Source organism: Amphiura filiformis, unplaced genomic scaffold (genome assembly GCF_039555335.1).
Source record: "Amphiura filiformis unplaced genomic scaffold, Afil_fr2py scaffold_25, whole genome shotgun sequence".
NCBI classification, from domain to species: domain Eukaryota; kingdom Metazoa; phylum Echinodermata; class Ophiuroidea; order Amphilepidida; family Amphiuridae; genus Amphiura; species Amphiura filiformis.
Window position 1 is genome coordinate 470,690 of NW_027305489.1, and position 72,089 is coordinate 542,778.

Genomic DNA, 72,089 nt, shown 5'->3' on the forward strand with positions numbered 1-72,089 from the left:
TCGGATAATAATCTTCCGAACATTTGAGATCAGGTAACTCGAAAATCCTGTAATTTTATTTGTCACACCACTTATAAGAAACTGAAACCAAAACCGAAACTACCTGCCACAAATGTTTAGTTTTAAACAAAAGGTAGAAACAATGAGTTCGATATCTTGTGATTCAAGTGGTTAGGCAGGACAATAGGAAACCATGTGACCAAAACCAAAACTAAAACTATATATTTGAAATGAGGCACTGTTGACTGTATAGGACTACCCACCAAGTTTCGTGCTCATACGACAGTTTTTAGTAATTTGACCTCAGATGACCCCTGGGTGACCTCGGATGACCCCGAAATGACCTTCCGAAAATTTGACTCTAAATGTTGACTGTACCCACCAAGTTTCGTGCCCATACGACAGTTTTTAGTAATTTGACCTCAGATGACCTCTGGATGACCTTGGGTGACCTTGACCCACTAACCAATTCAAATTCTGTCTGGCGTACCAAGTTTGAAGAACTTGCGACCCATAGTCTCCGAGAAAATAGGTTTTTGCATGTTATGCATAAATTATGCAAATTAGGTACTTAATTACCATATTTTGTGCAGAAAATCGAATCAGGTCGAGATCTTCTGGTCATGCTACCTCCTATCAAGTTTCATAATCATAGCACTTAGGGTTCTTACGGATCCCCAGATACTGCTCCACAGCGGATTTCTTCAGATTTCCTACCATAATGTAAAAGCGTTCCGCATAAATTATGCAAATTAAATGCGCATACTTTTTGCCGAAAACTAATTAGGTGATCAGCAGGTGTGTATCATTCTTGCCACCAGGTTTCGTTACCATGCGCCTGACGGATCTTGAGATAGGCTGTCCACAAACTCCGCTATCAATTTACGCTGATTTTCGCATAAATTATGCAAATTAGCTATGTTAATTTGCATATTTTCACCGAAAACACACGGTTACGGAGCAAACTTGGATGATCCTTCCTCCCACCAAGTAGCGTCCCCGTAGGTCTTACGGTTCCCAGATATAGCTCCGGACGGACACACATACACCCACACACACCCCCCCCCACCCCACACACGGACAGACAGAAATAGTAGAGAGCTTGCGAAATGGCGTTACTTTAACTTTAACTTTAACGTCTAGAGGATTATAGAGGATTATGTATTCAAAACCACCTTGGTTTTGAATACATAATCCTCTAGACGTTAAAGTTAAAGTTAAAGTAACGCCATTTCGCAAGCTCTCTAGTGATTACTAAGTCCCATCCTGAACAAAGTTCAGGCGAGACAAAGAGGAAGTAGGAGGGTCGTGAAACATTTTAATTTTTTTATTTGGCCAAAGGGACCGTTCACAAACACTTGTTGCAGGGGGCCTGATATGCCAAAATAATTTATCGCAAAATTTTTTCGCCCCCCCTTTACAGATCTCACAAATTTTAGATTTCAATGCCCCCTTTTTGACATGAAAATTATGGGACAACCCCATAAAAAAAGGAAAATATGTGGTCATTTTTTTCAGCCCCCCCCCCTTAAGGGATCTGAAATGGGCGTTTTGAGTGTTTTGACAGTATTTTTTGTGGGACATGAGAGCACATCAGATATATCGAATTGCATTCTGAATACGCAGAATGTCTTTCTGATATCAAATAATTTTCATTTTTTGAAATTCACAATAGGGGCCTAGGCCTATGGGCCTAATACAAATTTTATGACAAATTATTAGGCCCTACAATTTGATATTTTTCACATTTTTGATAACAGTCCTCGAAGTATAAATTTCATAATCTAATGATATATTCTTAAAGTATATGTAGCTGGGAGGAAAAGCCGACGATCAGTTGAAAATTTTGACCTTTCATATTGAAGATAGGGCCTATGGATTTTTTCCCAAAAAGATCTAATTTTTTTTTTGGTGTTTTGTACTGTTAAATATCAAAAATATCAATTTTTAATCATTTGCCATAAAATGTGTATTACATTGCGAATTTCAAAATAAATACTGTCCAAACGTCCATACCCCATCCCTTAAGAGGGTCAAAAATTTGCAGGGTCCCCCTTTTTGCATCAGGCCCCCCTAGCAAGTGTTTGTGAACGGTCCCTAATCATGCATAGGCCTAACTTGCAAACGAAAAATCGGAATCAACTGAAATTTTGGGAATAGGGCCTAAGCGGTTTTTTTTTTGTATAGGGGCCTATCTACTGAAAAATGTCATAAAAAGAGGATGCTGGGATCACGAAATTGATAAATCCTTATTCTTTTCTTTTTATCATATGAATACCTGAGTGGAAGAAGGGCCCAACTCCATCAAAACTGTTTTTGAGATAGGCCTATTAAGAAAAAATTTAATATTTGGAAACGTTTTATAGACAGAACGTTTTCATCTTCAGGGGACCTTTAATACATGAACATACAATTTAGTACATAGGCCTACACTCGAAATTATATTTGATGTTTCCATGGCAGCGGTCAGGTCTTAATAGGCCTACGAGTTGGAGTTGGGCCCTTCTTCCACTAAAGTTCTGTGTTATAAATAGCTACAGAAATTATGTAATCACCATTAATTGCACAAGTAGAACTCATGTAGGCTAGGCCCCTAGGCCTAATATGTTAGCAAGAAAATTTATTGTAGTGAAAAGCAGATTTCATGGATGAACAAAATTCTTTAACCCTATAGCCTATTTGTGGAAGAAGGGCCCAACTCCATGAAAACCATGATTAAGTGTACGTGAAAGACTATTTAGAGAGTGGATTTTGGCTCATCTTTCACACACAAGGAAGATCAGTCTGCTGTCAATAAAATGCTGGGTCTAACTCATTTTTGTAAAAAATTGGAGTTGGGCCCTTCTTCCACTCAGGTATTCATTCATATCTACTCGAACGCTCGAACAGCCAGGTCGAACAGTTTAACTTGGCAAAAATTATACATTGTACCCCAGAGGGCTCTGCACCTAACTCAGTATCCACCTGACCAGTGACCACACGTGCCACCTGACCATCAGGCATATCGCATAAACGCATATCGATGTGTTTGTACCGGGTATTTCCTTTTTCTAATCGCATCGCTTTTATTTTTCCCGCAAGTCCCTTTGCATCTACTAGTCTCGTTTCCACACGCCTTTAATGTGCCGCTTCGTCGCAATAAGCAAACACGCACATGTGCAACAAAGTAGCCACACGCAGTCTGGGACTGAGACTTATCATTGGCCGAAGTTTGGCGCCAAATGTGTGACCAACCAATCAGCTTTCGAGTATAAGACACCAAAAATAACCATACACAAAACAAGAACAGCTGATCAAAGAACCATCAGAACGTCCATTTTGTGTCCATTTTGATGTTGCAGATTTGCATGTTTGGATGGTGTGCATGTGTGGGTACAGCATCGAAATCACATCACCGGTTTTCGCTGATTGGTTCCTCTTTTCTAGGCCCGCGAAACAATATACAATATTTCTAAGCATATTCAATTCAACTGACTGTTCATGCTCTGACTCTGTTCAAGTCAACAGGAAACAAATCCGTAATTGATTTGCCTTGGGTGAGTAAGCTTACATTAACATCTACATCTACATCTGTGGGGCTGTAGCTACGGACGCAGGCGTCCATTACTGCTACAGGAGGTTAGAGTGGTCTAATTGATTTTGATGAAGTCCATGGCGGCTGCTTTGAAGCTATCTTTCCCCCCAATGCTGAAGATATGCTCAGGCAAACTGTTCCAACTTTGAATGGTTCGGGGAATGAATGAGAATTTATACACGTTCATGACGTTGGTCTTGGTGCATGGACTGCAGTGCCGTACTATTACTAGGCATGTCCACTAAAAAGTGAAGTACTTTTAAATTGATTCAGACCTAACTTATTGGATGGGAATTGATGAAAGAAACATTTTGGCGTTTAAATAATCTTAATCGGACGTTTCATTCCAGAGATATGGCCTTCGAGTGTCACGGTTTTATATAGGGCTGCTAGAACATGTTAAAAGTTAAAGTCCAAAAAGGAATACTAACAGAAAGTGCAACTTTAAGGTACTTTTTCTTAATGTATTTATTAACTATCTTATCTGGAACATTATATTTGCTTATAACAACATGAAAATAAGATCATCCTGAAAATTTAATCGATTTTGTTGACATACAACAAAAACTATAAGACCTCAAAACCCATGGTTTGTTTGTTGAAACCTCAAGCATGATCATAGATGGCCGCCATGGAAAATATCTCCATAGAGGAGATGAACAATAAGTGCATTATTTCAAATGAAAAGCGGTAGTCTTAAACATTGTTCAATCTTTTAAGGTCAGCACATTTTATCTTCAAAATTATTATATTTCATCATGGCATAAGTTTGGTAACATTAATCACTACCAATTTTGAGAAATTTGCTCCAACTCAAAGGTTATCTTTACTACATTGAGCAATACACTGTGTGCATGGAAGCCATGATGGTCCCCGGTTTTATACTCCCTATGAAATGGACATGGTAGTGAGAAGTGCACGGGAAGTGCATGATTTGAGATGGGCATGATGTAGGCTTAAACATTCTTAAATTTCTTAACATCCAACACATTTTGTCTTCATAAATAGTTAAATTTTATGAGTATGTAAGTTTGCTTGTCTGATTCACTCCAAATTCGGAGATAATTGCGTTTGAACACCTGATGCACGGAATGGTGTCACTTCAACCTGTTGTAGTTCTCATCTCATTAAATTTTTCATTAAAAAGGTTGATCTCTTCATGCAGGAAGGTCCTCTCTATTTACTGACCAAACAGGAAAAAGTTTGGTGAATGTTTTCTGGTGGAATCAGGAATTTCTTGAAACACCCTGATATAGGCCTACATTTGGATCAAAACAAGTATGTACGCCATTTAACATGCCTGGGATTTCTTGTATCGATCAGTTTCTCCATAGACAATACGTGTGTGAGTGCACGCACACAGTAAATAAAAAATCGTTCTAGTGGAAACTGTATTGAGAGTGGGCATCCCTACTATTACGCTGACTTTCGTATTCGGCGAGGAGGACGATTTCGACCTCCTCGTTTGTTTACAAACAGAGAGGTAGACAAAGGGGCCTGTCAAACCTGTTCCGCTTGTCCAAATACTCAAGTATCAAAAGGATGGTCCACAATAGAGACTAAATCAGTGATTCACGCAACATGAATAGGGGATTAAAAAAACTGTGAAGTAGCACCATGTGCTTCTATTGTCCAATTTGCCATCAAGATTTCGAATGAAAACAGTTCAGACCCAGTACACGATAATGTCAGAAATTAATAATTTGTTCTGGGTCTGATTATTCGGACTACATGGACTGGTGATTGGTTTGGCCATCGCTTTTTCTCATTGGTTTTTAACGGTCGCGGTCATGGCTTCAGTTGTAGTAACTACAAATTTCGAACGTTTGGACTAGACTGCGGAACTCAGTCCTCAATGATAGTCAGTCATTTATCTTTTGGTCGTTATATGACTATCATTTGAGGGACTGAGTTGTTATAATATATCTTCCGAGGTGCAATTTTAGACAATAGCTGGGGATTAGTGGGGCAGAGGTTATCTATTGAATCCTTTCATGACCACTGAAGCATAGTCAAGTCTGCCAAGGACACTCGGCACAAATTGAAAGACCATCACAAAAGAATGCATGCATGTCAGGTCATCGACACCAATTTGGTGTTTGTTATGACACAAATTTGGTGTCTGTTATGCACCTCGAAATATGTACCTTAAAGTCTGTATCTACGTTTGGACATGTTCTCAAGTTGCAGTGGTGGTAGCAGGTGCCATAGAGTACGTACGTGTCTTCAGTGTAAATTGCTTTCAATAAATATCGCAAAATATTAATATTGACAATATTATGCGACAACCAGAGTCTGTGATCAGGTGGTGATTGTACGTCAAGTACTAGTCCGAGGTGCTCTGACGATAACACTCCGATCGCCATGCAATCTACGTTTATTATGTAGAAGGCCAGTGGGACAACTAGTTCGCAAGCAGGTGGTGGTCGCCGACTCGCCGTGCATTCTCTAAATTCAGTAAATTTCAATCGTCAACCGTGTAATTGCATGGGATTATGTTGAAATTTTAAAACGTTTAAAATATCACAATACTAGGCCTATATGTTAAAATACTCTATAAAAACCATTGGGTTCGATAATGATCCCCATCAAACTAACCAAGTATATGGAAAATGCCATACGGCCGGGCGGTTTCACAAGTTGCCGGCTCTATCATGCCATTCGCCGCCTGTTCGCAAGGCAAATTAAAAAAAAAACGGGCAAACAGACGTGTATATCATTTTCATTTATCATGTTTATCGGTATGACATTTTCGTTATTGGTGCTGCCGTTGTGCAGAGCTACGGTATGGGACTAGTGGGACAACGGAACCACTACGTGAACGAGCTAGTCAAGTATGTGCCACGACAGATAGATTAATTATATAACAAACATGATCAACCTGTTTGACCTCTCCATATGTACAAATACTACAATGATGGTTCTGGTTGTCATCTTGGTTGTTTACTGCCTAGGCTAGCCGGGATTATGCACTCTCAGTTTAATTCCCATGCGTTTGAATGGGAATTGGATTGGATTGCGTACTTTCCCAATGTTTGGTGAACATAGAACATATTTTTCCAATATTTTGAGAAGTTGGCATCAAATGTTCTATTCTATTGTTTGTCAATAATGTCTATTGCCAATAGTACGGTATGTTTAAAGTTGTAATTTTGTGTTTTTGATCGCAAAGATCGGATATTTTTATCAGGGCTGTCAACTCTCACGCATTGGGCGTGAGTCTCACGCATTGGGTCACTTTCTCACGGTCTCACGCCAAGGTAGTATAATCTCACGCCCAGGGAGTAAATCTCACGCTAAAAGCTAAAAAATGATTAAAATCTCACACATCGTCATGAATAATTTGTTGTTCCTAGTACTCCTACCCCCCTGCTTTTTACATTCTCGAGCGCCGTGGCTCAAATAATCATGGGTCAAAATGAACATGCTGAACCCTTCGCAAGGGTGCAGAATTCGGCAGAACTTTGACAATAATTTTGCCTTTTTGGGTGGGTGCGGCGTGCCGCACCCACCCTGTATTCTCTGACTATTGACCTACTTTTTCTCATGCCGCAGTGTTGAGAAAATATTCGTGCCGTTTATATCCCAAACACCCACAGAGGTGATAGTTTACGGCGAGTTTTGTAATTATTACTTGATTTTGATATGTAAGTAATACGATAAAGTCGTCATAGGCAATGTGTTTGTATTTAAAAAGAAATAACAAAAATAATTATTTAAGTAATAGAAATACTATTTGGAAATTGCAGCAAGATTTGCAGATGTTTTTATTTGAACAGTACCAGTTCACCAGTTTTGCTAGTTTTCCTAATCTTTGGGCTAAATTAATAGCATCGTGAAGGTCATATATTATATCATTTTATACTGACAGCTTCTGCATGTACTTAAATACAGCTTGTATGTGCATTGTGTTCAGTGTGTACATAGGCTATTTACTTTTCAAATCTTGTGACAAATAGTGCTTGGTGATGCTTGTATAAGGTATTATAGACAAATTATTAGAATGCATGTGCACCAGTAGAAATGGCCTATAGGTTGAATAACATAAATAAACATATGAATGAATATTTTATTCCCTGGATTATTTTTGTTGGGACAAAATAATTATATAGTTTGACGCTTTGAAATACAGTTATGTTAATCATAATAAAGTTACAAAGTTAAAAAATAATATCGAAATATTGTAAAATCAAACATTTCCCCTCATAAGTTGCAATACAACATAATGAGGAAATTGATATGACAGATTTTTAAACTTTGATATGGAAAGATACCCCAGCCCTGTTGTCTCACCAGAGAAGATGAGCAGAAGTCTTTCTATCTGATGATTTAAAAAAAAAAACTCTAGGTATGATTACGAAAATGTTTTAAATAACTAATTATCTACAAAAGTTTTATAACCATGTTTTATATAAAATGTTAACATAAAACGTCTTGTGTTATGATGTGAAGGGTTAATATAAAAACAGGGAAAATCTGTTCCAACTGACCAGCAGAGAACAAAGGATAAGCAATAGATTAGATTAAAATCAGGGAAAATATGACACAACCTCCAATGGGGGAATAACAAACGTATAAACGTTACGTATAAAGTTAAAAACTCTTTTACATGTAACTTTGTTTATACGTTTTGTGTTATTCCCCTATTGGAAATCGATGTTGTGTCATTTTTCCCTGTTTTTAATTGTGAACTTGACTTACTCATTCTTTCATTTCTCTTGACAATTTTTCATTTGCCCACCCTATTCCTTTTAAAGGAATTTTTATTGGACTTAATGTATTGAATGCATTTAATCCTTAATTTTGTTTCAACCAAGTCTTAAATTAGCAAGCACAATAAGGTGGATACCAATTTTATATACATTGATAAAATTTTAAAGAATTTTTTTCAAATTTCTGACCTCATGCAAATCGTTAGGCCAAGTAAAATAAAAAGCATGTTTCACATCTGGATTTTTGAAAAAAAGGAGGAGGAGGGTAGCCTTTCAACAAGGCTCTGCCTGGCAAGGCTATAGAAAGCATCTCTACTTCCTAGACATATTTTTTGAAAAATTATAACTGAATTTCAAAAAATAAAAAATTAATTGAAGAAACCTCCAAAAAGGAAGCGGGAGGGGACGTGAAACATGTTTATTTTTTTATTTTGCCTTAGGGTCATTCCATATGAAATCAAGGAGGCGCCCCACCTGACCCTCTCAGATTTGCTTTATATTTTAGTCATATGTTGTACCTGTTAAAATATTAAAAACCTGCAAATTTAAGGTCTGTAGCTCTTACGGATTTTCTGTGGCAGCCATTTAAAGTTGGAGTAGGGGGGTCTAAATTTGGACCCAAAAGTTGTCCTTAAATAAATTTCATCTTTGGGAGTCTGTGCCTTCTTTATAAAATGAGAGAGAGGTCTGAAACTTTGTATACACACTAACTGCATGCCCAATTTGTCAAAAAATAAAAAATAAAAAAATTCTGTAATTGCGTGTTGTGTCACGGGGTCATTAAATATGCAAGAAAAAATGTAATGTTTTGTAAACTGGCAAGTTTAGCCCCCCTATATTCACATTTTTTGTCAGATTAATTATTTTTTGTTATCATTGATGCTATATATAGGATAAATACAATGCATATCATATCAAAACGTTGTAGCTGTGATAGACCCTTTACAAACTGCGACTTATTACTTATTTCCAACACTGTTTATAGGGATCACAAGGTCAAACGAGATCTGTGCATATCGTTCTGTGCAGGCTCATGTTACCAGTCTTAACCTTTTCGAAATCTCACTATACCAACCGCCTCACTGCACGTATTGTATACAGAGTGCGGAAAGACCAATGATATCTGGTTCACGCAGAGGTGATTTGGCTGTTGCTGTATAAAAGTTCAATACTAGTTTTTTAGTTTTTCCGCTGTTTGCGAGTGAGATACTTGACAAATCAGATTCTTTCTTAGATGATAAGCTTGGAAACATCCCAAGCTCCAATTGGATATCAGGAAGCAGGTATACAAATGGTGTCATGACGTTGAAATGCTTTGAGATAAATGGTCAAAATACGTAGAAAATCAGTGAAAAAGCTGAAAAACGCGGATCGCAGGCAGAGAATGAAGCAATATTAATGCATAGGTGAAGGTGAATAAAAATTATTTGCGAGTGAACAATATCATCTACATTATTTTCGATACGATCATAAATTGCAGGACATTCTCATGTTTGTTTTGGTGTAAAGAAGCAAGATATAGGACTAGTAATTTCAAAGTTATGATTTTAGTAATACAAATGTCTTGAGAAAATGTCTGATTTTTGTTGATGTCAATGGATGGTTGTAATGGAATGAAATAAGAAAATGATCAATGGCATTTAGGGTACCCTAACGTTTTGATATGCCAAAAAATTGAGGTCACAACTCATTTACATTTCGAACAAGCGCCCTCACGAAGATGAAATTTATTGCAAATTCAACATTTTCAGGGGGCCCAAAGTCGATGTGGTCCACCTTCAAAATTTATAAAACATCACTTTTATATAACTACTAGTCTTAAATTACAACTTTGCTAAGTCCCAGTAATTGTATAGGTTGACTTCATATAAAACGACAAGCCCAAAGTTGACCATTTTCTTATGATTGCATGTATTGCAAATGTGCGAATTTGGAAGGCTTAAAAGTCAAATTATAATATTGAAAATAAAATGGAAATAAAAGTAAATAGGGCCAATAACTATGCATCTAGTCATTTATTTTTTAATATTGTGGCCATTTTGACTTTTAAACCTTCCGAATTCGCACATTTGCAGTACATGCAATCATAAGAAAATGGTAAATTTTGGGCTTGTCGTTTTATATGAAGTCAACCTATAAAATTACTGGGATTGAGCAAAGTTGTAATTTAAGACTAGTAGTCTTATAAAAGTGATGTTTTATAAATTTTGAAGGTTGACCACATCGACTTTGGGCCCCCTGAAAATGGTGAATTTGCATTAGTTTTCATGTTCGCGAGGGCGCTCTTGGAAAGGTAAATAAATGGTCACCTCGATGTTTTGGATATGCATTGTATTTGTCCTATATATCGCATCAGTAACAACAAAAAACAATTAATCCGACAAAAAATGTGAATTTAGGGGGCTAAACTTGCCAGTATACAAAACATTACATTTTTTGTGCATATTTAATGACCCTGTGACACAACGCTAATTACAGACATTTTTTTTTTTTTTTTTGACAAATTGGGCATGCAATTAGTTTGTATACAAGGTTTCAGACCTCTCTCTCTTTTTATTAGGAAGGTACAGGCTCCCAAAGTTGAAATTTTTTTAAAGGGCAACTTTTGGGTCCAAATTTAGATTCCCTACTCCAACTTTAAATAGCTACCATAGAAAATCTGTATATTCAAAATGAAATGGAAATAAAAGTAAATAGGGCCAATAACTACTCATCTAATCATTTATTTGTAATATTGTGGCCAATTTGACTTTCAAGCCTTCCGAATTCGGCAAATTTGCACTACATGCAATCATAAGAAAATGGTCAACTTTGGGCTTGTCATTTTATATGAAGTCAACCTATGCAATTACTGGGACTTAGCAAAGTTGTAATTTAAGACTAGTAGTTATATAAAAGTGATGTTTTATACATTTTGAAGGTGGACCACATCGACTTTGGGCCCCCTGAAAATGTTGAATTTGCAATCAATTTCATCTTCGTGAGGGCGCTGTTCGAAATGTAAATGAGTTGTGACCTCAATTTTTTGGATATATGCATTGTATTTATCCTATATATAGCATCAGTGATAACATCTGACAAAAAATGTGAATTTAGGGGGGCTAAACTTGCCAGTTTACAAAACATTAAATTTTTTCTTGCATATTTAATGACCCCGTGACACAACGCATAATTACAGAAATTTTTTTTTTTATTTTTTGACAAATTGGGCATGCAGTTAGTGTGTATACAAAGTTTCAGACCTCTCTCTCATTTTATAAAGAAGGCACAGACTCCCAAAGATGAAATTTATCTAAAGGGCAACTTTTGGGTCCAAATTTAGACCCCCCTACTCCAACTTTAAATGGCTGCCACAGAAAATCCGTAAGAGCTACAGACCTCAAATATGCAGGTTTTTAATATTTTTACAGGTACAACATATGACTAAAATATAAAGCAAATCTGAGGGGGTCAGGTGGGGCGCCTCCTTGATTTCATATGGAATGACCCCTTAGAGTGTGTATTTTCCATTGACATCCAAAATGGCGTAAGCCAGTCCTTTAAAATATGTATATAGCACAGTTAACCAAAGAAAATTAAACCAAAGACCATACATAGTCAATTTTTCAACGCTCAGTCTTATTCATTTTTCGTCCTCTTGTGCGTCAAGAACTGTCAATACAACAAATATGTTACAACCGTTACTAATTTTCCCCATAGGGTTTACATGAACAAATTTTTCAAAATTGAGGTAGGATATTGAATTTTTGCTCGCTATCTCCTTACTCATGAAGATAACAATGGCCATAATTAAAATCTGAAAGTAAATAGGAAAAAAAGATTAGGGCAAAATAACCAAAAGGGGTCTCATTACTGTGGAAACACCCTTATAAGAAACTGGGAATTGATTTTCATTTACCTTTCATACATATCATGCATCCTGTAAATACATGTACATATACCTGTACGGGTGCACCTCTTATCAATCATCGCAAACTTATTGATTACCCGTTCATCTTTTTTTCCAGCATTAATACAAGACCCCTAAGACAACATGGATAGAGAAACGGAAAACTATTACAAGACACACGGTGCTGTTCATTTCCTTGGTCATCATGTGTACAAATTTGTTCTTGATAAGTTTGAAGAATTTGTTGTGCAAGTGAAATTGAGTGACTCAACAGATCGTGAGAAATGGCTGAAAGAGCTGCGGTCAGTAGCAAATAATCCTAAGTTGGTTGAGGTGAGTATTGAAAATTTTGATTGTGATGCCTTTTCAAGTAATACAGCTGTACCTAGTTTTCAAAAAATAGGCTGCTGGCCTGTACATCCCTATACAATGTAGGGGTTAGGGTTACCTCCACTAAAATCAAATTCTTTTTCCTTATATTTCAGGAGATAGCCAGTTCCCAATGTTCTAAAACTAGTCTACCACTTGTCAACCAAAATTGTATCAAATTTTGTTTGAGGCTGCCATTCTACCTTGTGCTGCCTATCAGTTTGAATTATTTTTTGTTGAGATACGGTATTTGCTCTTCAGTCATATAGAAACTTTTATTATGGATAGCCTTTTACATGTCTTTAAACTAGGGCTCAACCGATAATTGGATCACATATCGTATCAGCCCGATAGCGGGTTGGTTATCAGTAAAAAAAAAATCAAAAATGTATCTTTTAATGGAAAACCAATGCATCTATAGTAAACATCTCAAAAAAAGTAACTAACCACCCTTAAATAATAGCCATTATTCAAAAAGGGGCTATTGTATTACAAGTATGTAAAATGCGTTAGAAGCAGAATTTATTTCTGCGCATTTTGTCACCTCATTTGATACGATAGCCCAGAAAACAATAAAACACCTGTCAATTTAATGTAGTGAGGTCCAGATTTGAAAGTTGCACTTACATACAATTTTTTACAATACAAAAGCACTCCGATATCATTATACAGATTTCCTTCCATTACATTTACACTGAATACAAAATCAATACAATTTACTGCAACTTTCAAATCTTGGGTTACTTTGGTTTAAATGTACGCTGTCAATATTTAGTCAATTGTTACAAATGAGGAGTCAAAATGTGCAGAAATAAATTAAGCTTCCAACGCATTTTTCAGATATATGTATAGTTGAATCATTTTCTTACGATCCGTGACCATTCATAGCATACCTTTGTTTCTCTGTGGATTTGACTAGATGGACATATTCTAAGAAAAAATAGCTCCTATGTCCCTCCCAAAAATGGCGGGAAAATCTATTTATAGCTCATTTTTTCAAAATGGCCGCCGGTGACATTTTGAAAAAATGAATATCTATATACCATGTTCTGGATAGGCTATAATGACAAATAATATGCCGTTTTCCACTATCTTTGGCATGACCAACCTTTTAAGATAAAATTCAAAGTGTTGAGAGGTTATCTTGACCCCTAAATCCAAGATGGCCGCCAGTTCCATATTGAAAAACATGAAAATCGATATATCATGAAGTGGATAGGCCATAATAACAAACAATGTGTCGTTTTCAACTATATTTGGCATGCAAAACCGTTTAAGATCATATTCAAAGAGTTTGGGGTCACATTGACCCCTAAATCCAAGATGGCCGCCAGCCCATATTGACAAAAACATGAAAATCTATATACCATGAAGTGGATAGGCTATACTGACAAACAATGCGTCGTTTTCCACTATTTTTGGCATGTCAACTCTTTTTTTTGTCATATTCAAAGTGTTTGGGGGTCATCTTGAACCCTAAGTCCAAGATGGCCGCCAGCGCCATATTGAAAAACATGAAAATCGATATATCATGAAGTGGATAGGCTATAATAACAAACAATGTGTCGTTTTCAACTATTTTTGGCATGCAAAACCATTTAAGATCATATTCAAAGAGTTTGGGGTCACCTTGACCCCTAAATCCAACATGGCCGCCAGCACCATATTGACAAAAACATGAAGTGGATAGGCTATACTGACAAATATTCCACTATTTTTGGCATGCCAAACCTTTTCATGTCGTATTCAAAGTGTTTGGGGGCATCTTGACCCTAAATCCAAGATGACTGTCTAAGCCTTCTTCGAAAAACATGAACATCGATATTTAAGATGTGACACACATGAGGCTAATACTTATTTTTACTCAATTATATATAGATTTTGAAAGTGTTACCTTTGTTCATTCAGGAAAGTTGCACGTTAAGAGCATGTGATGGAGAACAGATCAGACACTGAAGAGCTACAGAGCAACCAAGAGACTGATAAACTAGAATGCATGCTGAAAGATCATTGCCATGTAAAAGACAGTTTAGAAAAAGTAGAGAAATGGGAGAACATTAAGGACAATTTTTTACAATGGAAGGGCCTTGATAAATTTCAACATGTCAATACAACAGTGGAATGGGATAAAGGACCTAAGGGTTATCATATGCATGCTACTTGTTGTACCACGATGTCTAACACACACGCTCACTGCCAAGCCACAAAACGCAAACACAAATCTGAGAAATAAAAAAAAAGGCTGGAATGTCCGGTCAGCAATCATCTTTCTCCTCCCAAGAAACTTCGTTCAAGTATAGGTGTTCTGCATGATAAGGCATTGTGCGTCCACAAAAGTCTGGTAACCGGGACAAAAACACTTTTGTTACTTTTGACACAAGATGCATGGAAAAGGTTCAAGACACACACTATCTACATTGCAGATGAGGATACAAGAGAGCGGTTAGATATGTTAGAGCGGTAAGGACTGCTCCAAGATTACATCCGCATTAATTTAAACTACAGGCACTTTTCCCAAGTAAGGTCCAGCTACCTCAAGGATCAAAGAATTTGGAAAAGTCATAGGATTTCCTGAGCGTATTCAGAAGAATGTTAGTGAGCTTGTGTATGATACAAGAGCTGCGGTACATACATCGAGGCGGCGCTGTTATCACTAGGAGTAACGGATGACCAGTTGGTCAACAATGTATAACACGACTTAGAGAACAGGTCATCAAAGAACCACTATTCCTTGGCCCCCGTACATGCATGAGTTGGAGAAAAAAGGAAACTTTAGTGAGCTCCTACTAAAGCTCATTACATGGTTGAAAAACCTAACACAGGTTCAGCTGATGACAACCCAAAGGTCGGATCAATTTCGTCAATCTTAGAGCGCAATCGTTATTTACGACAAGGATTGGCATTTTGAAGGGGAAGCCCGATTTTTTTAATCTTGGGGGGGGGGGTCGAAATTTGTTGTTGAACCAGGAGGGGGATTGTTAAGTTTTAAATAGAGAAATTCGTGAAAACAAGGACGGAATTAGAAAAGTTGCTTTCCCCCCTCGCGTGCACTCAAATTGTCAGATTCCCCCTTTTAAACTTAACAATCCCCCTCCTGGTTCAACAAACAATTTTATGCGTTTCCAACAAATAAAAAATTCGCGTTCCCCCCCTCAAAATGCCCATTACCACTGTCGTAAATAACGATCTCTCCCTAAGATTGACGCAATTGACCGGACCTTTGGGTTGTCATCAGATAGACCTGTGTTTTTTCAACCAGGTAATGAACTTTAGTAGGAGCTCACTCAAGTTTTCAGCTTGCTCCACCTCATGTATATACGGGAGCCAAGGAACAGTGATTGTTTCGATGACCTGTTCTCTGAGTCGTGTTGCGACATTGTTGACCAACTGGTCATCCGTTACCCCCAGTGATAACAGCGCCGCCTCGATGTATGTATCGGAAGTGCCTGTATCATACACAAGCTCACTAACTTTCTTCTGAATACGTACGTGAAATCCTATGTCTTTTCCAAATTCTTTGATCAGAAGTTCCTTGAGGTATGGACCTTACTTGGGAAAAGTGCCCATAGTTTGAAGTAATGCGAATGTAATCTTGGAGCAGTCCTTCAAGGGTGCGTATTTCACGATCTTTAAATACGACTTGTTGGATATGTTGAAAGAATTAAGCATTTTCACTTAGATTATCTCTCGCTTGATTGCTGACATATATATTGACGCCAGCAATGACGGTGGTATCTGCTTTCCAAGCCAAATGCTGTTTGCCCGTCTGGGATTGACGGTATTAACATATCTAACCGCTCTCTTGTATCCTCATCTGCAATGTTGATAGAGTGTGCCTTGAACCTTTTCCATGCATCTTGTGTCAAAAGTAACAAAAGTGTTTTTGTCCCGGTTACCAGACTTTTGTTGTCCCGGTTACCAGACTTTTGTGGACGACAATGCCTTATCATGCAGAACACCTATACTTGAACGAGGTTTCTTGGGAGGAGGTCCTGAGAAAGATGATTGCTGACCGGACATCCCAGCCTTTTTTTATTTATTTCTCAGATTTGTGCTTGCGTTTTGTGGCTTGGCAGTGAGCGTGTGTGTTAGACATCGTGGTACAACAAGTAGCATGCATATGATTATGATAACCCTTAGGTCCTTTATCCCATTCCACTGTTGTATTGACATGTTTAAATTTATCAAGGCCCTTCCATTGTAAAAATTTGTCCTTAATGTTCTCCCATTTCTCTACTTTTTCTAAACTGTCTTTTACAGGGCAATGATCTTTCAGCATGTATACTAGTTTATCAGTCTCACTTTCCAAAGTAACACTTTCAAAATCTATAGTATAAGTAATTGAGTAAAAATAAGTATTGGCCTCATGTGTGTCACATCTTAAATATCGATGTTCATGTTTTTCGACATGGCTTAGACAGTCATCTTGGATTTAGGGTCAAGATGCCCCCAAACACTTTGAATACGACATGAAAAGGTTTGGCATGCCAAAAATAGTGGAATATTTGTCAGTATAGCCTATCCACTTCATGTTTTTGTCAATATGGTGCTGGCGGCCATCTTGGATTTAGGGGTCAAGGTGACCCCAAACTCTTTGAATATGATCTTAAATGGTTTTGCATGCCAAAAATAGTTGAAAACGACACATTGTTTGTTATTATAGCCTATCCACTTCATGATATATCGATTTTCATGTTTTTCAATATGGCGCTGGCGGCCATCTTGGACTTAGGGTTCAAGATGACCCCCAAACACTTTGAATATGACAAAAAAAGATTTGGCATGCCAAAAATAGTGGAAAACGACACATTGTTTGTCAGTATAGCCTATCCACTTCATGGTATATAGATTTTCATGTTTTTGTCAATATGGCTGGCGGCTATCTTGGATTTAGAGGTCAATGTGACCTCAAACTCTTTGAATATGATCTTAAACGGTTTTGCATGCCAAATATAGTTGAAAACGACACATTGTTTGTTATTATAGCCTATCCACTTCATGATATATCGATTTTCATGTTTTTCAATATGGAACTGGCGGCCATCTTGGATTTAGGGGTCAAGATAACCTCTCAACGCTTTGAATTTTATCTTAAAAGGTTGGTCATGCCAAAGATAGTAGAAAACGGCATATTATTTGTCATTATAGCCTATCCAGAACATGGTATATAGATATTCATGTTTTTCAAAATGTCACCGGCGGCCATTTTGAAAAATGAGCTATAAATAGATTTTCCCGCCATTTTGGGAGGGACATAGGAGCTATTTTTTCTTAGAATATGTCCATCTAGTCAAATCCACAGAGAAACAAAGGTATGCTATGAATGGTCACGGATCGTAAGAAAATGATTCAACTAGTAATACAATTACCCGTTTTTGAATAATGGTCATTATTTAAGCGGGGTTAGTTACTTTTTTTGATATGTTTATAATATGATAGATGTGCATGGATATTGATAACAAACTATTTTTTTTTTTCAAATTAACTGTTAATGATCCTAGCACTTCGGAAAAGGTCCAGTGGTTCTCCAGAGTCACCAAAAACTCTAAAAAAGATTTTTTTAATGGATATTGGATCAGATTGGATATCAGCCGATATTAATATAAAATCGATATCGGATAGGTAGACATGCCATTTTGATTGGGCCCTACTAAATCGAAATTAATGGATGGATGTGATATTTTCTATTCACATTTGTACACCTTCATCACCCTCATCTAAAAAAGACAAATGTTGAAGTCAATGATGATTAACTGCACCAATAAATCAGATACACCTTGAAGTTTGTTTGAGCCAAAATTTACCCTACTACTTTAGAAAGTAGGAATGCTGTGGTGATTTGAATCTCTGTTCACATTTTTCTGTTCACAATTTTGTCACATCCATCAGCCACTTTACACCCATTAATATCTGTACTAATTCTGTGATGTGTTGGTGTATTTGAAACAACTTTTGGTGCAACATAGGCCAAATGTGTTTGCAGCATTAAATTTTAGTTTTATATTCGCACCTGTCACATCCATCCATTCCTGGTGTAAATAATATCTCTAAAAATATTTTAGCTACCTCTTTGAGTTTAAATTATTGTATGGTTGATGCCGGAGTAGAAGAAAGGTAAAGCTATTTTGAAATGCGATTGGTTACTGTATTTATATTTGCAATATCATGGTATATTTTTTGGGCAGGATGTAATTTTAAAGATAGAGGCATTATTGGGCTATTTTCCGAAGAAAAAAAAATGAGAAAATTTTGAAAAAAGGACCCATTGCTACACCAATATTGGCCTAGAAAAAGGGGTGATTGAAAATGCTACCTATGTTTGCAGCATGTCCCCGTGTGGTCATTTGTACCAAGTACCCCCCCAGCCAAAGTCAGGATTTGGCAATCAAAAAATCTTTGATTGTGTATTGTACATTATTTCTTCATTTCCTTGATTGCCAATGTGTGTGATTATGATTTTTTTAACTTTCAGTTCAACACTATTCCTTCTTCTGCTGAGGAAATTGCTGTCATATTTTGTGGCAAAGATGGATACAAACAAAAGAATGATGTGGATTTTCAACGGGCCTTCAAAATTATGAAGAACTGTCACCTTTTTTCCAGAAACATCAATGAACTACAGCTGATAAACAAGGTAGGAGTTGTAGCTTATGTAATATCAAAACATTGATTGTGGGGATTTGGGCTCCTTGCACAAAGTCCACACAAACAGATGTCTCATGTGTTTCTTGTATACAAAAAAGCAGACAAACGAAGTATTTTTTTTCAGTGACACTTTCAGGATATGTCAAGTGTGTGCTAATGATGAAACCTATTAAATTTGAATGGTAGTCGACATCTACAAAAAGAATAACGAAGTATTCAGAATTGTACTAATTTAGTTGGACGTTCACAAAGTCACCCAATATTATACCTTATTAATCTGCATTGGCAACTCTGTATTCCGTGCGATCCAACCAGAGGTTGGTCCATATAGTCGTGCACATAGTCGCAGCATAGCGGTTTTGCCTACCGTTGCCATTGGTTACTAATTTATACTTCTATCTCAGACTGGCTGAGGGCCAATCAAGTGGAAGTTGCCCAATAGTCATGATAGTATATCCCCCATTGACTCGGTCGCTTTTAGAGTCATAACGATGTGGTATAGACTTGCCAGTCTCGTGTACGCCGTTTGTACACAGAGACTGGCTTATGCCACTGTGTGTGTCATTGGGATCTATACAAACGTAGCAACATTTTTTTTGCAATTGAGTCAATTTATATAAAATTGGTACTCACATATCTGATTTCTAAATCATAATTATCCTGTAGGGTGGTTCTTAATTTTCAAAAGTCTGAAATACCTTGCTCCCACCCCTTCAAATGGTGATCCTGGATGAAAAACTTATTCTCTGAAATTTTCAGAAATATTGAATATGATTTAGAGGTAGCTCAAGAGCCCTCAATGTGGCCTTGATTTGGCGAAATTTAGTCGCCGGACATTTTTAGCAAGTTTGCAAGGGTCTATTTTCAAAATCATGTGTTTCTTGATACTCAGTCTTTGTAATTGCATTAACAATAACTAGTTTAACATACCAATAGCAAAAGATGTCTTGTATTTACTTCCATTGTGATTATAAACCAGACCAAAAATGGCATTTCATGCCACGCACTGCTAAAATACTGCTCGTCAGCCTTTTTGAATAATTATGAGGGCCACTAGTTTTAAAAAAGAGAATATCATGATGCTCAAAACTTTGTAATTGCATTAACATTAACTACTTAAACATATAAATAACATAAAATATCTTGTATTGTCATTCATTATTGTTTTAAACTTAACCAAATATAGTACTTTGTGACATGAATACCCCGAAAATACTGTTTATCGGCCATTTTGGGCAATTTTATAAGGGTCTATTTTCAAAACATAGTGTCTCTTGGTACTGAATCTTTGTGATTGCATTAACATTAAGTAGTTTAACACATATATAGCATTAGATACCTTGTTTTTACTTCCATTATTGTTTTAAAATCAAGCAAATATGGTACATTGTGCCATTTGACCCCGAAATACTGTGTGTCAATCGGCCATTTCGAGCCATTTTACAAGGGTCTACTTTCAAAACACAGTGTCTCCTGATACTAAATCTTTGTATTTGCATTTACAGTAACTAGTTGAACACATATTATAGTACTAGATGTCTTGTATTTACTTCCATTATTGTTTTAAGATCAACCAAATATGATTCTTTGTGCCATGGCCCAAAAACTGTTTGTCAGTAATCATGGTAATAGCCATTTTGAGCTTTACATAATGGGGCCTATTTTCAAAACAGAGTGTCTCTTGATAATAAATCTTTGTAATTGCATTAGCAGCAACTTGTTCAACATATTTATAACAAAAGATGCCCCTTAGTTGCTTTCATTAAACTAAGAATCTGCCAAGGTTGACTAGCAAACTGGTGCCGATGCTCAGATACAACTTGAAGCAGGAACTGCAGCTGGACTTCATTATGTCAGATTGTGTGCTATGTGTTTGTAAAACATGATGGTTGTCTTCATAAGCCTGCAATTAGCTGGATATCATTATGTGGAGCCACAGAAAATAGGAAAAACTCCTGAATGCCTTTCTCCTCATACATGTCATAGTGTGTCAGTTTGAATTTTTGCCCTTGGAACATCCAATGAGGAGTAAAATGATCTTGGCCATCAAATGTGCGTGATTCAAGGGACCCGGTTTCAAGAAGTGGGTATCATGAGGGGGAAAGCCTCGATCCAAGGAAGGTGATAGAGAGCTCAAGTAACTCGCAGTGATGAGGGGTAATAACCTTTGTAAGCATGGTATATAAAGCATGGTATTGGTAAGAGGGGAATGACAATAAAAAAGCTCTCCAGTGCCTAGAACTTACCTGTAAACATACAACCTATCTATTGCAACGACCACAACAATTAATAAATTTAGAATTAGAATAAAACAGCAATGGCAGTCAATACAACTTTTCAAGGCATATTTTGTTAAAAAATATGTGGAACTGTTTCTCTCAATGCAATTACAAACATTTAATATCAAGAGACACTCTGTTTTGAAAATAGGCCCATGTAAATTGCTCAAAATGGCCAACTGACACGCTAAGTACATGTACCACATTTGAAAACAATAAGGGAAGTAAATACAAGACATCTATAATATGTGTTCAACTAGTTACTGTAATTATACAAAGATTTAGTATCAGGAGACACTGTGTTTTGAAAATAGACCCAAGTGTTGTAAAATTGCACAAAATGGCCGACTGAGCTGACACACATTATTTCGGGGTCAAATGGCACAAAGTACCATATTTGGTTTATCTTAAAACAATAATGGAAGTAATAACAAGACATCTAGAGCTATATAATGTGTAAAACTACTTATTGTTAATGCAATTACAAAGATTCAGTACCAAGAGACATTATGCTTTTGAAAATAGACCATTGTAAAATTGCCCAAAATGGCCGATACATAGTATTTTTGGGGTATTCATGTCACAAAGTACTATATTTGGTTGAGATTAAAACAATAATGAATGACAATACAAGATATTTTTTGTTATTTATATGTTTAAGTAGTTAATGTTAATGCAATTATAAAGTTTTAAGCATCATGATATTCTCTTTTTTAAAACTTGTGGCCCTCAAAATTGTCCAAAAAGGCTGACGGACAGTATTTTAGCATTGCGTGGTACGAAATGCCATTTTTGGTCTGGTTTATAATCACAATGGAAGTAAATACAAGACATCTTTTGCTATTTGTATGTTAAACTAGTTCTTGTTAATGCAATTACAAAGACTGGGTATCAAGAAACACTTTATTTTGAAAATAGACCCTTGTAAACTTGCTCAAAAATGTCCGACAACTAAAATTCGCCAAATCAGCGCCACATTGAGGGCTCTTGAGCTACCTCTAAATCATATTCAAAATTTCTGAAAATTTTAGAGAATAAGTTTTTCATCCTTGATCACCTTTTGAAGGTGTGGGAGCAAGGTATTTCAGACTTTTGAAAATTAAGAACCACCCTATTATCCTGTTTAATGTATCCAAGTACCTTACACTTGGAATTTGTGATACTTCAAAGATAATTTTTGAGCCATCGACCTTACGAGATGAAACAATGTAAGTCACAAGATCTCGCGAGATGACCCACCTCTTTTACAGCCGGTTTCTGTCTTCAAGTCATGTTCAAGCGATACAGCCACGTTGCACTCTGGGGTCGAGACTAATCAGTTACGTCGTTAACAACGAGTAAACAAAATGGCTGGGAAAACGGAGGAAATTGTGTCCTTAAAAGTGTTTCAGCGTGACGATCAGAAACCTCAAAAACTATTTTTTTGTTGGGCCGCTTGATATGCTAATGATATACAGGTACATTGTACATGTAGGATATAAATTGGATGGTAAATAAGCCAAATATTGCAAGAAATCTACTCGCTAGAATCCTAGCGACCCCGCAAAAAAAATGACCGTCCATGCGAATGTAATATTGAAATCGTAAAATCCCTACTAGTAATAAACCTACTTGTCACTAATCGTGGCGCGTGATCAAGTCGTGATAAAAAGGTCAAAGTGGCTGATCAATGTGTGGGCAAATGTTCAAGTGGCTTTTTGACCAATCGGCTTTCTAGCAGTAAAATATGGGGACCAATCAGGTTGTATCAATGTGATACCAATAAACTATGATGTATGACTCATCTTGTTAGGCCTACTAAAAATAAAATTCGGTTTCCGGTAACCCGCCCGCCCTCTTTTTTGGTGCCGCAAAAAAATAATTTATGCCACTTTTGGAAAAAATAAAATTTTTCAAGAGTCGTCCGTGTCGAAATTCTGACATGAAATAATTTATGCCACTTTTGGAAAAAATAAAATTTTTCAAGAGTCGTCCGTGTCGAAATTCTGATATGAAGTTGTTGGAAATCACATTATTTTATTTTCCCCCGACTTTCTGCCATTCAATGATTAAAGAAATACAGTTGAATTGATAGATAATATTTATTGCGATATAGGCCTAGGCCTATGCACAACTATTTTATTTATGAAAACAGCGTGCAGCAGGACTCGTAATATTAAGTAGGCCTACAACTATTGAAAAACTATTGAACTACCTAGCAAACACAAAAACGTTTTAAAAATGTTTTAAATAAGTTATATTTTGGCTTTTGGTTTAGCTAAAAACGTTTTCATAACATTAAAATGTCGGGTTATATAAAGGTCATGATAACGTTTTAAAACGTTTTGTATGAAAACACAATACAACAATATTTTTCAATGTTTTCAAAAAATGTTATTGTAAACTATTTTTACAAAAATTTTGCCAAATATTGTGTCAATACTTAAATAACATTATGTTAAAATGTTTGAACCCAGCAAACACAGAAATGTTCTTAAAATGTTTTTTCAAAACCTTTTAATAACATTTAAATGTCGGATTATATAAAGGTCATGAAAACGTTTTTAAAACGTTATTGAAAATATTTTGGGCAAACATTTTTTCGCAAATATTTTTTCAACCCCAAAATAACATTCTGTTTAGAATGTTTTGTATCAAGTTTTCAAGAATGTTTTTGGAATGTTATTAAAACGTTTTTATACCCTTTATATAACCCGACATTTAAACGTTTTCTGTAAAACATTTTTGTTTGCTGAGCAGTAGATTATCAAAAATGTTTTTTAAGGTTATGAAAATGTTTTATACTCTTAATATACCCTTTATATTTATTTATTTATTTTTATTTATTCGTTATTTATTCAGGAAATTCCATCAATACAAATGTACTGGTCTCCCTGGAAGACCTGATTAAAATTATATATATACATAATACATGAACATGATAATAACAAAATAAGAAATATATATATTATACAAAATGAAAGAACCAAACATGCATGATACAAAACAAAATGCAGCAATGTTGAGCTCAAAATATAAATACAAAACTTACAGCAGACCAATTGCATTTTTGAATCCACCCAAACTCATTGAATTAAAATTGATACGAAGATTTGGAGGAAGATTGTTCCAAGCAACTGAAGATCTGTAAAGGAAAGTTTTCTTTCCAGAAGAGGTTTTCCATATTGGAACAACCAAACTGTTTTGAGACTGACCCCTTGTACATTTGGAATGTGTAGAATGAGTGAAAGTAAAATGAGATGAAAGATAATTAGGAGCAATTTGTGTAAGACATTTAAAAGTTAAAATAAGTAATTGATGCTCCCATCTACAGCCAAGTTTAACCCAGTCTAGGTCCCTCATCATATTGTCTACTGAAGTTCTAATGTCTGCAGAGAGCAAAACTCGGGCTATCCTATTATGCAAAATTTGGAGCTCATTTTTGTGACAGGCACTGAAATTGGACCAAACAGAACTGCAGTAGTCAAAATGAAGAAAGACGAGGGCTTGCAAAAGCATTTTGACAGTTTTCCATGGAAGGTATTGCTTTACTCTCACTGAATAACTCCTATACGCTTGGATATGTTAGAAGATAAATAATTTACATATGTTCATTCCATGATAGATGTGAATCAAAGGTAACTCCTAAATATTTAAACTTTTCCACTCTTTCAATTTGTTCATTTCCATAGACAAGAGAAACATTGTTAAACTTATGAAGAGCTTGTCTTGTTCCAAATAACATCAGTTTAGTTTTCTTTATGTTAAGAGTTAAATTGTTGGCCTGGAACCAATCAGCAATGTTATTCAGGTTAGCATTAAGATCATTTTGCAGAATATTGGGATCAGATGAACTAAGTAAAAGAGTTGTATCATCAGCATACATTACACACTTACAGTTAGAATTTACAGACTCGGGCAGAGAGTTAACAAATACAATGAATAATAACGGTCCCAAGATTGAACCTTGAGGAACACCGATACCAATTTCCTTAAAATCTGAAAGGGTAGAGTTTATATTTACTGCCTGAGATCTACCACTAAGATACGAGTGAAACCAATTAATTGCATTTCCTTTAATACCATATGATTTAAGTTTAGAAATAAGAAGGTTTATAACCCGACATTTAAACGTTTTCTGACAACCTTTTATAACCTTTTGCGAATGATGTCGAAAACGTTTTGTGTTTGCTGGGTATTTTGTCTGTGTCCGCAAAAAATTTGATAAAAACGGTAATAGTAGCCCTAACACTATAAGACAAAGGCCTAACGCTCATTAAATCGGTGTTGTTGTTTAACTAATTCCCATAAAGCTCGTATTAAAAAGAGCAAGTAATAAAAAAGTTAAAATGCTAAAAATGATGTAGGTCGAAAAATTGTGTAATCTTGTCCTAGACACTCAACGATAAACCCCTATCAAGTATGAATAAAAGACTGTTCATTTCAATTTATAAACGTTGAGGAAGTTGTGCATTTTGTCAGCACCGATATAATAAAAATTAAAATAACTAACCTGGCAGATTTCAGGATTAACCAACATTTATTTTCTCATGCCGCTCGCCCAGGCCTGCATATTATCCCGTCAAGAAACTCAACCCTAGGCCTACCTTTTTCAACATGTAAATATAATTCCATAGCGATAAATAGTGAACGTTGCATTGAAGATGAGGATACTTGGATGATACAGATTATTAAGCACATGTTAAATGGGGGGTATGGGGATGTCCCAGTTTGTTTTACAAGGGCAATTATTATTTGACCCAAACTTTTTGGTGGGTGGGTTCATCATGACCCGAGACAGAACAAGTTTGTATTGGTTAATGGGTCAAGGTCATCCAGGGGTCATCTGAGGTCAAATTAGTAAAACTATCATATGGGCATGAAACTTGATAGGGTAGATTCAATATTTAGAGCCAAATTTGTGGAGGGTAATTTCGGGGTCACCAAAGGTCAGATGAGTAAAACTGTCACATCACATTGGCATGATACTTGGTGGGTACAGTCAATATTTAGAGCCAAAATTTTGGAAGGTCATTTTGGGGTCACCAGAGGTCATCTGAGGTCAAATTATTAAACACTGACATATGGGCATGACAATTGGTTAGTACAGTCAACATTTAGAACCAAATTTTTTGAAGGTCATTTGGGGTCACCAGAGGTCATCTGAGGTCAAATTAGTTAAAACTGTCATATGGGCATGAAACTTGGTTAATACAGTCAACATTTAGAGCCAAATTTTTGAAGGTCATTTCAGGGTCAACAGAGGTCATCTGAGGTCAAATTAGGTTAAACTGTCATATGGGCATGAAACTTGGTTAATACAGTCAACATTTAGAGCCACATTTTTTGAAGGTCATTTCAGGGTCAACAGAGGTCATCTGAGGTCAATTAGGTTAAACTGTCATATGGGCATGAAACTTGGTTAATACAGTCAACATTTAGAGCCAAATTTGTTGAAGGTAATTTTGAGGTCACCAGAGGTCATCTGAGGTCAAATTAGTTAAAACTGTCATATGGACATGAAACTTGGTTAGTACAGTCAACATTTAGAGCCAATTCTTTTAAGGTCTTTTCGGTCACCAGAGGTCATTTGAGGTCAAATTAGTTAAAACTGTTATATGGGCATGAAACTTGGTTAATACAGTGAACATTTAGAGCCAAATTTGTTAAGGTCATTTCGGGGTCACCATATGTCATCCGAGGTCAAATTAGTTAAAACTGTCATATGGACATGAAACTTGGTAAGTACAGTTTACATTTGAGCCAAATTTTTTGAAGATCATTTGGGGTCACCAGAGGTCATCTGAGGTCAAATTCGTTAAAACTGTCATATGGGCATGAAACTTGGTTAATACAGTCTACATTTAGAGCCAAATTTTTTTAAGGTCATTTGGGGTCACCAGAGATCATCTGAGGTCAAATTAGTTAAAACTGTCATATGGGCATGAAACATGGTTAGTACAGTCAACATTTAGAGCCAAATTTTTGAAGGTCATTTTGGGGTCACCAGAGGTCATATTAGTAAAAACTGTCATATGGGCATGAAACTTGGTGGATACAGTCACCATTTAGAGCCATATTTTGGTAAGGTCATTTGGGGGTCACCAGGGGTCATCTGAGGTCAAATTAGTAAAATGTTGTATTGGCAAGAAACCTCTGTCGAGATTTGATCCCCAAGTCAGGTAAACTTAAAAAATTGGTTTGATTTACACTTATGAGACACAAAGGGTCTCATTACTGCCATTGAAAGAGTTCAAAGGCGTGCTACCAGATTTATCCTTCAAAGTTCTGCCCCTATGAAGAGCGCCTTACAGAACTCTACCGTTCGAGTCTTGAGGACCGTCGCAAGTTTAAAGATAACATCCTGCTCTTCAAGGGTTTACATGGCATGTCTTTTATCTCATTGCAAGATAGAGTGAATTTCCGTGGCACTGAATCCATTTCTTTAAGATCTTCTGACTCACCTACAATTATCCCAAATAAGTGCAATACCAATATTTTCAAGCAGACATTTTTTAACCGTGTGTACAACTCCTGGAACAACCTCCCTGCTGACGTTAGGAACGCTCAAATTTTCAAATATTTCAAATCCGAGATCCTAAATTACTACATCTCAAATTCACCTGTCAGTATCCATAAATAATGTCATCGGGTTTGTTCATAATTCACAATTTGCAAATGTTTCTTCTGTACATGTCCGGAAATGCTTCGGTATGGAGGTCTTAGGCATGCCTCGGTGGCGTTTCGTGCTGCACTGTGGTACTTTCTCAGATTGACGCCACCAACGTAAAGTTCCAGCAGGAATCAGACGAGGAGTGTGAGTGTGATCAGTCAATTTGATATGGTGCTACGGTGTGGTGCGGAGCGTCATTGGGGTGTGTAGGGGATCTTTGTGCCGAGGTGTTCTTGGACTTGTGCGGGGGAACATTTGCAGATTGTGAACTTGTCAGTTTACCTACCTTGTGCAATTTCACTAATGTTTATTGAATTATGCGATGTCTTTACGCTATATTTGGCAACTCAATTTTAGTATTATATTGTATTTTTAATGTATTTTATAGTGTTTTTAAATATGCTTATAATTATGTACTGTGTAATTTTAGTTCTTTTATTTTGGTGTGTGTATAAGGGCCCCCATCCAGTGGGCCTCATGTGTGCCTGTTCGGGTTGCCCTTTTGCACCACAAACCGCATTTTGATATTTTGTGCAATAAAGATATTAAACTAAACTAAACTTAAACTAAACTATTGATTTCACGTTCAAGTCATTAACTGTTTACAAGTTAATATTATATTTGACTATTTTTGGATCCCAAAAGTTTGGTTATGGACCCCTATTTTTTGGATTTAAGATAAGAGGGTCCATTTGGAGTTTGGACTCCTTACTTTTTTTTTACCCCTAATTATGGTCATTTCAAAATATTATTTTATCTGTTTAGTGTTTTGTATTGCATAAATTTCCAAATTGTATGTAGCAGTTTTCTATAATTGCACAAACAGAAAAAGCTTTTATATATAGACAAGAACAGTGAATGACAGAGAGTAGGTAAATGATATTGGACAGTACGACACTCTTGTGTAGTATGAGAAGAGCTTTTGCGATTGAGACCCCGAGTCATACTGTTTTTCTATTGGCTAGCCTTCAAGTGTTAAATTGGGTCGAAATTTCAGTATGTGTAAATATTTTTTTTTTCCTTCCTTCCGTCCCAATTTTTTCAGAGCATGTTACCGAAACATCATTTTATTTTTATTTAGCCTTATTTATATTATGGCGTAGTACGTTTTGTGCATTGCCGTCCACGGGATATTATAAAAGAAAAATCGATTTTGCCCAAACCTGTATAATAAACACATCAAGGAAATTGGTACTTGACTTGATGAATGACTCATCGTGTTGAGCGAATTGATGATGATGATAGCGATTACGTAACGCTATGACACAAGTTTTTGTACATTGAAACGCCTACAATGTTGTATCGGTAAATAATAATTAATTTAAATGATGTTGCGCGCCTATGCTATATTCCATGTTTTTGTTTACACCACGCCAAAGAAAGCGTCACATGCGCCCGTCAGTGAGTGAGGATTGCCAAACCATGATTTGGTAGCCCAATTGGGCGACTTTTGAAGATTTTCCCATAGACAATTTCCTGTCCCATAGAAACCAATGGTTAAGAAAAAAATTGGGCGACTTTTCAACATTGGCTCCCGCGACTTCCGATCATTTCATGTCCCATAGAAACCAATGGTAAAGAGAAAAAATGGGCGACTACTCGATTATTTGACCCGCAATTCGGGCTGAAATCTTTTGGCAACCCGGCCGTCACTTCCCTTCAAAGTATCCACTGCAGACAGACGTGTAATTAATTCGGTCAAATCGGTCTCATTCATCAACAAACATTATACATTCAACTTCTATTCAACAACTATTTCACCAGGCCAAGTGTCCATGCTCCTATGTTTTCCCTTCAACCTTTACAAACCTCTACCGTCTACCTCATTTTAACTCTCTAACCTCTCACTTTCCCTTCTTACAAACATTTAACTAATTACCCCCACCCATCGACTCGCCAAATCCCCACAAGGTTCTGAACAGAAACAAAACATACATCACCCAACCTAAACCAATCAATCACAAACACCATCAATGATCACCCAAACACATGTACCATTCAGTACCAAAACAAACCACCAAAGCAGAGAACCGCGAAGCCCGAGAACCGCTCTAGTTTGTGAATAGTTTCAATCATCCAGATAGATACACTAGATGGGTATAATATTTTGATATCAAATCTATTCATCTGCCGGATTTTTTCACATCTGAGTCAGCGGTACATGCAGGCATAAGAATTGTTCAGCTGCAGCTGAATTCAGCCTCTTGGCTGTCCAAATTGATGTATGCATTTTTTATTTCTTCTTGGTCCAATTTTGGACTGTTTTTATAGCCAATTGTGACACAATCTGGTTCATGGAGGCCAAAGGCGGAAAATTTGAATTTAGATACAGGCAAAAATATGGAGTAAAAAACAATAAAATACATACATTGTAAGAAATATACATCACAAAACTTTAGAACCAATAATACTAGACCTTTTCAGTATATGATAGCCTGATGTTGTATAAGGTAATAGCATGGAGGTATATAAATAAATGGAGAATGATCCAGCCAAGCCTCTTTTGTACTACGTTGGTTATGACCAATTATTGTTGAATAGGCAATTTTAGGTTTATATTGATTATGCTAAGCCGATTACATTGTGAAGTCTGTTTCACTGGCCATTGATTTCAATGGGGTAAAATGATGTTTATACTTATTGGAAAGGGCTCATGTTTCATAAAATTTTGATATCAAAATCTCATTTTCGCCAAAAATTGAGTGCTTAAATTCTGAGACTAGTATACCTAGGTTTAGGTATAGGCCTACTAGTCTCAGTTAAATTGCATCAAGAAATCAGTCTTTTTGAAAAAAGAAACACCTTATCTGTTGTCATCTTGTGACTCCTACATTTTGGTCATGAAAAATTGAATTATGACTTTTTTTCCCCAAAAGTTATGACCCCCAGTATATTTGGAACCCTCCTCCAAAGAAAATGATAGCCCCTAATAATATTAATATAATCATTTAGGCCTAAATACTGATAATTATTTATTATAAAATGAGAAGTTTAATGATGATGATTTAGGCGGCCTATACGATTTCATGACAATACAGAATTAAAAGTTTAAAAACAATAACATGACATATCCGTCATGGCACTCAATCAATTTGACCCGAAGCTTCAACCAAAATCACGGTTATCACACACTAAACTATGAGAAACTGTTTAAACAAAATATGTAGGGCCTACACATTCCGTATATCAATTTCTCTCTAGAAAAGATCTGATCATCACTTTTGCTTGAATTCAAGTACTTCCGTAAATTTTGCTCGCTCAGAACTCAAATGGCCCAAATTGGCCCAACATAATTTTTTCACAATCGGAAGGTAAAAACGCTTTGCTTTCATTTGCACTATATTTGAACTCCCTCAGACCCCCTTAAAAGCTTAATATATGAACATGAAAACTAAGTATATTTGTCAAGTTACGGCACAACTAGTGTAGAAAACAGTTTCATAACTTGAGAACAGAACATCCGAATTTCTTCGGTTTTCGCATCGATCATACATTGAAACTATAAGCTATCAAAACTGGTGACTTTGAACATCTGATTGACTAGCTGACGCCATTATACAGTCTCGCTTACAAGGCTTCCGGCACGGGTCAATGTAGGGTCAATTCCTATGAGGAAATTTTGGGAGTGACAATCAATGAACCATGGTAGAGGCTCATAACCATCGTGGAGATCAATAGCTTGGCTGAAGTGCCTGGTCAATTCAAGTTTGGTGACTCATTGAATAGAGGTAACGGGATAATCTCCACTTAGGAGATTAGAATTCTGGCGATCATTCTCCATTTATTTATATACCTCCATGGTAATAGTAACTAAATTTTCAAAAATGCTTTATTTTGTGAACAGGTATTGAATATGCGAAACGATTTCAGCCATCAATCAACAAAATACAAGTTTGCGAGATTGAAGGATGATCAGGTGGAGATGTATTTTAATACCATACTTGAGCTGCTCGAAGTGCTGAAAAATGCAGGAATGAGTTCTGCTGAAGACCTTATGAAGTTATTCTCTGAGGTAAAGTAACAGATTATGGTTGAATTGCAAACATCAAGTAATATTTTGACCAAAAAAATGTGCTAATATCACGGGACATTAATTGAATAGAGGGCATGATCTAATTACTGAAAATGCCTCTAGGGTAAAGTGAAGGGTGTAAACAGTGCTCTGCTCATGTCCTATTTAATGTAAATGGCTCGTGACCAATCCCACACTTTGTTAGATAATGCATGTTTAAACACATTGGCTGCATATCCTGATGGTTTATTACCATTGGGGGATATGCTTGATTCAAAGAGTGAAAAAATTGCAAGCAGCTATAGAAGTTAGAAAAAGACTTCCCACTATGAAGCAAATGAAGAAAAATATAAACTTTTAAATAATAATGAAACAGCATTTATAGCGCATTGTGAATCACAGATTCCTCAATGGTCGCTTTACACTATTATAAACTACCAAACTTAATCAAAATATGTGTACATCCATATGAAAATGATGCACTTGTCAGCTACTACATGTGTCTCTTTTACTGTACATTCTAGATAGGAACAAATACCAGACTCATCTCAAGTGGAGGTCACTTCAAATCATCCCCAAGTCAATAGGCTAGGAATACAGAGAACATTCCATTTGGAGTGAAATTTGATGTTTATTCGCTGTCGTAGTGCACGTTAGTAACCATTGGTTACTGCTCCAAGCCTTGGCCCATACACCTGTTCCGAATTTTGATATGCCATAGGCTTTGTGTTGTGATCATTTCGATCAGTGGTTCGTAACAAAGAAAGCGTGATCCAGTTGGCCTAGCAACGGTCATATTATAATGTGCACTACGACAGCGAATTAAAAACTGTTTCACATTTGCAGTTTTAATTTTTTCCCCAAATTTTTCATAATACAGATAACTTTTGACTCCAATGACATGTATAGGTTTGACCCCTCTGACGGTTTACTTGTTTGCTGTATTTATTCTTGCAGATTAAATGTCTTTCGTTCCACAATGCATTTATTGAGATGCATAAGTTTGGATCGTTCTACCCTAAAGATTACATGGATATGCCTGATGGGCACATACCTGGATTTATGCATTTTCTGGAAGTTATTGAACCAGAGTAAGTGCTTTTCATAAAATATTACAATTCTAACATTTGAGTACATGTACATGAAGATCACTGTTGGTAACCCACGCTTTAGAAAGGGTGGGTTTGAGAGGTCCACAAAATGCTTAAAAGGGTGGGTTTGAAAGATTTCTGGTTAAAATGTGTGTCCAAATATAAAGGGTGGTCACTGATAAAAAGGGTGGGTTTAGAAGACAACATTTACTCAACAATTGCAATCTCAAATCTTACTGTAATTTCTGATTGAATGACACTAAATAAAACACAAAAAACATTGGAATCCCATTCTGTAGTCTTTGGTCATCTAAAACTTCAATTCTCTTTGGATGTAAATCTGCACATCCTGGACCACCATAACTTATCTATGATTAGTAAGTAGTAACCATGCTTAGAAAGGGTGGGTTTCAGAGTTTTGGTATAAAGGGTATAAAATAAAAAGGGTGGGTTTGAAATAAAAATGGTGGCTTTGTATCACCACTGCCAACTATGAAGATAAGTACAGTAATCGTAACTGAATTTGTTCTATAATGTGGACTTGAACCAACTTATAATTTCATGTAAAATTGTTCAAAATGTGTTGGGGACTAAGAAAGAGATTTGAGCCAAGTATACCAACTTAATGTGGGGAACAAAGCAAAGAAATATATGTAAACCATGCAGGATTAGAAAAACTTCAGTAGAAATACACAAGTAATATGGCTGTTAGTTATAGTCATGATAGTTGGCCATCTTTCGATCTGTAGAGTCAATGTCACTAGTGTCATTGGCTCTGAAGTTGTCACATTTTGCTTGTCTGGTGACAACTCATGAAATAACTGATTGGTTAATGACTTTTCAATTCACCTTTTCGGTAAATCCCATAAGCCTTTGCGAGTACACCTGAGACCTTGTCATTTGACGTCACGCCAATCTGCGCCGATGCGCACATCATTTATCGAACATCGTTACTGGGCATTGCAAGTCGGCGTGACGTCAAATGACAAATTCTCAGGTGTACTCGCAAAGCTAGGCTTATGGGATTTACCGAAAAGGTGAATTGGCTATAGAATGTGATTTGTGTAAGTGACACTAAACATCGTAGGCCCCTGTAGATACCGCAAACGCATAATATACGCTAGCTTAGCAGCCACTGAGGTGCCAATCATCTGATATCGCCTTTCATGTTGAAGCGCGTTCTCACATACGTTGTGTGGATTTATATAAACGCATAGCTGTCCATCAACCGCTGCATGCGCTCATGCCCATGGCTGATAGTGATTGACAGCCAATTCTGAGTATTAACATTTTATGATGACGATAAATGGCCAATCAGAAAAGACATACTATGACGTTGTCGCCAGATGGTTTGTTTAGTGACGAAGGAGCACAAATCAGCTGGGACCGAGACTTAACATTTTGCTTGCTGCATGTAGGTCTAGCTTCAATTTGTCAATTATTTTAGGTAATATATTATTGTTCTCTGCATTAAGATGCTATAAGTGGCTCAAATCTTTGTTAATTCTAGGTATGATTTTGTATCTTCTTTTGATCATTGGTGATTTGTAGCTCATCTCTTGGATACACCTGTATCTACTGTTTCACACATAATTTTAAGCCTGGATAGTTCTTGAAAATATTTTTAAATAATAACTACATGAAAAAATTAATTCGAACCTACAGTAGGAATTTCAATTGAATGATCACAGGTTTCAACAACTGTACTCGATCCAATCGTGATCGTATGTCGCGTAATTCAAACTGCAACGCAAATGCCCAAACTTGGATACAATATTAACCAATCACAAGTGAGTTGGCATGGTTGGATTAACGTTTAACTGATGAAATCAACATTTAACCCTATTCTATTACCCCCACAAAAGTGGTATATTTGAGTGGTGTGGAGGTATCATATTAACTACTGCGTTATGGTGTTATTGGTTGGGTAAAACCAATAAGTGGTATACCATTGGCAAGCTTGGACTTTAAGCTTTTAGAAAAACAAGTTTAATATTTAATTATGTAAATATTATGCAAATTAGCTCATGAATAATTAATGAGTTCATAGCCAAATATGATCAAAAAATTATTTTCATTTACAATTTTGAAGTGTATTGAGAACATTAATGTGGCATTTTTATGCAGTTTTAAATACACTGCCGTGTTTCTACATATAATAAAAAGAAATCCGAAAGTTACTTTGGACCATATTTAAAAAGTTTATGGACATTTTGGGGCTATTTTAGGGCAAAATTTGGCCTAAAATTGTCAAAATATGCAGGTTTCAACATTTTAAACCATTATATGATGTGTTAATGGTAGTTGTATTAGGAAAAAAGGTGTTTTGTTGATAGAGAAGTGATAAATTATCAAAACTATTCCAAAGATAAGACCTTATTTGTGTAAATAATTTTTTTTACATGCATATTAAGCCATTTTCGTGCCATATGGCACGTAAATTGATAGGGGTAATAGAATAGGGTTAACTGTTGTTGTACAAATAAAGTACAGGGTTAAGGGAACAGATAGCAATGTTTGCACAGTATTTTGGTGGGACATGAGAGCACCCTAGGGAGTTTTTTTTATCTTTCACAGAGCCAAGAGGCTCTGTCATTTGTTGCATCAAGTCATCTTTTTTCTCATTTCTTTATAAGAACATGTACATGCAAAAAGTAATACATCACAATACAAAATAAGAATGCAAAAAAGTTGAAATTAGCACAGAGAGGGTTTAGCCCATAGCCATCTTAATTAATGTATAGTTTAGAATAAACTATTTTCTATTTTAACTATCAATTTACAGGAAGGAAAATGAGGATGCTCCCAACCTAGATTCGTCTGATACAACCAACCAAGCTGCAGCTGATGAGCAACGCTTTACGCAAATTGAGCGTCATGTCAGCCATATGCGCAAAGATGTGACACAACTTAAGGAAGACAAAGACCGTATGATGAAATTGCTGGAGAAGTTAGCACCACAAGGTATTGAATACTATGTTGTGTATTTAACATATATGTCAATCACTTGCATGGTTAATACTCCTTCCTTTTACTGAGCCACTTTCTGCAACTCCCATAATTTTTGTTGATGTTTACAGATTAAAAAGTTGCAGGATTGTAATGATGAGTCAATGTTTATCCATGTACAACAATTACAGAAATTTGAAATTGTTTGGCTTTTTTTAAATAATGTGGGGCTCATCAATAAGTGTTTCAAATTGCATTATAATTAATCTTTTATTCTTTTACACAGTCTGGAATTATGTGATATGATATGCAACCCACTTACCATGATAGGTCAACTTAGCAAATGTATTTGAAATACACATGTTACATACTTGTCTTATTTGAGAAAAAGCACTGTTTTTATTTTGCTTTAAGATTATAGAAATCAATGTTTGTGAAACAGAAAAACTTACTTTCAGTCATTTGGGTACTATTTAACAAGTGGGAGAAAAACATGTTTAAGTGCTACGTTATATAGCATGCACGATCATCTCAAAATAAGGTTCTACTCGCAAAGTGCATTTTATATGTGCTTACACTTGTCAAATGCATGATTGGATTACCTTGTACACTTTGCAAACGCCTTCTGACGTGTTAGAAAAGCGTGAGAAATAAAAATGCACTTTTTGCACATGCATTTGCAGGGAGAACCTCATCTTGGTAGCAAGATGGCAGATCCATGCAAAGAGTGAATATGCTTTCACAAAATATGTTAATATCTGACACTTCATATAAATTGTTTTTTTATTTTTCAGGGTCTCGTTTGAGAAATAAAACAAAGGGTCAGAAAAACAAAGTTTTTCAGTTTGGTGACAATACAACTGTCAACTTTAATGAGCATTGTGGTGCTGTCTCTAACAACAAAGGTTTGTTGATTTACATTGTGAATTCAATTGTGTTACAGAACATCACGAAAATCTACAATTTCACTCTACCATATCACCAGATTTAGTGCACCTACCATGGCAAAAGGGCCTAACTAACAAATTGATTTTTTCGAGATAATTGATTCAAACCATGCTCAGCCTGTATTGACTTGTACATGGTAACCCATCCAAATTGGGGTAATTATTAGTGTTTGTGGGTTAGAATAGAAGTGTTTTATGTTTTTGATAGGTAGATATAGTATCCATTGACCATCCTGTGGTGAAAAATCAATTTCTCAAAAACTGTTAGTTAGGCCCTTTTGCCATGGGAGGGAAATAATAGTATAAAATGCCATCAAATTGGGCATAAATTGCAGAAAACTTAATGAGCTACATAAACCTTATGAGCTGCAATGACACATTTTAATGTTCATCTTGTCCCTTTGTACATTTTTTTGCTTCCCAAAATGTCACAATATTTTGTCTAGTTTAAGCATCTTTTTAAATGTTATGTGAAATTTGTATCCCAACTATTGATTGAAGTCCCACCTTTTGGTAGGGTCCAGGACCTATTTATAACACTATTTATTACACTGAATTTTTATATGCTCTACCCTTCTTTGGATTGAGGACTCGTATTCAAAAGGTAGTCCAAGTATGAATAAATGTTACTATAACTTGCACGTTCTTATAGTCAAGTTAAAAGCATCTGTTGGTGGAAACTGCTTATCTACAAAAATAGTCTATGTAGTTGAATTCAAATGTGGTTAATGGCTTGAGCTTTCAGGATCTTTAGTCTACACATCACATTGCCTTTTTAATGGGAGACCATGCATGTCACTGGAAATTTTTGTGCATGTCACTTTTGATATTTGTTTTTATATCTTGTCTTGTTTTAAATCAATAGGAAAAGTCAGAGGATCAGGATTGAAAGAAACAGAATCTACAGGTGGACCTTCTCGGAAAAGAAAAGCTTCAGCAGCATTTGGTGAGTTTGCAGTTACAAGTGGCTTATAATTGCTTTCTTGGACATTTGATCCTATATCCTACCATTTTCCTTTTTTGCCAAGTTTTTCACAGAATGATAAATGATATCTTTTAACATCTCATAATTCTTGTGATTCAAGCTAGAAATCATCTGTGTGTTGGACTATTCCAATTGAAATCTATCATGCTCAATCCATCCAATTTTATATCAAACTTGGTACGGTGATAGTATTGTAGCCCCATGTGCTGTATATAGTTTTGTGTCAGGTGTTTTGCATATTTCTGAATATGAAGGACCTCATTTGCATATTTTAGCTAAAATGCCATTATCCCACTCTGAAGCTTGCATTCAGTTTTTAGTTTTTCCCAATGAACTTGGTAGGGTGATAGCTATGTTCACCTCTTGTGTTGTATAGTTTGTGCCATGCTCTTTGCACATTTCTGAATATTAATGACTTCAATTGCATATTTTTTGTATTTACAAATCTTTGTTATTTACACACCTTAATTTAGGCATATTCGGTATACCGAATTTCGCGGTTTATATCGGTTTGAAATCAAAACCGATACCGATACCTCCCGTTTTTCAAAAAAAAAGAAAAAAAAATCAAATTTTTTTTTTTTTTTTTTTTAAATGTTTTTCCTAACCTTATAACCCTCTAACCCACCCCAACCTTACGACTACCCCTTCTGCCAAACCTTGCTATAACTATACAAACCCACCCAAGCCCAACTAACCTAACACCCTTGCCCGAATCGGGAATTAGGGATGAAATTTATTTCACCTAAAAATTGGACCTATATATATTTTTTTCAAATTTTATTTTGTTTAAATGTTTTTCCTAACCTTATAACCCTCTAACCCACCCAAGGCTTATATTAACCAGGCACCCAGGCTCTTTTTACCCCATGGTTGCCCAGTTTTGGCTCCTGGTGTATCCAACATTTTACACTACAAACTATAGGACCAGGAGCCATCTTTGGGACCAGGAGCTCATTTTAGCTCCTGGTCCAGACATACTTAATATAAGGCCTGAACCCACCCCAACCTTACAACTACCCCTTCTACCAAACCTTACTATAACTATACAAACCCACCCAAGCCCAACTAACCTTTAACCTATCCCAAAACCCTTGCCCCCTTATTAGAGGAGAAATTGATTTCACCTTGAAAATCGGACAGGTATTTAATTTTTTATGTTTTAAATGCATGAATGTGTTAATAACGCTTTTAATTATTTTATTTTGCCTCATTTCATCGATTTGTTATTTTTATTGCTAAATTATAAAAGAGAAACTTTAAAGAATTTTTGAATTTCAAAAAAAAATCTAAAATTCTGAAAATACAAAAAAAATATATTCAAGTACAAGTTGTTTTCTTCTGGGTAGAATTTTATCTTACATACACCAGTTTCTTTCTTACAGGTTAGAAATTTGATAAATAGGTCATCATATACAAAATTCATGCATGGGCCTATTTATCAAATTTCTAACCTGCAAGAAAGAAACTGGTGCATGTAAGATAAAAATTCGTACCTAGAAGAAAACAACGTGTGCACTCAAATGTATTTTCTTTGTATTTTCAAAATTTTAGATTTTTTTTTGAAATTTCCAAAATTATGTGAAATGTTTCTCCTTTTATAATTAGCCATAAAAATAGCCATTTTGATGAGATGAGGCTAAACAAGGTAATTGAAATATTATTGACATATATTTATGCATTTAATAACACTAAACATGTCTAGGTCCGATTTTAGGTGAAATCAATTTACCTCTAATTCCCTCTTTGGGGTTGGGGCTAGGGTGCTAGGTTAGTTAGGCTTGGGTGAGTTTGCATAGTTATAGTAAGGCCTGGGAAAAGGGTTATAGTTTGTTTAAGGTCAGAAAAACATTAAAACAAAATAACATTTGAAATTTGAAAAAGAATATTTTTATATGTATATAGGTCCGATTTTTAGGTGAAACTTAAATTCCCCCCAATTCCCCTTTGGGGTTGTGACATGGGTGTTAGGTTAGTTGGGCTTGGGTGGGTTTGTATAGTTATAGTAACATTTAAGAATAGGGTTAGAGTTTGTGTAAGGTCAGAAAAAAACAATTAAAAAAAAATGACATTGATTTTACCTAAAACGGACATAGATATGTTTAGTGTTATTGCATGAATAGTTTAATGTCAATAGTTTCAATTACTTTATTTTATTTAGCCTCATCTCAACAAAATGGCTATTTCTATGGCTAATTATATTGAGGAGAAACCTTTCACATAATTTTGGAAATTTCAAAAATTCTAAAAATACCAAAAAATACATTGGAGTGCAAAAGCTTCTTTCTTCTGGGTAAAAATTCTTTTCTTACATGCAACAGCTTTTTTATTGCAGGTTAGAAATTTGATAAATAGGTCATCATATACAAAATGCATACATGGACCTATTTATCAATTTTCTAACCTGCAAGAAAAAAGCTGGTGCATGTAAGAAAAGAATTTTTACCCAGAAGAAAAAAGCTTTTGCACTCCAATGTATTTTTTGGTATTTTTAGATTTTTTTTTTTTTTTTTTTTCCAAAATTATGTGAAAGGTTTCTCCTTCCTATAATTAGCCATAAAAATGGCCATTTTGATGAGATGATGCTAAATAAAGTACGGTAATTGAAACTTTATTAATATATATTCATGCATTTACTAAACATGCTAAATATAGGTCCGATTTTGTGGTGAAATCAATTTCACCCCTATTCCATTTTGGGGTTTGGGGCAACAGTGTTAGGCTAGTTAGGCTTGGGTGGGTTTGTATATTATGTAGTACAGTTTGGGGGAGGGTTAGAGTTGTTTATGGGTAGGGAAAACATTAAAAAATCGCTTTTTTTTTTTTTTTCAAAACCGATTTTTCGGTTTATATCGGTTTTACACAGACGGTTTATCGGTTTTCGGTTTTTACAATACCGATTATTAGTGCCTTAATTACAAACTGCGTAATAAGACTGATTTGCACTAATTTTGAAGGATTTTGTTTTGGATTTGAATGTTATAGTCCTGTCTCTCAAGTCGAGAGTAATGCCATGTTGAATTTGGGCAAATTTGAATAGTGCGCTGGCGACACAACTGCGTAAATGCACTAATTCAAATCTGCCAATGTAAAATCCAAAGTGGCATCACTCTCAACTTGAGAAGAGACGCAGTATAGCTGTTTTATTGAATCTACCAAACTTGCTGTTTCTGCCCCTGACTTGGGGCAGGTGTTGGGTGGAGCGCTTTGGTCCCGGGATCCCTCCTGCTGGAAATCTCTTCTATCTCCTCCAGAAAAGCTTTACAGACTATAGGAAGTCATTGGCAAGCAATGTCAATATTTGAGCAATATTCTTTTGTTTTAAAGAAGTATTTTGTGATCCTAACATGTATCCTCTCTTTATGACATTTTTCAGTAGATATCAATGAAAAAAAAAACGTTATTCCCAAATTTTCAGTTGATCCTGATTTTGTATTTGCAAGTTATACATGATTATATGTATTAAACTGCTCCAAAGGCCAGTGTTGTCATTTCGTTCTGGTGTACCAAAACATAATTCAAATTTCTGTGATGATATTTTTGCTAAACGAATTAATCTGCAAGCAATTTTTTGTACATAAACATTATGTAGCTCTAGAGGTTTCCAGTGGCTAAAAATATCAACTTTTTTTGGAGAAAAGTTGAGATGAGGCTGTGGATCACAAAAATGACCTTTTAAACAACATGAATATATAGCGTGTTCACCACAGTACTTGCTTTTTACATTTATATCAGATTCCTCACCTGTGTCCTCGGATAACCCAGATCAACCTGGTACTTCATCACAGTCTCATAAGAAAGGTTTGTATTAATGTCTTGTCTGAAGTCATGGAAATTCCACATGTAAAGTATTAAAACTCATGAAAAAGCCATGTCATTCTTGAATTCCAAATGAGTGTAAAAGAGAGACAGAAAAAGTCGGCACAGACAAGTAGCAGGGCCTATAATGAAGACATGGTGAACCCAGGAAGAAAATGGTATTTAAGTTTGCGGAAAAACTAACACTTCACATGGCAAGCCCTACAGGATATATTTTTGTATCTTCGTGTATTCTTCTTCTTCCTATATACGTGCATCCCTCAAATTTTTTGAGTATTTTGTGTATTGCTTTGTTGTTTGTCAGTCTATTTTGTGTCTTGAACAGCATTGGTGCCATAATCAACATAATGCCCTTCTATTCCCTTCTTTTGTCCCTCGGGCTAGTTCAGTTTTAGTCCTTCAGGCTAGTTAATATTTTGTCCCTCAGGCTAGTTAAATTTTTGTCCCTCGGGCTAGTTCAGTTTTAGTCCCTCAGGCTAGTTAAAATTTTGTTCCTCAGGCTAGTTCAAATTTTGTCCCTCAGGCTAGTTAATTTTGTGTCCAAGCTAAGTTGTGGACCTCAAGTTAATTAACCTTTAATCCCTCAGGACTACAGTTAAATATTGATCACTGTTTATTTTGTGGCACCATGTAGTTATGTTTGCCACACCTTTTTCAAAGTGTAGTTAGCAAAATAAAACGATAAATGTTTATTTCAACCATTACATGTATTTGCAGGTGCAGCTCATTGTGGCACCCCACCAAGGATGCGGTCTTTGTCAGATGCTGTTATAATGAAACTGGCCAAAGAATTTGATCCCAACCAGTTAACCAGCCTTGGCATCGCGCTGGGATTAACCAATGCTCGTATTAAGCAATTTATTAGAAATCACCCTGGCGATATCCTACAGGCTATCGTGGATATGCTTTGCACTTGGAGAGATGAAATGCTGAGGAAAGGGTGGGATATAAAAACAGTAATCAAAACACTTCGTAAGGCACTCAAGAAATCGGATTCCAAGCTACTGGCAAAGAAACTCAAGCATAAGAAGTACAGGTCACCAAGAAAAACTACCAAATCAGGTTAGTCACCCAGCAATTCATGTTTGTCTTTGCATTTGTTTATTACCTATATGTCTGTATATTTGTTTGTTTTCAATATGAATTGGGGTGGAACAACACTGTCAATAATGTAATGCAAAATGAAAAAAAACAAACATGTTGCGTATTTGTCACTGAAATGTATGATGAGAATAAGGTTAAATGAATTGTGGTACCTTCATGTTTTATTCACAACAGCTGAAGGAAGTATCCTATCCCTGATCCCATAATGCTTTGAGGTACCATGAAAGAACTGCATGTGCCAGAGAAATCTACACAAAATCACTCACTTCAACTTTCAATTACTCCTTTAAATCAGTGTGCTTAGACTTTCATTTTCAAAAATGTGACCATAAATGATTGTGAATCAATCTCAATCTTTAAGCGCTCTTGCATATATTTTGCATATGTTTGCTATGGAGCAAGCATATACACTGCAATGCATGATGGGATACTCCCTGCAGCTGCTGTGTGTTTGATTATATTCCCCTCTCAGAAGTGAGAGGGACATACACAAGCGCACGATACTTACCTCCCACGACCTGATCTATGCACAAAACGAAGTTTGGGACCACAAGAAAGGGTTTGGCACCCCCGGGAGAACGGGGATGACAACGCACAGGTGTTGGTATCGCCTAACACTAACGAGATATCGCCTCACCAACACACGCTTTCTTGCACCCTCTACGTGAGAACGTATGACTTTCTTGAGGGGTGGAACGCATAAAACGCTGGAAGAAGCTCAGGTCGTGGGAGGTAAGTATCGTGCGCTTGTGTATGTCCCTCTCACTTCTGAGAGGGGAATACACTGCGCACCCTCTACTTACCTCCCACGACCTGATCTATGCACAGAATACCACTGAGAGCTAGGAGGTGGAAGAAAGTCGTGAAAGGTAAGGAGGGCATGCAGTGCCAACTTATCAACCACAACAAAAAACCACCCAACCCAAGGCTCGCCTAACGTCCTCAACCCGATCCCTGGCGGCCTGCAAGCAGTGCTGAAGTACCTACAGCTGAACGACTTGGCGAGGACGCCCTCAAGGTAGGTCGACTGGAAGGTGGTGGGGCTCTTCCAGCCTGCTGCGCCGAGCACCTCCCTTAAGGACGCCCCAGAATGGAAGGCCCAAGAGGCCGCTTGGGAACGAAAGTGTTGTGACACCTGACTGTGACAGTGTCTGGGGACCCGCATCCGCTCATGATGTTTTTGATGGGCGCAACAGATGACGGAGGCAACCCAGTGGCAAATGGTGCTTTTAGTGGCCGGCCTAAATGGCCTGGCCGATGTGATAAAAAGCTGCCTGATGCCCCTCCCCCTGCTCTGCTCGGTGCACGCGTTAGGTACGGTCTCAAGGGCCCTAACGGGCATGACGGTTTCTCCGCCTGCCCCACGACCAGGACCAGATCAGGGAGGAACACCGGGGTAGAGAAGGACATGATCTGGTTCTTAACCAAAAATCCGGTCCTAGGCAGAATAGAGACAACCCCGTAGGTGAAGCGTAGATGGGGCTCGTCGATCGACAGAGCATGAATATCAGAGCAACGACGGCCGCAGGCCACTGCCACTAAGAACACTGTCTTTAGTGTCAGGTCCTGCAGCGAGAGATTCTCGAAGGGCTCAAAAATCTCAGCTAGATATCGCAACACCCACGGGAGGTCCCACTCCGGAACCAGGAGTGGAATGGGCCTCTCCGCGAATATGCCCTTAATGAGGGCGGAGAGGGCTGGACCCGAGGAGATGGTCATGCCTCCCCAAAGCCGTGATGGACCGTGGCTATGACCGTCCTGTACGCTTCGGCGGTCTGAGACATACAACCGCCGAGGAAAACTTCTGTAAGGAAGTCCGCGTCTTAGTCTACAGGGGCAAAATGGGGTCGATTTCTCGACCGCCCACCTCCTGTAGAACCGCAAAGTCGCTAATCGTAAGACTTTTCGAGTCGCCTGTCGCCTTGCCTTTGCGGGGAGCGTGGCAGCTGACTCAGAAAATCCCGCCGCCTGATACGCCAGACAGTGAGATGGAGGTTGTTGATCACTTCCATCTGACCTGCTGGCGTGGCGGAACGGACAGAAGATCCTCACGGCGAGGGAGGCTGACTGGCTCCCCACTAGGAGGTCCAGGAGGCGGGGAACTACCACTGCTTGGGCCAGAGAGGAGCGATTAGAAGGAGGAAACATACTGCAGTGCGGGCTACCTTCTCCAGTCCCCGAGGAATCGGAGCAATGGGAGGAAAGGCGTGAATCGAATACGCGCCTCCCAGCTTCTCCCGCATGGCGCCTCTGTTTATCGCCTGGGGGTCTTGACCCCAGGAGAAGTAGGTCGGAAGTTGATGGTTTAGATGAGACGTAAAAGGGTCGATAAGAGGGCGATCGGGAAGAAGGAACGGCAGCGTGAGGGATGAAGATGCCAATCTTCTGACGCCCCTCTGGGCTAAGCGCGGAGGACTGAAGTCCCCTCGGGACAGTGAATCGCCAGGGTTTGTCTACACCGCCAGATGCTCCGCACGGAGGGAAATATCCTCCGCTGACACCACAGGGGAGGGACACCGCCTCCCCTGCAAAGGCTGAGACTTCTGGTGCCTTCCACCCTGTTGATGTAGGACACAACTGTCATGCTGTCGCATCTGACCAGGATGAACAGGCCTTGAATCCGCCGCCCAGCTGACGGAGGGCGAGGAAAATGGCCCACAGCTCGAGGAGATTGATGTGTCTCCGAGCTTGAGTCCTGAACACTTGGCTGACCTATCCACCAGGAAAGGCAGGGGAGGAGATGCCGAGGGACCGGAGTCCGGAGGCTCAAAGGATGGTGCCACGTTCGATACCGCCCGAGGAAGTACACCTGTATCTTCCTCGTTCGTAGCCGACAGCCTGGAACCAGATCTATAAGGCTGGCCATCAGCCCTAGAAGGCGGCCACGACCGAGCCTGGACCGATGCTGCCTGCCTGATCTGCAGAGTGCAGAGCCGAACGTCGGCGATCCTCGAGCCTATAGGAGAAACCCGCCCCTGGCGAAGTCCATAGTCGCCCCAGGAACTGAGGCGACTTGAATGGGGAGAAGACTTCTGGTGGTTTATGATAAACCCCAGTGACTCGACCAGCCTGCACACCCCCGAACATCCTGGCGCAGACACTGCGGAGATGGGGCTACTAACAACCAGTCGCCTAGGTAGACGAAGATCGTGATCCCCTTCCTCCGGAGAAACTCTGCCACCGACTTGACCAGTCGAGTGAATGTCCGGGGCCGTGGAGAGGTCAAAGGGAGGACCCGAACTGAAACGCGGTACCGTCGAACACGAAGCGAAGCCATTTCTGGTCTGACTCGCAGATTGGTACGTGGAGGTATGCATCTTACAGATCTAGGATGACTCCCCACCAGCCTGGCTGAAGGACAGATAACACCGCCCGCAGCATCTCCATCCGGAAACGCGGGGCCTTGATGTAGGCATTCAGGGGCTTCAAGTTGAGGATTGGGCACCACTCTCCGGATTTCTTTGTGGTAAGGAAGAACGGGGAGTAGTGGCCTGAAAAGAAGGCCCTTGGAAGAGGTCTGATTGCTCTGTTTGTTGGGAGAGCTTCGAATGTCCTCCACCAAGGGCTCCCTTTGTAAGGGATCCAGCGGAGACGGGTGACTCGAACCCCCGAATCGAGGGGGCGGAAGGTGAACTCGATCTGGTAGCCTAGGGACACTGTATCTAGGACCCATCGGTCTGAGGTCACCCCGCCAAGCCCTGGCAATGCCAAGAGACGACCGCCCACTGGGAGTGGACGGTCGGGTCCCGAAGGAGTCGGAACCGGCGCCCCGACCACGCCCGCCATAGGCGGATGGGTCGCCACGACCGCACCGCCACTCTAGCCTCGCCTTCCCTTGCTTGCCGAGCGTAAGGGATCCGAGCGGTTGACCGGTGGACCATGGCTGCCGTCGGGGGTCGCTCTACCGCCCTGGACGGACGGGAGGCCTTCCGACGGTCGAGCCGTGGAACCATTGAGGTCGACCGCACACGGGAGGACACCTGAGCAGCGCATACGCCCGGGGCACTCAACCCGACCGCAACAGGTGCCGTCGAGGAGTGGCCGCTCAGGCGCGAGCCAGCCCATTGCTCAGGGGGTGCCGGGGCTGTACACTCACCTACAGCACTCGACCCGGACGCCGTAGCGCTCAGGGAGCCGCCGTGAGGGTATGAGCAACCAGCTGCTGCTGTTGAGGCACCTGGATATAGGTCGGGTTGGCTGTCAGAATTTTGGGCCGAAACTGCTTGGGCGCTAATGTGGCCGATGCCTTTGGTTGGTTGGCCTCCTTAGCCGCCTTCCGTTTGGTACGCTCATCCTCGGCCAGCCTGGGCAAGGCCCCCCGAATAGATCGGTACCAAACGGAACAGACCTCAGCTCTCTTTTATCAGAGCGTAGTTGAGCGTATGGGCAACCAAGGCTCGGCGCGCCAAGACAGAACGGGTCGAGATACGAGTGAAGTGCTCTGACGAGAGATGATTGAGGTCTGACAACACGTGGACTGCCCTCAGTGTCGCCTCAGGAGACAAAGACATTTCCTTGTCCAGCAAGCTCCGTGCTAGATAAGCGCTGGCGAGCTGTTGGACAGTCGACACGCAGAGCCCGTCCCTGGCGAGCGACGCCAGTGACCGTAGCTCCTCATCCCGGCCCTATCCCAGGGAGGCACCATGTGGGGTGCCTTTGGTCCAGCCTGCCTGGGGCTCCCTCAACTCCTGAGGGGGGGAGCTCTCCGGCGACACTTGTCCCCTTATCCCGCTCCATCTGGTGATAGGCCGCCTCGGACAGAGGGGTTTCTAAGAACGCCACATCCTCTGTAACGTGGGGAACGCCTGCCAGCCACGGGAGGCGGTCTACCTCACCCTTATCCTGTAATGGACGTGGTGAGTGCTTTGATGTCCCGGGGTAAGGGGAGGAAGGGCAGCGACTGGGGGTTTATGGCTTAGTTGGCTTTGCCGCATACCCTAAGTCGGAAGCTGTTGCGGGGCGCTCAAACTCCAATCGCATCTTAGCGTCCGATAGGACGGCTGCGAAAAGGAGCCGAGACGTAGGCGTAAGGAGCCTCTACCGCAACTGGTCCTCCTCGGAGCCCTGAGTCGGTGCTGGGAATGAGTAAGGATCCCCCAGCCTCGACACTGATCATAACTCCACTGGTACCGTCCAGGTGGAGCCGGATCGGGCTGAGGAACCCTCCCCACCGAGTTGGCTCCTGAGTGGGGCCACGCCAGGACCGAAGCGACCCGACCGCTTCTGCGGTCGAATGTAAGGAGAAAGCTTGAGTTTCTGCAGCGAACGCCGAGCCAGCTAAGCTCGGGGAAGATGTGGGATCTGAGCCTCATGAGCCTGACGAAAGGAAGGACTGGGTCATACTCGCCCGGCGGAGGAAACGACGAGGGCTTGAGATCAAACGCGAGAGAGAGAGAGAGAGAGGGATCGACCCTGTTGGTCGGCCACGGTGAACGTGTCTGGCCAAGGTGCTTGGCTCTGCAAGGGGTTACCGACCGAGTAGGGTTGCTAGGAAGCTCCGAGAGAGACCGAGAAGGACGCTGAGTGACTGACAAGGTTGCGATGAACCCCAACGGGATATCAGAACCTCTCTGTCTGTCCTGGGGAGTTGAAAAATCCGAGAAGACTCTACTTCTGTCTGAGAACCATCCTGAAAGCTCATCATAGCTAGCATCTATGCTAATCGCATCGGACTGCGGATCCGGGCCCGTTGAGGGCAAACCTGGACCCACTGGTCGGGTTACCGCCGAGGGCACCTGACCGGGATCTTTGCCTAACCAACCAATAAGTTGGTTCATGCGGTATAACGCCGACGGGTCCGGAAGCGATGAGATGAGTGTTGACAGGGCCTCAGCCTGAGATGCCGAGCACTGACTGCTCTGGGATCTCGAATGCTCAACCATCGGGGGAGCAGCGAGGACAGAGGAGAGATCCCGATACCCGCTTTGGCCAGGAGCCGAAGCGTAAGGAATCTGAAGCGGCTGACCGGTGGACCGTAGCTGCCACCGGAGGTCGCTCTACCGACCAGGACGGACGGGAGGCCTTCCGACGGTCGAGCCATGGAACCATTGAGGTCGACCGCACACGGGAGGACGCTGAGCAGGGCCCACGCCTGGGCACTCAACCCGACCGCAACAGGTGCAGTCGAGGAGTGGCCGCCGGGCGCGAGCCAGGCCATTACTCAGGGGTGCCGGGCTGCACACCCACAGACGGCACTCGACCCGGACGCCAGAGCGCCAGGAGGACGCCTGAGTAGCGCCCACGCCTGGGCACTCAACCCGACCGCAACAGGTGCAGTCGAGGAGTGGCCGCTGGGCGCGAGCCAGGCCATTGCTCAGGGGTGCCGGGGCTGTACACCCACCCACGGCAATCGACCCGGACGCCGTGGCGCCAGGGAGCCGTGAGGGTACGAGCCACCCAGCAACAGAGTGAGAGAGAGAGAGACCGTCTCTCTCATACCTGGTCTCCTGGAGCTACCTGCAATGGAGAAATGATAAGAAAACATGTAAACTCCCTCTCGTCTCCGAAGAGACTGAAGGGAGGGAACCCCGGCGTAAGAGGAGAGGGATAAGCAAGAGGGCCAACCTGCAATGGGGCCACAGACTCCCCAAAGGGGAGGACCCCCTCCTCAACCGCCAGAGAACCCAAAACATGAGAAAGCGCACGGGATCAAAAAAAGTGAACACGAGATCCCCTACTACTGAGGGTGCGCATGGGAACAGTTTTGACATATGCCCCCCGCACTATTAAGCAAAAAAAACGCGACTTTTAAGCTTACTGCATGTGCGAAGAAAAATGAGTCAAAACACCGACTACGAAAGCCAAAGTAGCCGGGACAGAAGGGAAATCGCCAAGAAATAATCCCGGCGACCTCCCTGTGGAATTACCAGGGGGGAGCCGAGTGAGAACCTATGATTATTTTACTTGGGCGGTCTCACGTCGGCCACAGAGACTACGAGAAACTAGCAAGAAAAAAACATCACAAATGGGAAAAAATCTTGCTAAAGTTACAGAAAATACCACCGAAGTGATAACTGATACTCGCGTAACCGTTACTCGGAAAAATAAGCCTCACGCTGCTACGATATTTCTCAACAGAAATTGGAGCTCTTCAGAACACGCCCTTGTTGGTCGCAAGAAACGAATTGGTGAGGGCGATATCTAGTTAGTGTTGGGCGATACCAACACCTGGGCGTTGTCATCCCCATTCTTCCGGGGGTGCCAAAACCTTTTTCTGTGGTACAGGGGGTTTCTTGTGGTCCCAAACTTCGTTTTGTGCATAGATCAGGTCGTGGGAGGTAAGTAGAGGGTGCGCAGTGTATCTAGATTTATCAATGTAGCCATGCCACCCATGCCTATACAAATATAAGCATCCGCATGGGTGTGAGATTTGAACAAAGAAAATGGCCACAGGTTTTATGGTATTTTGTTTGATGCTGGATTGCTTCCATGGAATCATGTCACCTTATAAACTTTCCTTTTCCCAAAATATTAGTTGTGTTGTTGTACATGTACAGCAGTTTGGATATTATGTGTTGACCATTTTTCACCCTGATGTAGCAGTGACATCAATGTTGCATCTTCAAATTGTTAGCATTTGCTCATTGTGTCACTGCTACATCAGGATGAAAAATGGTATAGAAACAAAATTGTGCATTATTTTGCTTAGAGAACAGTTCATACATGTGTACCCTTATGATATCTGTACCATGGGTTACCACAATGAAAATAAACATCTCAAGACGAAACAATTTTGCAATCAGCATTACAGTAAAATGAGCTTTCTCCTGATGTCAAAATTATGGAGTTAAGTGGTGTGGATAATGATTAGGGCTATTGTTGACAAAGCAATTTTTCCGATTGTCGACAAGCATGTAACAATTGTTGACAAAACTAGTCACTAAAAATATTAGAGATGAGCTGAAGATAAGCTTAACATCGCCATTATTTACCAAATAAACTGCATTCATTCGCAAGTGGTGTAGGTTGTCTTTCCATTACATGTACAAAATTTCCAATATTCTGATGATGCGTATATATGTGACCATCCATCTCAAACCGCTCGTAAAGTCGGCAAATTGTATTTCGAGTTACAGTGCAAAATGTGCATAAAGCTTGTATTCATAATGTACCTAATAATTGTCCTACAAGTTTGGCATTTTAGTCCAGTCAAACACCAATCTGTAATCCTATTGTTGAAGAGGATAATAAGCTTATACTTATAGTAAATAGCTGTAGTCTTTGTTTGCTTTGGCTAAATCCTTTTCAAGTGGTGGGTTAATTAACAATGAGAGGACATTCCTGAACCTTGTTGACTTGGGGATAATTTGAAGTGACCGCCAATTATGACCATGTGATATTTAATACCACCAATGTAGAAAAAGAGAAATATTGTAGCACCAAAATAATGTACCCTTATTGCTGAAGGAGCAAAGTTTAACAAGCCATAACTCCGCTTCTGGATATCGTTTGAAGTCAAATGATATATCATTGTAAAGCTTATGATATATATTTTCTAAACACGGAAGAAAACAAAATTTACCAGGGGCCGACTTTACGAGCGTTTCGACATGGCTGGTCACATGTGGTATATGGCAATATTTTGGTGTAAATAAATGATGCACAATGTGGTCTCTGAACTTAATATTTGACTTTATTGATGTATTGCTTTGTTCACAACTTCTTGATGTCGGATCTTAAGATTTGGCAATTGTCAATGTAAATTCTACTTGTCAACAGCCCTAATAATGATACGATTTGTTTAATTTTGTTGTTTTATGAACAGTGCAGCGTCAATATCTTATTTTATGTTGATTTTTTTTCTTGCTCTTTATTCCAGCAAACAATTGTGCCACCAACTCAACTACACAAAGAAAAGCTGTAGAGGGTGTACTAAAGGCAAGTAATTTTCTTCTTTTTGAACAAGTTGTTGGATTCAACTGTTAACATGATTCTTTTTATACAAATCCAATAATAATGAAGGTGTTAAACTCACATTTTCATGACGTTTCACCACTACACTAGTGGTTTCATCAGACTGGCAACTCATCACATCTGACTGCTTCCTTTTATAGGCAACAGGAACCACTATTGAGAGCATGATGATTTATTATATCCTTCATTAATATATTCTCGTTCGTTAATTGGTTAAACGAGTATCATGTGACCAAAAATAGTTTTGCTATTTTACAAAACAGTCAAAAAGCCGATTGATGAGGGAACGAGGTACTATTCAAAGTACTATCTCCCGGAAATAGTTTTACTATCTCCCTCTGAGCGCCAGATGACCTCATATCCGCGTCGCAGTTCCTAGTGGTCCGTGCAACTCGCCACATACACGGGATATCACAGCCGGCTCTGGGGTATTAATGTGTCGCAAGTCATGTTGTCTTATATGAAGCACACAAGCAGCACAGAAGTGCAACTAAAATACGACGGTTTCATGCCATAATCTGAGTTACATCAGGATTAGTATCTTAATATTGACGGCAAAATACTGACAGAGAACATGGTTAGGGCCTACTCGTTTCACGGAGATATATATGAGAGGTAACAACATTTTCACGGTAAGCTTTAGCCACTCAACTGTGTGCGTGTTTTGTGCATGTAGGCCTCACGTGCATTCAATCAAAACAAAGCGAGGCCAGCCTAGCCTTGACTAGGCCTAGCCTAGATTTATACCTAGGCCTATGACTATGATAAAGGCCTTGCGTTTCTAATATTTTAACCAATTAATGAACAAAGAATATATTAATGAAGGATATAAAACAAATATTTACTGCTCTTAATTGGGATCTGGTGGAATCTGTTGGTCCCCGAGGTGCACTGGAGACCGTGAGCCTACGAGCTTCCCGAGACCGCCAGGTCGAGGGAAAATAGTAGGCTCACGGTCTCCAGTTCACCTCGGGACAATAGATTCCACCAGATCCCTCATGAGCAGTAAATATTTGTATATTATATCTTAATATACATTGAATAGAACCAACTATACTGCAGTAGTAATCATATTGTTGCACTTGTTGCTTTTTAGTTGTTTTTTTTGTTGTTTTTTTTTGTTTGTTTTTAAAGCAGATTGATATCTCTACGTTGAAATCACAAATATTTAAGATTATTTGAATAAATGCTCTTCTACCATCATTTTCCACATTTATATTATACATGTACCATTGTTACATTTTGTATATCAACAGGATATAGGGACAAACAGGAATGTCAGTGCTCAAGATGATTCAGGTATGTATTTTCACATTCTTTATATATTTTTCATTTTTAAAATGTGTAATGACCATTTTGTTAAAAACAAAATAAATAGAGGAAAAGGTGAGCAAATATATATATTAGGGTGGTGCATAAAAAGAACCCTGTTCTAAGGAGGAAAAAAAGACTGACCGACCAACCAAATGTATGTCTCACAACATTTTTTTTTCTGTTGTTTAATGAAAGATGACAAGAAAGGTTGTGTGATTGGCTCAATATTTGAATTTTATTTTGACTCAAAATGCCAGATAAGTAGAGTGTGAGGGATGGTGCTACAACTGCTTCACAATTTACTTGGTGGAATTTTATAAATTGACATATAAACTCTATCCACAGGACTTATTTTCCGCCCTGGCTAAGTCATAGGCGAGATATGTTAGATCTATTTCCACCCATTCTCATTATTATGCCAACTCATGCAATTATTCTTATTTTGTTGATTTTTCCTTATATATAGGTTCAAAAACAAAGCCTTCCACTTCAGGGAGAATCAGTGCTCATCAATCAACTGGAAAAGGTATGTGAGAATTTATTTGCTTGGTATAATTTTCTTCCTTCTCTTTTTTTTTCTCTTCTCTTTATTGTATTTATCCCACAACTTTCATTCAGACATGTACATTCATCAGGGCTGTTATTTGAAGCTTATAGTTGAAAACTTTCACAATTCTAGTCCCAAGAAATAATATCAGATGCCTTGTTATTAATAAAACGATTGTTGTTGTGTATATCTTCTGTTTAATGCAAGGGATTTTGTTTGTACAACAATATAATGTGGGTGTCGGATCGTTTTCCAAAACGATTTTCAAAAATATGACTTTGATTACATTACCATGTGCATGTCTGTCTGTATTCATGATGGTGTCCTGCTATATGATCTGTATAGACGAATCCAATTTCATGCGTTCCTACACCTCAATGACTGAAAAAGATCAAATCATAGACTGGGGGACTTACAATGTAGGCAAGGAGACACATTCTATATAAAACCAGATAAAGGAAGAAGCTATTGCTACCACTGTTTTAACACTGAAATTCACTTTATATAGTCCATCTAAAGTTTTAGCATCACAATTCCAGCTATACTGTCTTGAGTAATATTTCTATTTTGATTTCTATATCCCATTCAGAAAACAGCACAAAATGTACTTCAAAGAAGAAAGTAAAGCCTCGCAAATCAACTACTGCTGCAACTCCAAAAGGTAGGGAAAGCCAATCATTGACCAAGATTGAATTAAAAGTTTGAAGGTTGCAAACCAAGACCGGGTGTGGCAGCTACCTGGCGTGATCTGCATCAACCTTTTTTAAAGACGTGCAGTCTTGGGGATATTAGTATTATCAAGCCCTGGTTTTACTACATCATTCTTTTCAAAGTTAACCAGAGACCATTGAAAAATATGGTTATGCTGATGATCTAGCAATCCTGATGACACACACAAAAATGACAATTTAAAGCTCTATGAGTTGAGACATGGGGACCTTAGCAGTGTACCTAAAGCTGCGTAAAGGCAAAACAGTGAAACTTTTGGCTGCAAAACCTTGGTAATATTTCATTTCATGCAACATGATGTGTAAAAAATTCTCAAAAAATATGCTATTTGACTTTTGACTTAAATTTAGCTCTATGTATATCATAAGAAGAGTTATGGGCATAATCGATTCACCCCATTTTTTTTGTGTGGCTGTCGAAAGTGGCTGCTTTGGTTGAAAAAATGGGGACCTGGAAAACAATTTCAGAAACATTATATACATTGTACCTACCAATTTAGGAAGTTCTGCTGGGCATAATTGATTCAATTTTCAGGTCTTTTTGTTCGCATGTTCACTCGTTTTTCGTAAATTCAGGGATTTTTACACACGCCAGAAAATTAAGGGGTAGGGGTAACATTATTTATTTTTTCAAATGTTTCTGAGTCCAGAAATTAAACAAATTTGTCCAATGTTCGAAACAGCATTTTCGTGCGTACCTTTTGTCACATTAATCTGAATGTTTGAATACCTCCTTTATGCAAACAATGCAGTATATCATGGGAAAAACTGCTGAATTCATGACTATAAATTATTGATTTGATACTGTTTAGACCCATCTTAATGTATATTTAGGGGTATGTGAGTATACAAAGCTGACAGTGGAAAATTTTGTCACACAAAAATGGGGTGTTTTTTTGGCAAAATTGGCCCAAAAATGCAATTTTCTGCTCAATGATACAAAATAGAGCTTTCTAACTGCCAAAATCATAAAATACAGACAATTTTACACTAGAAATGTCTCAATCTAAGATTGTCTATGTTTATTTTTACCCCTAAATATTTTTTACACACTTTTGTCCGCTAAACCGTGGTCAAACCTTGAACCTTGTCATTTGAGGGTAATACAGTAAAATCTAAATCCTGTAATAGTAAGCACAATTGTTGATTTGATGAAAATGAAACTGCATGGATTGAACTTGGGTTTTGAAAATTTTGATTTTGTTTTTTACAGTTTACTGCATATTTTCTTCACAAATTTGACAGTCTTAAAAGTTCACTAGCATGCTCCAAAAGATGATTCCTATGACATTTCAATATGAATGTTTGTTTGAGCTTCATGTACAGGGTGTAACAATAAAATTTGTACAATTTTGAAAATAGAATGACTCAAGTATGTTGCTTAGTTTTTGGTTTGATATTTATATGTCTATCAAGATCATTATTTTAGCCATCAGATAAGCTTTGTTCCAATAAAATCGATTGGTTCATTTTTTAGCCATCAGAGAAGCTTTGTTCCAATAAAATCGATTGGTATACAAGTGAAAATATGGCCAATTATGTAACCTAGTCTTAAAAACACTTGGGCCACTTTTGTCTAAGTGTTACAAAGGGGACTGAATAAAATTGAACCATGGACCAGTTGGACGGTGCTCTTACATGTATGATATGTAGTTTTAACACAATGGGGTATTCAAAGTGGTAGAAATGATTACATAATAGAATATCTCCACGAGTTTTTGAAAGTCACACCAAAGCACTGACATAACCTCATTTACTAGAAATCGTGGCTGCAGCTCAACGCTTCAACCCCAATTCACGTTGGAAGAGCGCATTTTTATAGTTGTGACATTCAGTAGCACATGGAGTCAACCAGAAACCATATGATTGTTTATAGCTCATTTTCCAAACTCACATCTTCCATCAAGTCATACAATTACATATATCCAAAACTATGAGAAGTATGTAGAATCTGTTAGTAGAAATGCTGGCAACAGTGGTTGCCCTAGAAAAGCTACATGTAGAAGCCCAGCTGGACTTAAGTTCAAAATGTTATTGTTTTGTACTTATGGATGCAAAAACTGTGCTCAGTTTTACCAATGATATCTCGGGGTTATGAGAAATTACTTTATTTACAAGATTAATTGAAAGAAATTTCATGACTTCATTTATAGATTTTAAAGAAATAACATAATGAAGTTCCTGTTAAATATAAGAAGAAACACCACTTATAATTCTTTTGTATCAGTTCTTTGATGTTTAATGCACAATAAACATCTACGCGGTTCAAACTTTATATGCGCAAATAATGCAAAGTGGCCCAACAAGTTTTCTGGACGATTTAATTAATCGGACATAACTTTTGATCCCGTGCTAGTAAAGGAACCAACTAAATGTCTTCTTTTAGCCATGATATTACTGATTGTATTGCATATAACATTTGTGCCATAACTCTTTTAGTTTTTTCCTGAGAAGTCAAAATGCAATTGTATAAATTTTATTGTTATTTGTTACACCCTGTATTATAAACGTTTTTGTGCCAGCAGTTAAGAATGGAATCTTGAGTAGGCAAGCATGATAATTGACATGTCCTACCATTGCTTGAAGCAAATTTCAGTAATTGCAAAAAATGCATTAATAACTTCATTGTCATGCATATGCAGAATCAGTGTACCATTTCATACCACACAGAAGGAGATTGTTCTTAATTATCCACAATCTCCATTCATTTTTGAATTAATGATCTATCAATCCATGGGGTTGCCACACAAATTATGAATTAATTTACCACATTTATTTTGTATGTGCCTCTTACATTTGTTTTGCATAACTTGCAGGTGATACCTTAATCACGATAGCTGACATAAACAACCGCTCGAAAAGGGGAAAACCCGTTCTCGCGAAAGTGCACAGTGTCAAGGATCTAAAGAAGTCAAGAGAAAGTGATGACTGGACCTTCCACATCCTTCTTGAAGATGACGAGACATCCATTGATGGCCAGTACTCTGGGCCCAAGGAAGTATGCAAAAAGCGATATCAGTACCTGCGAAAGCTTATCATGTCACCTACTGTATTAAAGGTGACTAACTACCAAGTAGAACGAAAGAAACCGACAACAGAAACCATGTATGGCAGCCATCCAAGGTGCCGTCTGGAATTTACTATAGGGAGTACCTTTAAGAAAGTCACACAACAGAAGTCTACAAAATCATTACAAAATATTTGCTGAGGACTGACCTGATCATTTTATATGCATCTCAACAACAGAAACTACACTTTGGCCAACTGTTCTATTTGATAAAACAATTCAAATAAGGATAGGATTGCACCATCTAGGATGTTTCTTTACCTAGGTAACACAGCAAAATAGGTCAAGTACCATTGAGGCCTATTGACCTTGACCTACTTTGTTGTGTTACCTAGGTAATGAACCATCCAAGATGGTGCAATCCTATCCTTATTTGAATTGATATATCAAAACGAACATTTTGACACCTCTTTTGTCAAAATCTGATCACTTTTTGACCCACATAGAGCCAAAAATGTGACTTTTAACCTTTTTGGTTATAACTTAAGAACAATATGTCCTAGATAGGTGATATTTTCTGAATCCTTGTGACTAGAGGAATACATTGGAATGGTTTGTAACACAATTTGAGCAACTTTGAAATTTGACCCTGTGTCAAGTTAGTTCGATGACCTTATCCCAGCAAAAGCTACTCCGGTTCAATTACTATCAGGCATTTTTGTGTAGCCCATGATGTCAACTACCTAAGGTAAAATGCAGCTCCCCCCCAGTGGTACCGTCCAACCTTTGAGCTCACACACTTAAGTCATGATAGTGTTTGAAGTTTTTTGTAAATGATATAAATATAAAAAGCATAAAGCAATTACCTTTGGTATTTACTCGAACATTACCTACAATTTGGTATTTTGTTTTAAAAAAATAAGAAAAAAAAGCATAAAGCAATTACCTTTGGTATTTACTCGAACATAACCTACAATTTGGTATTTTGTTTTAAAAAAATAAGAAAAAAAAGTGAAAAAGTATAGTAGGAAAATGATCATATAAAAACAGAAAAATGAAGAAACAATGTTTAAAAAAAGAAAGAAACAAAGTAAAGCAAATATGTTAAGTAAACAAAGCAATGAAAAACAAGCATTAAAGTAAACAAAAGATTTTGTAAGACACATTTTGTTGAGGAAGAAAAGGAAAAAAAGATTTAGAAAAAAATTATTGTATGGTTCACTTTTTCCGGAATATAGACCAGCATCGTGACTATTTTCAACTTTGTTGTTTTATGTTCAGAATCTTATTTTGTCAAAATTTTAGGTCAATTTTTTAGGATACTGTACAGTACATAATATGTCTGTTTTTATGATAACAAGTTATTTTAGTATTTTAAAGAATAAAGAATCTTTATTATTTATTTACATATATATATCACAAATTGTTTTGTGATTAATATTGGTAGTGTTAAGATTTTAATGTTTCCATTTTCTGGAATGTTTTACATGTAGCATCAGATTGAATCACTTAATGAAGTCAAAATAGTAAGCAGCTTCTCAAAAACTACAGTCTAAGTAATTTTCAGCGCATCACAATGTAGTGTACATAATGTATTATGTAAAAAATGTAACTTGACCATGGATAATATGTGACCATCCTCCACAACTGAGCCCGGATGTCCCCAGTGCCACTATTGAGATTTGCTCCATTGAACTTAACAATAAACAATAGGAAACAAAGGATTTATTGACTGTTTTATTGATTTTTCACTACTTATATGTCAAGTACTATAGACGTGATATACATCATTTTAATTTAAAGCTAATTTCAAGCAGAATATTTTGGTTGAATATCTCAAAAATGATGATTGGCGACATCCGGGCTCAGTTGTGCTGAGGGGTCACATATCTCGCCTATGTGCTTTTTAATTGTGTGGGAAAGAACTATACTTTGATCAGCTCTTAATCAGCAGGCCTTATAACATCACAGATTAATATCAAAACATTTTATTTTGAGAATTGTCTTGTGACATCTTGCCAGAAACATTACAAATTAATTCAAGTCCTATACCTTGTCTACTTTCTTTTTAAACACACAAAATATAGACCAGATGGGTCAACTAATAGCACTCTTAACATGGGTCTACTTCTCGGCGTAGTTGTAAAAACCTAACATTTCCCGCCTATTAAGAACTGATCAAAATATATGGTACAAATTTAATGATGAATCTATTTTATGTTGGTACAAATATGTGTCAAACTGTCCTGATCCAGAGCCTGCCATTTTCTCCATCCATTTTGCCCATACCAGCCCCACCTTTTTTAGTCCCGATCCAAACTCGTCCAAGGGATCACAAACCATGCTGAACTTTTTGAACAACATGTTCATTTGCTGACCTGCAAAATTCCAACTTGCTTACTTGCATGGCCCAATTTGCAACTAAACATCCAGGCAAGTAGCAACTGTGTTACAACTTGCAATGCATATTTACAACTCTCCATTTGCCAGGCAACTCATTGGGAGCAAATGCCAAATTTAAGCTATGTTAAGGATACCTACAAACATTAAAATGCATGCTCCAGCTATGTTCTTGCTACATTTGTAATTCCACAGTATAGAACCCAGGATTTGGAAGAAAAGAAAAAAATTGAGTATTTAAAATGTATATTTTGTATATAACAGTGATATATAACAATGTCTTTAGAAAGACATTGAGAACTAACTTGTACATTGTACCAGCAGCTATTTTCGTCAGCTGTAAATAATTACATTCAATTGGGATTCATACTGATTTAGATGGATACATAATAATAGAGATAAAGAATTGAGTTTGGGTCTGACATCACCTGTCAATCAAACTCGGATATGGTTTGTTTACGATTTGTTGTTATTATTTGAAAAAATGTGATCTTAACATGATTAGTTTTTACTCTCTGCCTTTGATAAAGATCCTGCTAGGATTGAAAGCTCAGGCCCCTAAAACTTTGAAATGATTAGTTTTTGTCAAAAGTTAGGTCTTAAGGGGGTACTACACCCCTGGCCAATTTTATGCCTATTTTTGCACTTTTCTCAAAAATTATAGCACATTGGTGACAAGTAAGATATATATATTATAGGGGCAAGGACTACAACTACTGTACTGAAAATTCAGCAACTCAAAGCAAGTAGTTATTGGATTTATTGATCAAATATTGGTTTTCCCTCATTTTTGACTGTAACCCCACAACTGTTGTCTGTGCTGAAATAAAATTTATAGTGCAGTAGTTGTAGTCCTTGCCCCTATAATATACATATCTTACTTGTCCCTAATGCGCTATAATTTTTAAGAAAAATGCAAAAATAGGCATATATTTTGGCAGGGGTGTAGTACCCCTTAATAATAAGAAACTTTCTTGCTGAAGGCACCTTCGTCAACAATGCCTAGAAAAGTAACTTTTTGCCTTATAAAAGTACAAACATTGTTCGCCATCTTCAGCAATTCATTTCCTCTGAGTCATCAGATGAATACTTCACATTTTACATGATAGACAGGACTGTCAGACACAAACAGTTTCTATATCTCAGACTTTTATTATAATAGTATAGCACTTTCCATCCTGTGCAATATGCATGAATCCCAATTCATTCAATATGTTCAAGCAGTTGATAGAACTGATTGGTAAAAAGTAACAATATGTAAAGTAAGAGAAGTAAAACACCAGAATGTGCTGCACCAAATTGTTCCCCAATTTCAGGGTTTTGCATCCTTAAAACACCTCCCCAGAAACTTTCTGGTGCATCTATTAGTCCTTTGTATTTATATCCCTCATAAATCCCAGTTCATCGGTTGGTTGCATTAAATATTTTCAGCATCATGCCATTGAATAAATACTATTAAGCATTAGGTCATTTGGCTTCCTTGTGATAGTAAAGTCAATGCGTGTTGCAGTAGTGCAGTGTGCGTAGTGTTAAATCACGCTTGTTGATTCAAGGAACTGGCATGTTTACACATGCTATCAAATGCGGTACATCTTGGTACACATGTGAAGTAACTCAGACAAAGTACTGACTTCACTCTCTTGAGGAAGCCAAATGGACATCCTCCACTAACATTGCAATACATTAGGAAAAAAGGATTGTCTGCTTGTCAAATTTGAATGAATTTTGGATGAGGACAAGCAAACAATCTGTTTTGGGCAGCCATGTGGCCTAAATGCAGTATGCGTGTCATGCACATACAGAAGAGACCTAATTTATATATATATACATATATATGATACCTCTTAAACTGAAAAATTAAGAGAATATTATTGGAAATTTGAATTTTCAGTTTGAATTTTCATGTCTTAACGTGTGTTTTGTCGATTAATTAGTGTAAAATATTATTTGAAAGAAATATAATTTCTGTATGAGTGACATAAAGCAAACAACTGCCATTTTCTCCATTCAAGAGATGGTCGAAATATAATCACTTGGTAAAAGACATATTTTGGCCCATTTTACAAGCAGAAAATCCCCTCTTTCATCTTGTCATTGCATTTTAACCAGACTAATTTTATTTTTAATAACAGTATTAAAACTTCTTTTTTTTTGTAACATTTTGTCTTAAAGTGTAATTTTAGTTGTAAATATATTTTGTAGACATTTAAGTCCAGGTATTTTGCATACCATCTTCATAAAATTGTGCCAATAGTCAGTGTCCGAAATAAGGAAAATATGGAGGTTGTCCCGAGGATAACTAAAGCATAAATTCTGCTTGTCCTCAAAACATTTTGGTTATCCCCAAAATGTGTTACATTTAAGAGGTAAAATATAGTGGTTGTCCAGAAGATAAGTACATATCTCAATATGGTTGTCCCCAGTGATTTTTGGACCAGAGGATAAGTGCTTATTTCGAACACTGCCAATAGTCATTTCTTAAAATGTTTTTACAAGCAGTGTGAGTGCTTCAAATTTGAATTCCAACAATGGAAAATAATTGGTAGAGCTTTATTCGTAATGATATGAAAAATCTGTCAGTATTTTCTTTTTAATGGGCCGTATTTTCTTTTCTTTTTTCTGCATCCACACCAGTGTTGCGAGTCGGTAAATTACCGGTAATTTACCGCCATCTTATTTTACTGTGGTAAAATAGGGTAAAATAAATAAATTAAGTAAAATATGAAATAAAAGGATTTCTTTTTAATTAAAACTTCAAATAATATTGTTTTTGTTTGTTTCTTTTATAGTGATGCCAATTTTGTTTGCAATATTTGCACAACTTACTTGAAATAATGATTTTGTAGACCCCTACTACCTATAACTGCCCATAGGTCTGTACTACATAGTGTACGGTCGTGCGTCTTGGCTCGCCACCAAAAAAAGGTTGCGACGTTACATTTTTCCAAAGTCGACTCAAAACAAATGATGATATCTCTGTCAAGCAAGAAGGTATTGTCATGCTTGTGGTCTCATTTTATTGCTAAATAAAATGCACTTTCAACCCTGTAAAAAGAAATACTTGAACTTTTTTAATACTGACACTGTGCTTCATAGAATTCAGAATGGGCAGGGTGGGGAATGTGGTGGTGGGGGATGTGGTACACACAAACTCTATGGGATTGGTATTTTTAGTGCGTAATCTGCTTCTGTAAAGGCTGTAAATTGGATTTGGAATCTATTTAGCATCTAAAACACTCATGGCCTTACAACTGAACAATTCTACTAATTGTTTTTAATAATTTATGATTGGTTTAGATTAGAAAATACAAACTTTTCCATACAAAACTAACCGTTGTCATATTAAACACTGTAGTAAGTAATGCAGATGTCTTCAAAATCTAAAAGTTACTGTAAAATTTTAATTACTTATTCTATCACAGTCAAAGTATAGATTTTCTGAAGGGAAATTTGACGAGGAATCTAAATATGGGCATATTTTTCCTGTATGGGTTAGGGGGAAAATGTTTAGGTTCAAAATATGTTGAATTGTAAAAAATCTAACATACTTTGGGGCACCCTATATTCCTAGATTACCAAACAGCTGTGATTTTGGTTTCTTCCAAAGTCAGTTGGCTCTCCATATCCTCTAACCAAATGAATGTTGTTTACTTCCAGTTTATTACTGTAAGTTGGTAATAAGCAATGCATTGAGTGACCCATTTTTATCAAAATCTTTTTATTCCACCCTGTATAACTTGCAGGTCACCCTGTATAATGAGTTGAAATGTATATATATTTGAATTGCTTATGCCTTCAGCTTTCCAAAAATGTATACTTTTGCTAGTTTAGGGTTGATGATTGTCGAGATAATCTAATTAGAAACCCGGTTGGTGTAAAAATTCATAATATTTGTCATGTAACGCTAAGGGTGGCGAGTTCAGGACACATGGCCGTACAATAGCATACAAATATTAACAGTCTATGAGTGTGATGGTCGAAAAATAATATCATGGGGTGAAAGATGGATTGTTCCATTCCACAAGACGGAACGGCGAGTGGAATCGAACAATACATCTTTCAGCGAGTGATTATATTTCGACCATTACACAAATTTAAGACAGTTATTATTTGTTTTATATCACTCATACATAAATTCTGTTGCTCAAAAATACTATTTAAGATAGGGAATACATTTTTTCATCAACATAACATCATGTTTTGCCGTGACATACTTAACATTTTGGTGTCCACCCCATAACTAAATCGGCGAGGCTAGGAGTAAGCGCACAGCTTGGCGCAGGCGCACTATGGCACAGCACTAGGATGGTAAAAACTCACACGGAGAGGCTGATGGTAAAAATGATAAATGGCTATCAACCAATGAACTGTCTAGAATTTATGTATGAGTGATATAAACTAAAATAGCACTGTAGAGAAAGTGTCAGTGATTGTGCATTCAGCTGATCAACATGTTCATTTACTGCATTTTAACACTCATAAAACAACACCTCATTATGAAAGCATCACCCCCCCCCCTTCCCAAGCTCTCTTCCCCTTGATGGTACTTCCAAATTTTGAGGGGTTGACCATGGCTTGACTATGTCATGAGCTTTCTATATTTTATAAACATTTAAGGAACTGTACTACTCAAGGTAAAATTTCCCATATTTTTTGTCATAAATATGAGTGAACTTGTGACTAAAGAATGGCTGTTTTGATTTCACATTCTGATTTCTGAATAAAATGCTCTTTGTCTCTGTTTTACCAAAATATTCCCTTCATATTTTGGGTACCACTGTAAAACAAAATCATTCATACTTAAGTTGTGATTAGCATCCTTGAAGTATAATTTTTGACAAGATTACTTTTAACCAGATCCAAATAAAATTATTATGAATGACCATGATGAATTACCATCAGTCATGAGATAGGGTCTACAGTGAAAATTTCAATTGAATGAACACAGCCTGACAAGTTTTCTTTTTTTGCTTGAAATGAATGGCAGCCATGTTGGTGGAACAGTATTTCTGAATGACAACTGACTCCCCAGTTCGAATCATGTCAGATGTACACATTCTCTGGAATCCATGTTGATGGATGGTATTTTGATGACATAGTATATATGATTGGGATGATTTATACAGTATAGTTGCATGGTTAATCAGGATTTGCTGGATAAACAACATACTGTACAGAACCAATTCGGCATCAATTCCATCTGTTAAATGTAACTGTTGCTGTCTGTCCAATAAACTTGGAAACTCAGTTTTTATCATTTATTTGAAATAATATATGGGTTAAAAAAAGTCCTAAAAGGATATTTTAGTAATGTTTTGAAAATGTTTTCTTCATGTTGACTTATTTAATGTTGACAACATTTCGAAAATAAATCGAGACCAGACAGTTATTCGCAGCAATTAGACACTTTTGAAAGGCAAAGCCCAATTCAAAGTTAGGGGCGATTAAAATAGAGGTCATATTGAGAGCTACATGTCATAGGCCTACTGCTACTGATTCACGATTTTAACCTACTGTAGGGCTAAATGCTTGAGGTATGTTTTTGATTTTTAATTCACATAGTTAATATGCATTTATTTTCATCATAACACAATGTACATGTACACTATTCAGGACCTAGATTTCAACTTGGTTTGCGAGAATCAAAATCCATTATATTCACTGCGCTTAATGATACAATGAGAGAAGTGCTCGCAACCCAATCTTACGAGAATCGATTCTGTGATTCTCATCAAAATCTAGGCTCTGCTATTCAAAAAGATAATCTGTTATTCAAAAAGATAATAAATAATCTTTATCAGATAGTAATTGTGATGCTCAGTCATATAATCTGGACATTTTTTATTGAACATGTTTGATAGCAATTTATTTAAATCTATGTCATAAGTCATAAGTGATAATATATGTGACCTGCTACCACAAAATCAGCAAGTTTATACTCATTTTGTTGAGATGGTGGTTTCGAGATATTTAGTCTGACTAAGTTGATGTTCATTGTTTGCCGCCACCTGTACAAGCCAGTAGTATTATCCTTGTGAATGGCCAATTGTGCCCCCCATTCACAAAGGACATACAGACATACTTAGTGGCTTTCACAGGTGATTGAACACAAATGCAGTAACCAAGGCGTTTTGAGTGCGAGTGACTACACCTTGCAACTTTACGCTGATTTCGTGGTAGCTGGTCACATATGTGTTGTATGTATTATGTGACAATTTGTATTGCATGTTGTATAAGGGGGGGAAACCTCGGGTGCCACTCAAGTTAAATGCTGAACAGTGAACATGACCAATTGTTTCTGAGAGATGCTCAAAACAAGGGGACAAAATATATGACTATATTATATCCCCCTAAAGCAAAACAAGGAACTAATTGACCAAATTATCAAGTTATTTTAAAAACTTTTTTTTTTTAAGATACCCTTTTTTATTTTAAGGGGGTACTACACCCCTTGCCAATTTTGTGCCTATTTTTGCATTTTTCTCAAAAATTATAGTGCATTGGTGACAAGTAAGATATGTATATTATAGGGGCAAGGACTACAACTGAAAATTCAGCAACTCAAGGCAAGTATTTATTGATCAGATACTGGTTTTCCCTCATTTTTGACTGTAACTCCACAACTGTTGTCTGTGTTGAAATAAAATTTCCAGTGCAGTACGTAGTTGTAGTCCTTGCCCCTATAATATACATATCTTACTTTGTCACCAATGCACTATAATTTTTGAGAAAAATGCAAATATAGGCACAATATTGGGCAGGGGTGTAGTACCCCCCTTAAAGAAATCCTTTTAAAAACTTTTCCAAAAATATCTTGCTGGCACATTATTCTGCCAGTTACCAAAAGACCAGCCTTTTCCATGTCCACAGGCTGGTATTGTATTTACTTGAGTGTACATTGGGAGTATCAGTAGTAAGTTGTTGTAGATAAATTATGTATACCAGTAATGTGGTAGATTAGAAAGTAAATCAGAAAAAACCCAAATGTTTTGTTCTTGTATTTATTTGTCTGAAAATTGAGTATCCTTATTACACATTAGGGGTGAGGCCGGGTGGAAAAAGTTCTTTAAGTATAGTGAATCCAGCCTCTTTTGGCGTCAGAATATGTTCATGGTATAACTGTGTGTGAACATTTTGCCATATTGAAGCTAAAATTGAGAAGGGCCCTTGATGCAAAAGTAGAACAAATTCAAGTGAAGAGTGCATAAAAGTGACATCTTTTAGGCTAAAATTACCTAAATATTTTTTTTAATGAGTGAATTGGAAATATTTGAAAAATGTAAAAAGATGTGTAGCATATTTGTTTTACACATGTGGTCCAAATAGAAGCATGTCATTGTGTTCAGCCACAATGGTTCATTGTGTAAAAAAGGACCATTTTAAACAGTGTAAAAACTTTTAAAAAGTTGCATCTGTGTCTATAGGATAGAGTGGCAAGTTTTCCGTGATTTAAAACACTGAAGTCTGCGATTTTTCGTGCGTGGTTTTAAATACTAAAATTGGGGTAAAAAGAAGTTACTTGCATTATCTTTTTAGTTGTTTTAAGCCTGATATTGTTTAAGACGGACTTCATTTATATTATTTTTACCTCACGTTTTCATTATATTTTTCTTCATTCTTATTTTTCTCAAGGAAAAACACACTTTCCGCATATTTCTGTTTTTTCTTACATTCCGTGACACAGAAATCTTGCCACTTTACTATAGGAGGTGACTCTCAAACAATCAGTGGTGACGCCAGAAATTTTTTTTGGGTTGCAATGATCAACAAATTTTGTGCAAAATTGCAGCAAAAAGTGGAAATGTTCGTAATTTTTGGGGGAAAGAGTTTCCCCACCATGGCACCGCCACTGCAAACAATACAGTAAGACCAGGGCCTATTCATGTGTTTTTTAAAGAAAACCTGACTGATATGCACTCGGGTGCAATTTTTAAAACAGCCTCTTTTTTTACACAATTAACTAACCATTGTGACTGAACGCAATGTGTGACACTATGAATTGGTCCACAGGGGTAGCACAAATAGAGCTATACATATCTTTTTACATTTTTATATTTCGTAAAGTTGCTTATTGACTTAAAAAGTATTAGGGGGAACTTACAAGTTGTGGACCCTATATAATAGAGATGGTAATCTACCAATTCCAAAAACAATGTTTTAAATGCGAAAGAAAAGGATAGTGCTGTGTTCACAAAGGTAGCAGGGTTAAAATAGACATTTTATGCAGAAATCCAATTCTGTTGTAATGTTGAGCAAGAAGCATCATTGTTCTAGGCAGGTGAAATGAAAGTACAGCCGCGGACACACATTGTGCCGACTTTGAAGGCATGCATACCTGCAGCAGAGACGCAGCACTACGCACTGTGAACATGCTGTATACGCGCGCGTTGTCACTTTGTACTTCAGAGTGGACAAACTGTACTTGATGAATTCATCTTGAGGTCAATTTTGGAGAAAATCTCAACAAAAAAACTTTTTTGGGGGCCCATATTTTTTTGGACTACGTACCAAAATGGTTGAAAAATGCTCAATTTTCAAAACAAAATAATTAAAAAACCTGATTTTCACCCAAATTTAAAATATTTTTGATTAAGTTGATCAAAATGCAATTCAAAAAAAGAAAAAAAATTATTGAACAATTTTTATTTTCAAAATGAGCATTTTTGCCCAAATTTGACCTCACAGCTGAATTCATCAAGCCTTTGCCATTCAACATATGTATAATTTTATACAATTAAAACCAACAATATAGCAGTTAGGATACCCAAAACTTTCCATAATTCCAGGATTAAGGGATCTGGAATGAGCGTTTTGAGCGTTTCAACAGTATTTTTTTGTGGGACATGAGAGCACATCAGACATATCGAATTGCATTCTGAATACAAAGAATGTCTGTCTGATATCAAATAATTTTCATTTTTTGAAATTCACGATATAATACAAATTTTATGACAAATTATATTAAAATTTGATATTTTTCACATTTTTGATATATAACAGTCCTCAAAGTAAATTTTATAAACCTAATGATATATTCTTAAAGTGTATGTAGCTGGGAGGAAAAGCCGACGATCAATTGAAACTTTTGACCTTTCATATTGAAGATATGGATTCTTTCCCAAAAAGACCTCATTTTTTTGGTGTTTTGGGGGAAAAAATCCATATCTTCAATACTGAAAGGTCAAAATTTTCAATTGATCGTTAACTTTTCATCCCACCCACGTGACACTTTAAGTATAAATCATCAGATTTATAAAGTTTACTTGAATACTGTTAAATATCAAAATATCAATTTTTAATCATTTGCCATAAAATGTGTATTACATTGCAAATTTCAAAAAATCAAAATTATTTGATATCATCAGGACATTCTTCGTATTCAAATGCAATTCGATATGTCTGATGTGCTCTAATGTCCCACAATAAATACTGTCCCAACGTTCATACCCCATCCCTTAAGACCACCCATAAAAGACACATTGTAACATTTGCTGAGAAGGACACCCTGAATATTTTTCAAAATTCTGTACAGGATCATAATGTATTTTATTAAACTATTACATACCCTGCAAAAATCAAGATTCTAGGTGCTGTAGTTTTGTCAAAATCTGAGATTTTGAATAAAATGCAGGAACTGTTGTTATTACGATGGACACATTTAGTCAAACACGTACGCGATGTTCATAACACAGTACGTACATGGCGTGTGAGACGGCATACATTAAAGGATCGTACCATAGCACGACCGATGGAGTGACACGCATTGGCGACATCAGCGCTGGAAGTAAATTCCAATTTTCTTTGCTTTACCTCAGTTGTTCGGCTCAAAATTAAAAGGTTACATATCTGACAATAAAAGATAACATTTTAATGGAAAGAAATACAATAAATCTATTTTTATGGAAATGTTACAATATGGCTTTGACTGCAGTTTGTTTGTATCAAATTCATTTATTGGATATTATGTTAAGAAAATAATGTCAAAAATCAGTGCATCAAGGGAGTGAAACAAGGTAAGCTTTTGTTCCTTTGTTTACTTTTAAGTAAAATACCTAAAAACTGATTTTAAATTCACAATCATGTGTCACAAGCAAATCAGTTTTTAGGTATTACCATGTATTAATGTTAATGATATTACTTTGTATTCAGAAGTTGCAGATCTATGTCAAAATAAATTTCATTGAATAATATGAATTTCATCATTATATTCTGATAGTGTCTCTAAAAGTTCCTAGAAGTTTTGGAAATCAATCTATCTTGCTCAGGAGACAAACATGACAACATGAGCCTGCATTTTATTTGAGCTATTTTCAGTAGATAATCCTGTAGATAATCAAGAAATCACATGAATTTAAAATCAAACAAAACAAAATGTTACGGCATATCTTGCGGCATTTTCTTTTGGTATTAAGTTATGGCAAGTTTGTGTTTTACTATCTACTGAAGATAGCTAAAACTAAATTGATGGTGTAATTTTGGTCTCCAGTAGTGCTATCTACTGAAGATCAAGTTAAACTATTCAAGCACTTAGGCCTGCAGATTGTTGTGACATTATTTTGAAAAAATGTAACTTAAGGCTTTATTGTTCTGTGTCATACAGTTTTCCGTTCTTGAGATGTTTCTATTTTAATATTCACCATGTAAATCAATACAGGAGTTTATAGACACTGGTACCCGATAATCGAGCAACCTCCGGCGTGTCTTGCAAACATTTTCTTTTGGTATAAATAGTTATATAGTAAGTTTGTGTTTTTACTATCTACTGAAGATAGCTTAAATTAAATTGATGGTGTTATGTTGGTCTCCAGTAGTGCTATCTACTGAAGATCAAGTTAAAATATTCAAGTAGTTAGGCCTGTAGAGTGTTTTGACATAATTTTGAAAGAGTATGTGAATGTCATATTTAGCTTAAATGGCAGGTCTATTGCAAAAACAACATCATATCATTGGCAAGCTAATATTATAAGGACAATGAAAATGACTCCTTTTTTGAGAAAATAAGATGTTTAAAATTGATATTCCACAAAAACCAACTTAAGCGGTGAGTTCCTTTGAACGAGACAGATTTGGCCTAGAAAAACGGTGACGTCATGAAATGAGATGTGCCCGCTTGAGAAAAGCGACTATAAACGCTCTCAATGGACAGAATGTATACTGTTGTTGTTCACAGAAAAAAAAAACTCTAAAAAGTATTACAAATTTAATGGTTTTTAAACATATGGATAAAATCAGCCGCTTCTTTTTTATATATTAGTAAATTGTGATATTACAGTTCATATGTATATCAATATCATGAGAAATATTAGGCCTAAAAAATAAATAATTTGAGACTAGCATATAAACCTTAAGACCAAACTCGTGTAGTTATTAATAGTTTCAGTTGGATGAAATATTACAAAGCAAATGCATAGTAACAATACTGTGTGCGTTTTCTTTGCAAAATGAGAACAATAGTGTGCATATTGTTATGCAGCATTGTTATGGTAAATGATAGTACAACTCATTGTTGCAAATGTCAAACTTGTCAAAGTGATTGTTATTGTATGATGAGAGCATGGTATAGTGTCCGCTTCATTTACCTACGTCATCAGCCAAACGGGGAGAACATACGCTTCAAGCGGGGAAGAACACGTCACGAAGCTGAACTTTACCCACACAATTTCTCCTTTTTCAGGAGAAATACGCAAGTGTCAACTTGTAATGTAATAATTATTCTCTTCGAATAGAGATTAATTTGTTTTTGCAATAGACCTGACCTTTAACGGATGTGCTTATAACATGTGGCATCAAATTTGTGTGTTGTTTTTATTCTGGTCGAAGCCATGGCTAAAACACAAACATAATGATCATCGCAAAAAGAAAAGTTGTAATTTACAATTCTCATGACATTTGGTTGGAGCTGTATGTGTAACCTATGGATGGTAACACCAGCATTACAATTCAAGTTGGTGGTTTAGTCCATGATCAGTTCACTGGTGGAATATAAGTCACATGATCTTATGAGCTTGTTTTATGTGATGGTAAGTATGTGGCATAACCCTTGTCACTGTTGGCCTATTTGAATGGCTTCTCCGACTCCTCTTCCGTACGAGTAGTTCTCTCAGGACAATTAATTGAGGTCATGTCTTTATGCATGATGCATTTTTGTGATTT

At 37.5% G+C, this 72,089-nt stretch overlaps 1 protein-coding gene across 1 annotated transcript; it reads left to right on the forward strand.

Annotated features, from left to right (window-relative positions):
* The first annotated feature begins 12,319 nt into the window (after positions 1-12,319).
* Positions 12,320-58,294, forward strand: LOC140143630 (uncharacterized). Its single transcript, XM_072165446.1, has 14 exons — positions 12,320-12,508; positions 19,017-19,178; positions 31,965-32,132; positions 33,090-33,223; positions 36,009-36,187; positions 36,967-37,077; positions 37,985-38,065; positions 41,840-41,905; positions 42,641-42,985; positions 51,846-51,904; positions 53,197-53,239; positions 53,721-53,780; positions 54,391-54,462; positions 57,346-58,294. The coding sequence occupies exons 1-14, from the start codon at positions 12,320-12,322 to the stop codon at positions 57,735-57,737; spliced, it is 2,061 nt and encodes a 686-aa protein (XP_072021547.1). The 3' UTR covers positions 57,738-58,294.
* The last annotated feature ends 13,795 nt before the right edge of the window (positions 58,295-72,089 follow it).

What these genes read in the sequence shown, in the direction of transcription:
- LOC140143630 (XM_072165446.1), top strand. Translation starts at nt 12,320, where the DNA reads ATGGATAGAGAAACGGAAAACTATTACAAGACACACGGTGCTGTTCAT. An exon ending in AACTACAGCTGATAAACAAG is followed by an intron (nt 19,179 to 31,964) that starts GTAGGAGTTGTA and finishes TTTTGTGAACAG; the next exon opens with GTATTGAATATGCGAAACGA. An exon ending in CTGGAAGTTATTGAACCAGA is followed by an intron (nt 33,224 to 36,008) that starts GTAAGTGCTTTT and finishes ATCAATTTACAG; the next exon opens with GAAGGAAAATGAGGATGCTC.